General features: G+C 42.5%; 5 protein-coding genes across 8 annotated transcripts; 2 read left to right on the top strand and 3 right to left on the bottom strand.

Annotated features, from left to right (window-relative positions):
• The first annotated feature begins 2,556 nt into the window (after nt 1–2,556).
• On the top strand, nt 2,557–7,883 carry cryaa (crystallin, alpha A). Its single transcript, XM_038269011.1, has 3 exons — nt 2,557–2,891; nt 3,011–3,133; nt 7,381–7,883. The coding sequence occupies exons 1-3, from the start codon at nt 2,697–2,699 to the stop codon at nt 7,588–7,590; spliced, it is 528 nt and encodes a 175-aa protein (XP_038124939.1). The 5' UTR covers nt 2,557–2,696; the 3' UTR covers nt 7,591–7,883.
• A 2,794-nt stretch (nt 7,884–10,677) lies between these two features.
• On the bottom strand, nt 10,678–19,109 carry LOC119772572 (heat shock transcription factor 2 binding protein). The gene is made up of 8 exons (XM_038269029.1): nt 18,990–19,109; nt 18,521–18,656; nt 14,634–14,737; nt 12,624–12,773; nt 12,397–12,541; nt 12,199–12,316; nt 11,181–11,284; nt 10,678–11,092 (listed from the first exon to the last, which is right to left on the bottom strand). The coding sequence occupies exons 1-8, from the start codon at nt 19,038–19,040 to the stop codon at nt 10,875–10,877; spliced, it is 1,026 nt and encodes a 341-aa protein (XP_038124957.1). The 5' UTR covers nt 19,041–19,109; the 3' UTR covers nt 10,678–10,874.
• Nucleotides 19,110–19,729: 620 nt separating this feature from the next.
• Nucleotides 19,730–24,408, top strand: LOC119772562 (ankyrin repeat domain-containing protein 10-like). The gene is made up of 6 exons (XM_038269022.1): nt 19,730–20,009; nt 22,011–22,163; nt 22,252–22,343; nt 23,668–23,873; nt 23,954–24,019; nt 24,096–24,408. Exons 1-6 carry the CDS (start codon nt 19,818–19,820, stop codon nt 24,341–24,343), a joined length of 957 nt encoding a protein of 318 aa, XP_038124950.1. The 5' UTR covers nt 19,730–19,817; the 3' UTR covers nt 24,344–24,408.
• A 1,691-nt stretch (nt 24,409–26,099) lies between these two features.
• On the bottom strand, nt 26,100–38,641 carry ccdc14 (coiled-coil domain containing 14). 2 transcript variants are annotated; one of them, XM_038269074.1, is made up of 11 exons: nt 38,465–38,641; nt 38,291–38,387; nt 37,618–37,699; nt 37,357–37,419; nt 37,117–37,206; nt 36,491–36,697; nt 36,352–36,418; nt 36,209–36,276; nt 31,498–31,641; nt 27,409–27,511; nt 26,100–26,463 (listed from the first exon to the last, which is right to left on the bottom strand). In XM_038269074.1, exons 1-11 carry the CDS (start codon nt 38,575–38,577, stop codon nt 26,157–26,159), a joined length of 1,341 nt encoding a protein of 446 aa, XP_038125002.1. In that variant the 5' UTR covers nt 38,578–38,641; the 3' UTR covers nt 26,100–26,156. The 2 variants fall into 2 exon arrangements, with proteins under 2 accessions (XP_038125002.1, XP_038124993.1); XM_038269065.1 differs by having other exon boundaries at nt 37,357–37,422; nt 38,465–38,639.
• A 6,148-nt stretch (nt 38,642–44,789) lies between these two features.
• On the bottom strand, nt 44,790–51,911 carry ddx4 (DEAD (Asp-Glu-Ala-Asp) box polypeptide 4). 3 transcript variants are annotated; one of them, XM_038269038.1, is made up of 22 exons: nt 51,794–51,864; nt 50,519–50,540; nt 50,411–50,443; nt 50,009–50,041; nt 49,897–49,936; nt 49,735–49,830; nt 49,562–49,651; nt 49,458–49,484; nt 49,344–49,388; nt 49,224–49,271; nt 49,117–49,152; nt 48,142–48,186; nt 47,922–48,064; nt 47,693–47,845; nt 47,472–47,626; nt 47,275–47,404; nt 47,045–47,211; nt 46,828–46,973; nt 45,642–45,741; nt 45,300–45,570; nt 45,126–45,230; nt 44,790–45,054 (listed from the first exon to the last, which is right to left on the bottom strand). In XM_038269038.1, the coding sequence occupies exons 4-22, from the start codon at nt 50,027–50,029 to the stop codon at nt 44,989–44,991; spliced, it is 1,884 nt and encodes a 627-aa protein (XP_038124966.1). In that variant the 5' UTR covers nt 50,030–50,041; nt 50,411–50,443; nt 50,519–50,540; nt 51,794–51,864; the 3' UTR covers nt 44,790–44,988. The 3 variants fall into 3 exon arrangements, with proteins under 3 accessions (XP_038124966.1, XP_038124975.1, XP_038124982.1); XM_038269047.1 differs by lacking the exon at nt 50,519–50,540 and having other exon boundaries at nt 50,411–50,479; nt 51,794–51,911; XM_038269054.1 differs by lacking the exon at nt 50,411–50,443 and having other exon boundaries at nt 51,794–51,827.
• Nucleotides 51,912–70,082: the final 18,171 nt, after the last annotated feature.

The raw sequence follows: 70,082 nt of genomic DNA on the forward strand, positions 1-70,082 counted from the left end.
CCAGAGAGAACCCTTCGGCAAAAACTAGTTGAAAAGGCGGCATGATTTACGTCCAAACGACGTCTAGATTTGGTTGAAAGGGGAGAAGTGAAAAGCCGTACCTTTAAGATCGTTGGAAAGATGTTACAAACCCAGTTTAAAATGTCTTTTATTGGACCAAAGTGGAACAACATCAGACTGACCAACACAGCCCAGTTTTCAAGAACTATTTGTGGACTAAATCAAGACTATGATGGACCGACCAGATTTAGACTAAAAAGCATCTAAATGATGTCTGCTGCTTGGGGGGGGGGGCAACCTAAAATAACAGAGTGGCTCATTGATGGGTGTGGAATGTAAGAAACTGGGTGCTTTCTTAAAGCAAGAGAACAAACAATCTGGACCTGATGTGGTGTTCTATGGCATCCTACCCACATCTCGTCTTCTTCCATATTTGTCTCAATGAAGCTCCCAAAAATCCTTGAATAGCAGGAATGCCATTCTGCCAGGTCTCCATTGTTGGCTCTATTGGCCCATTCAGAGCGGGAGCAGGACAGAGCACACAGCCATTGTCCGACCCTTTGATAAAAAGGAAGAACGCTGACAAGGCAAAACTGCAGTCAGTCTAACTGCATTCACACCCAGTCTTTAGCTGCTAAAAGCCATGAACCCAAACAGACTGCCCAAGCTGGCTCTGAAACAGCCCGGCCCGGTTGCTTTTGGCCTGTGGCTGCATGGTGCCACTAAGCCCATGTGTTGGTTAGCCAAAGCCCAACAGGATTACTCTAATGAATACAACGGGAAACCAGTGGAGGTGACACAAGGGGCTCAGGAAAATCCCAGATAACATCTTACTTCTAACAGGCAACACCTAAGGGCATGGGGGGGATCAAATTCATTAGACATTAAGCAATACCACCCTCAGATTGACAACCTTCCTGTTGTCAGCTGAATAAAGGATCCTAAAATTGTTTTGTAAAACAAGGATGTTGTTGGGAGACTGAAAGCGAAACAGTCCTATGGCTGAAAAAACCGAGTTGACTCATGACCCCCACGGCCAAGCACACTCAGTCTGATGGTTGGTTTGAGCTACATGTTTTCTTTAGTTTACATTTACAACAAAGTAAACATAGTGCATGGAGGCTAAATATCGCCACAATATTGCTATTTGCGGATATGGAGCTTTATAAATGTGAGTTGTGATGAAGATTAATCATATTTCTCCTAATTTCCCTTCATTTGCTTTCTCCTATATTTAGAATACAATTTATTTTTAATGATTAAAAGTTTTAATTAGATTGGCTCAGGTTATCTTTAGCTATCTCAATAGTTATGCTGCTATAGGCTTACGGCTAATTTATACTTCGAAACTTGAAAAATTGCGGAAAAAAACTCGTGAAGTTGGACCATCTAGAGGAGCGAGGTGTGCAAGAACGCCGGGACCCTTTTTGCACCTGGGTCCCTGCTCTTTTGGTCTCTCATGTCCCTCCGTTGTGGGACAAACTCGTCCCCACTTCCTCAACGCCTCGGCCGTATTTAGACCCACAGTGTGTAGCGCAGACTACGCTTCAAAATTGAGCATAAATCAAAAATGTCTGCGTCAAGCTCACTGCGACACACTGCTGCGGGAGGATAATCAGCTCTTTAGACTGCTGGAGGACATAGGGACCCCTTTTTCATCATTCTGCTTCATTCTATCTCTATAGTTATCAATGGCGTAACGACACAACAATAAGCCCGTAAGCAACATTATCTGCGTGGGCCCCATATGAAGTACAACACCCCATCCTTCCCATACACCACCACCCTGTGTTCCCACTACAAGAACTCTCAAACCAAAGGTTTTAAGAATAATCTGGCACTGATGGCTGAAAACAGGCAGCATAAATAGGAGCTGGAACAGGTGGATCAGATGAGCAGTAATGAGAAAACAGGGCAGAGCTAGACAGGGGAATTACATGAGCAATCAAGCCAGCCATCTGCTCCAAGGTCACGACAGGCACAGCTTGATTTCAAAAGCGGGACTAACAGGGTCAGCCTCATCAGGTTAAAATCAATCAGATAACTGTATGTTTGTGGCACAGTTTCTGTAGTCCGTCAAACATGTCATGCTGTTAAAGAGTGAACAGTTTCTGCAGGTTTTACCTAACAAATCAAATTTTCTAACGTGTGCTATGTAAAGGAAAGATTTCTGCTGCACTCTGTTAGTTGCTGTTGCTAAGAAATGTTGTGTCTAAATCTACTCTGTCCAACTCGGCATGCAGAGGAATCCAGCAGCATTATGTCACTGACTGACAGATCCGATGCATGACTGTTCCACGCGGGTAAGAACTCTGTGAATATGTGGCTAGCTTCCTGGCCTTTTTGTTCTTCCACCCACTAGTTTGTTTTGGCAGCCACGCACGTCTGGTGTGTTTGCAGGGCATTGGGTCGCTCCAGGTTCTGGTAGTAGTGACCCCCCCCCCTCCGCCCCTCCAGTCACCTCTGATTCTGCTGACAGGGCCCAACCCACCATGAGATAATGCCATTCCAGAGGGATTGTTGTCAAAGCCCGTCGTTCTGGTCCTCAGGTATATAAAGAGGTTTCAGCTGTGAATCAGGGGATGAAGCAACTGGGGAAACATTCTTTTTTTATCGTCCGAGTTGTATTTTCATTTCTGGACTTTGAGTTCTGCGGCTGAATTTGCCAAACCAAGGCAAAACAGTTTCCGGTCACTATGGATATTGCCATCCAGCACCCCTGGTTTAGACGTGCCCTGGGCTCCACCTATCCTGCCCGACTCTTTGACCAATTTTTCGGAGAGGGAATTTTCGACTATGACCTTTTCCCCATCACCTCCACCATCAGTCCCTATTATAGACACTCGCTGTTCCGCAATCTTCTGGATTCCTCCAACTCCGGGATTTCTGAGGTAAAACTGCTACAGATTAAGATTCCTTAAACTGGTTTAAGTCATTTTTTATAGTACATGAGGGAGAATTAATGTCCGCTTTGCTGCGTAAACATATCTGTGACACCTGTTTTTTTCAGGTGAGGTCTGACAGGGACAAGTTTACAGTCTACCTGGATGTCAAACACTTCTCCCCTGATGAGCTCAGTGTGAAGGTGACTGATGACTACGTGGAAATCCAGGGCAAGCATGGAGAAAGACAGGTGATGCACAAGTAACATGGTGAACATGACAACCAAAGCTCTTCTGTAGCCATGCTGCTAAACGGTAGGGTTCCAATTGTCCGTTAGAAAACTATAGACTTATCCTAACTCAGATTTACAGGGATCGTAGTCCTTTGTCTCGATTTTAAAACACAAATTCTTTATTGTGCCACATAAATCTATAATCAGATATCTAGATATGGATCCTGCAAAAATACTGGCACAAGAATTTAGGAAAGAGGGAAACAAGGAAGTAAACAAGGAAAAAACAACATAAGGGAATAAGGAAACAAGGAATAATACGGGAAAGAGGAAAGAGGTGAATTATGGTGAAAAACGGAACCAATTTAGAGAATACAATTAAAGACACGAAAGAAGGAAGTAAAAACTAAGGTTAAAAGAAAAAGAAAAAGAGAGAATGAGAAGTCGAGGACAGTGAAGAAGAGAAGGAGGTAGGACATCAGGACGGAAGAGAGGACAGAAAAAAGGAGAGGATGAAGACAAATACGCCAAGGGAAACAGAGACAACACAGTAAAGGGACGAGAGGATGGAAGAAAAGGAGTTCATGCAGACACAAGATAGGAGACAAGATAGGACACAAGATGGGACATAAGATAGAACACTAAACGAGAAACAAGATGGGACACAAGTTACGACACAAGATGGGCCACAAGTGAGGACAAAAGATGGGACACAAGACAGGACACAGGGTAGGACACAAGATAGGACCCAAGATAGGACACAAGGTAGGACATAAGGTAGGACATAAGATAGGGAGAATACCATAAACAATAAATATAATAGTAGACAAGGCTAAAAAGATGGAATGACAACTTTTATAGCAAAGGTATAAAGGTAGAATGTAAAGGTGATTCAATCTACTTCCAACTGTAGATTTCATCTTGGTGGTTCTTTAAAAGTTCTAATGAGTAACCCTGGAAGGTGTACTGAAACATATGATATTCCACATATTGGCATAGTTTTTGGAAAGAAACAGAATTTCAAACTAAAAAGCTCTAACTGTGGTCCAAAAACCACACGGACTCAGCGCTAAGAGAAGGCGCTGGTTGAACTTGTCAATCTGGAAGAGGAAGAACTCATGTGCAGTGCTCGAGGTTCTGGTAAATTGGCTCTTAGCTCTGCTTCAAGACCAAGATTGTCTACGCCCACCTTACGATGGCCGACTCAATTTCCACCATGTTTGATCGGCCCTCGTTAACCCCTGTACACTACAAGACGCACCATCAGGCTGAAACTGGGCCCCATCGAAAAATTCTCACACGACTGGAGAATCGGCCCGAAAAGGGCAAAAAATCGTACAGTCTATGCCTGGCTTAAACAGATTTGGTCCAGAATGTGAGTGGTCTTTTCCTCACCCCTATAGACTTGTACAAGTCCTGAATAGAGGAAAGGTCAACCCTCATTGCCCTGTCACAAAGCATGTTGCAATTTAGCCTCGTTCACACCAAGGCATCAAAAGCATCTTGTGTACATGCCAAGTCTATGGAGGACACCGCCAAGAGGTCCAGCGGTGCGTTCGGATGTTGGGACAACACATGTTGAGCGTTCGGGGTCCAAGTGTTTTGTGCATCAGAGCATTCGATGCTGGAGTTCAGTAAACATTTGCCGCTGTACACCGGAGCATCAACCATTCAGAAAAGCTTTGTGGAGTAAAAAAATGTTGAGGTATGTCTGTTCTTAGCCTCGCAGGCTGTTAACAAAGGTCATGAGAGATAAAAATGAGTTACACAGCTTCCTTAATGTCATGAAGGGGAGGACTACTGTTAATAGGAGATCCATCTGGCCAGGGAAAGATATGTTACCTTAACATGGAACGGCCTTGATGAACTCAAGTTGTTTTTCCTCCAAATGTTCAAGTGTGAGAAAGTTCTATATGCAGTGGGTGGGTTGGTTCCCATGGGGGGAGTGTGTGTGTTGGGATTTTGTAAGGTATAAATGTATGTACTTAGGATGCCTTAGTCAGAGAACAATCTCTGATCATTATTGATTACCTAAAAAAATGTTATGAACTATTGAGAAGCAGTTTATAAATACACAAATTAACTAGAAATATTAAACCAGCATATGAAAAACATTCAATTGAATATTCTGGTACTCGCAGTGTTTACAACAAACCTTAAAATCGCTTTCTGTTCACTACCAGTCACCAAGAACGGCAGCAGGAGATACCCCATAGGCTGGCCACAGCAGAGAGCTTTCAGTGGGGATTTCCAGCGCTGCAGGACATCTGTCAGAATGCTGTTGGATCAACTTATGCGAAATAGCACAAATTTAAAGTCGTAGGGAAGCGGCCGTTCCAACTGTTGCATTTCCAAATTCTCCTGAGTGGTGCCCGACTTTTCACGAGTGAATAAAGTGAATGTGATTGGTCAGTTATCAAGGGGGCGGGACTGTTGTGGCGGAAGGTTCACAAGCAAGTTTGATTGTGGGCAGTTTGTCGGTCGGAAGCATCTTGCTAACCAGTTAGCATCCTAGTGCTAGTAGGTTCTCAATTCCATTGGGACCAAGTAGCACTAAATTGGTGACTTAGAAACGACGCTGTCAAGGAACGCTATGGACAGAGGAAACATGCAAGAGGAGGAGAGTTTAGTGTCGGAGGTCGTGGATGAGTCTCCTCCGTCATCCATTTTTTATTTAGAGGAGGAAAGCGGGGACGAAGATGTTGTGGAAGAGGACGCCAGGGCGGCAGAAGCTTGGTTTGGTGTAGAAGGCTTCCAGCCGTACATGTTTGAGCCCTTGCCTCGCAACGCTGCCAGTTCTGTTAGCTCTACGCCTGCCGAAGACACAGACGTCCATCCCCGTGAACACTGGGACGCAACTCAATGGGAAAGGATTCTGATTTCTGGTTTCAACCGTTGCGTATATTAGCTGCAACATATGAATCAAGATGCTATGACCTAAAAAATTTGATTGATAGATGGCTGTTGATATATGATTGAACAAATTTAGGTATTAAGCCCCTTTTGTGTTGCGGCGTGGAATAACATAGCGCCGACCACGCTTCAATATTGAGCATAAATCAAAATGTCTGCATCATACCTGTGACAAGCTCACTGCGGCACACTTTTGCGGGAGTATATCCAGCCCTTAAGGCAGTACGCAGGGAACTAGCAACCCCATCAACAAATTCATCAACCCGTGAAGGGGAATCAACTACATTTTTTGCACTCTGCAGCACTGCTCAGCAACACAGAGGAGAGAGAAAGTAAGATTCTTTAAAATGTATAACTGCACTATCTGATAAAGATCTGCTAAAGTGAAACCTTCTTTTGGGGGAGGAGAACTCTGTTAAAGTAATCCTGAAAGTTATTAAAAAGTGGTCAGAGAGGACAGGGTTGTGAGGAAATACTGTTATTTCTTCACATTCTATGCCGTATGTCAGCACAAGTATGAAGATGAGAATGTGTGGGACTATTCACATTTTGAACAAAGCCAATAGCAGCTAAGATAGCATTAAAGGCTGCTCTTAAGCTATCGCCTTTAATGTCATTACAGACCTTAAAATTCCCCTACTATGATGACCCTGTCAGTATTTAATAGCAAATGAGAGAGGAACTGTTGGTTGATACAAGGTTAAAAAAGAAGTTTTCTTGCTTTGCAATTTGGATGAGGGAAATTAAGGGTTAAATGTTAAAGAGTTGTAATTATTAACTGCCTTTGCCCCCGAAAAAGTGTTGCTACTCCTCCTCCTCGCCCAGAACTTCTGGGTATGTGAAAATTTAAATAGCTTGAAGGAGTTGCCTCATTTATGCTCACATAATCCTCTTGCTGCAGCCAGGTTTCTGTAAGGCAAAACAAGTCAATGTGATTATCACAAATCAGGTCATTAACTAGTAGACTTTTATAGGAAAGAGATGTTATGTTAAACAGACCACATTTAATCGTTTTAACTTTTTCTCCAATTGGAGTTATTTTAATTTCAATTAGATTATCATGATTTACTCCTTTGGGAATATTTGCTAATTTATTAGATTTTGGTCGTGGGCAAGACACTGTCTGGATGGAGTAAAGAGTGGGTAACAGTAGAGAACCTGCAGACGGGTGTGTTAAACTACAACTTAGCTTCCTGGTCCAGTAATATTCGCATTCTGTTCAATAACAGTCCTATTGCGTTCCAAAGAAAGATCATCCTGGTCTAAAGGGAAGTCCTCTGGCTAGAAAAGTTAAAGAAATGCCTTTGTAAAACCTGATGCATTCTGATGGCAACAACCACTTTGTTTTTCAGGATGACCATGGTTACATCTCTCGCGAGTTCCATCGCCGGTACCGTCTGCCCTCCGCCGTCGACCAATCAGCCATCACCTGTACCCTGTCAGCTGACGGTCTGCTGACTCTGACTGGTCCAAAGGTGTCCGGAGGGAGTGAATCTGGTCGGGGTGATCGCAGCATCCCCGTCATCCGCGATGACAAGACCAGCGCTGCTCCATCCTCCTAGAGAGAAACCGCTCTAGTTTCAAACAAACCTTCTAGTCTGGGATGGACAACCCGAGATTTCTTCTTCTACGCCTGCTGTTCATCTTCCTTCACTTCCTCTGTAGGCCCTCATGTAGAACTATAGTATCGCTGTTTTTAGGTACAACATAGAGCAGCCCTCCAGGGTTGCTGAGTAAGGGCCTCTAAACCCTTTTTTCTCTTGTCCTTTCCTGTAACCTACTGTAGACCTTGTTCACTATTACCATGTTCACGCTAAAATAACATTTAATAAAGCTGTATAAATAACTATTGAAATTTGCCTGGTGATTCATGAAATGTTAACTGAAATTGGATGAATAAATTGGGAAAAAAAGGTTAGAATTCAGACTTTTGCCAAATTAAACTCAAATATTTATTTTTTTTAATCAGCTAACTTTTTTTCCTTCCAGTTGCCCTAATCACTTAAAGGAAAAGTCCGGTCAGCAAGGAATAATCAATGGATCATTATTTATACCTAAAACTAATACGTTCGCGGCGATTTAATGATTAACTGATAATTAGCATTTATCAGTAAAAAAAATTTAATCATTTTTGTTGTGATCACTGAGTCTGGGAGCGGCCATTTTTCCCCAAATATAGGAACACCTCCCTCCTGACATCTTCAGGTGTAGGTCCCCGATCTGCTCGGGGCCCCGCCCCTTCTTATGACATCAACATATGGCAACACCACTCGGATAAAACGTATTGCACCCGTTTCTGAAAGATCAAATCTCTTTTGGATTCTCAACATATTACCTATATTTGTGATTATTTTACGTTTCGTCTGCAATCTAAAGTAACAGAAAGTAGAAAACAATTATTGTAAGTCAGTCAGTCCGCGGGTCATTAAAAATCATTAAAAGTCATTAAATTATTATTTTTTAATTTCCTTATTTTTAATTGGCCTTAAAATTCATTAAATGTAATTCTCGTGGCATTTAAAATGCTTTATCTAAAAAAGAAATATGATTATAAAAATAATTTCAGATATATTTATCGCAATTTATTTGTGCGGAACAGCTAACGGTTGATCATAAAAGCCGAATGTTTGGAAAATGAAGCTTGAGGCAGAGAAAAAGCTAGAGAATGGGAAAATGCTAATTTTGGGTGGGAAAGTGAGGAATTCGGGAACATGGCTACAGTCTATTGATGGGAAAGATGACCAAGGTTTTTCTCATGATAAATATATATATATATATATATATATATATATATATATATATATACATATACATATATATATATATATATATATATGTATATACATATACATATGTATATATATATATATATATGTATATATATATATATATACATATATATATATATAAATTCTCATCTTATTTTTATTGTTTTTATTAAGATCTGAGGTCAGAGGAGAACAAATGGAACATCTTAAAATGCTACTTTCTTCTACTTGTAGAAAACGAACGTTGTTGACATTAATTTAAAAGCAGTGTAACCTAATATGACTAACTCACCGAGCTAAAAGAGGCTAACTTGTTAGCAACTGATCACAGCTAGCTACAGCGCTACCCAGCTCTCCCCTTTACATCATACTCTAACAGTTACTTTGTTCACCAGAAACAGATTTTTTAAGTTTTAGATCAGGTAGAACATCATTGGTCATTAGACACGCTAACGCTACAGAACCTCCCGACTCTGCACACGGACGCAGCGTGATGTTATTATCGTTGTCTGGGCAACCACTATGTTTTACACCACGTCACTGGCAGGAAGCAGGACCCCAGCAGATCTGGTTCCGGCAGTGACGTCACGGTGCGGTAAGCCTAGCGCCATTCTCCCCGCTTTCCAAGCTAAATCAATGGGAACTACTAGACACATCTGCAATCAACAACAATTATTGAAGATTTCCAGAGGACTTCACCATTGAAATTCACCAGAGCTATAGTGAAACTGACAATGCCCACGTGCATGGCAGCTGGATGCTGGAATACATCGGGTAAAAGTGAAAAAAAGAGTTATTCCACCTTTCTGATTCCTGATCCTCCACGGACGGGTTGGTCGTTGGATCGCCAACTTGAAGAGGGAGGATTTGCCATCGAACTTCTGGCCAGAGAAAAAACCCGTAATATGTAGCCAACATTTGGAAGAAGAATGTTTTCAAGATGACTTGGATAATAGCGCGTTGTGACAAACACCAGATACAGCACTGGGACTTGATCAACAGCCGATACCGCACCGTGACGTCACTAACCAGTAGGTGGCAGTAGTGTTCTTTGGCAAACATGGATGCCTCCAGTAAAGCACATTCACATGAAAATGACTCTGAATTAAAAACACTGATCATTTATTGAACAGGATGGAATCATTTCACATTTAAAGAACTTTCAGAAGTTTGAATCCTGAATATAACCGGACTTTTCCTTTAAAACTTTCTTTTGAATAAGATATTACTTTTAACCTTTTAAATATGAGGAGAAAACCTCCAAACAGCCGGAACTTGTTTGGTTGACATGAACCTTAGATGGAGATATTTTCTTTTACTCCCAGAATTTGAGTTTAAAGGAAAAGTTATGCTATTCTGTGCCACTATAATAAAAAAACTGATTTTTACAGCTGAATTTATCAGTTCTAATTCTGATTTTATACAAAAATGTAATTTTAACTTAAATTAAGCGTAAAAATATGTACAATTCCTAAATTATGAATCTCTATTGACCCAATATTCCAAAATAATAGCTTTATTTGATCTTTTTGATATTTATATAGCTATGGGATTGTTTTAGCTGCTTCTATGCTATGCTAAAGGATTTTTATTTTGATTTTAACGATAATCCAAATTAACATTTTTAAGCGAAATATAAATATTTTCAGGTGAAATATAATTTAAATTTAACCTACTTGAATGGAAATGTTACTTCATGCAGCTATATTAATACATTTGAATCTCTTGGCCTGTTTATTATTTCATGCTTTTCTGTTCCCCCATGAATACACGCTGGCCCCCCTCTTGGCCCCCTGCTGGCCCCTGGGTACATTTGGTCTAGAACCGCCACTGCTGAAAACATTAACACATAATGACCACAAAAAACACAATATTTCTGGAAATCAAACCTTTATATCTGCACTGAATGAGGAACAGATTCCCAGAGAAACCATAAAGTTGTAAAATAATCTGGATTAGAACTTGAAGAACGACGTCAGGTCTGATTTAGTAGATAACTCTGCGTATGAAGCTCAAACCTGACAGAAAGACATCAACAGATGAAGATTTCTGGTTCTTTAACGCATTCGACTCCATTTTTACGAAGGTTTCCCGTCTTTAGGACAGAGGGCCTTCAGGTCCTCCAGCGTCTGCAGGGCAGAAGCTCTAAGACCAGGCTGGGTGCTGGAGGTCAGGCGTCCGACCCGAGCGCGGAGCTCCTGGTCGAGCAGGCGGGATCCCAGCAGGACGTCGTCCTCCAGCAGGAAGGACTGGAGGAGACGGAGACAGTGGAGACACACCTCCCAGTGCTCAGACGCTGAGGGAACCAATCAGAGAGCAGAGGGTTTCCCCCTCAGACTGGATTTCATGGATCTGGTTGATATAGGTCTATGGAGCCGCCCTACCGTCCAGCAGCGTCCAGATGAGTGGAATCAGATCTTCATTCTGGGCGATGTGCTTCAGTCCTTTAACGCAGATGCTGACGTTATACAGAGCCATCAGCATCAACCTGCAGCAGAACACCCACACCGTTCATTAAGGTTCGCTCAAACAGAGGAAAACGTGACGGATCATCAGAACCGCTGGCCCAAAGACAACATGACGGTACGGACGCACTCGGTGCGCTGCTACAAACTGCAGGCAGCAGGATAATAAAAGCCAACATATTCTGCCGGCAGGTTTCTACATTTGAAGTTAATTTAGGCGTTAATAAACTGTTTCAGAGGAGTGATCATAGCGCTCTGCATCAGCAGTGCTGTGTCTGACTCCCTGCCAGCTCCCAGATCAGCTTCTCTCATTGGTTGATGAGGCGCGTCCAGCAGCTGAGAATCTGAGCCCCAAAGTTTCAAAGAGGCTGAGGATTGTGGATCTCTTAGCCATAGTTCTCCGTCTTTCTTGGATGCTTTCTATTTAAATCTATTTCATGGTTTTAGATGAAGTGGATTAAGTGGTGCCAGGATGAAGATGGCCCCAACCCATACCACCAGACGCACCGAAACCTGGTTGATGCTAATGCCTTTTCCATGACGTTTGAATTCTTTATGAAGTTGACTTTCTCATAGACTCTAGATGCATTTACTTCATTATTATGTCAAAATATAAATATGAAACAACCATATGTGACTAAAATGGGTTTAAAAAAGATCTTTGGAAATATAGAAAATTCACAATTCTTGGAGAATATCTAATGTAGAAAATGTGTTTTTTGTTTTTAAATAATCCATTTTACTTTATATCTGTGGTGAATTATAGAAAAGACAATAATCTCCAAACTTATAACAAAGAAAAAAGATGTAAATATTTTAGAGTGATTTTGCGGACATTTGTTTTATGTACGATGGATGGAAAGTTCTGGTTTGACGTGTTTTTTTCTTAACGCCTGATTGAATCTACTGTAGATGTTCTGCGTTTGAATTGACGTACACTTTCAGTTTGGGGAAGACGCCGGGCCTCATGAGGTGCAGCAGTTTCATCAGCGTGTCCAACACCACGTTTCCTGAGCTGCACAGGAAGTCCCGCCCACCGGTCACTGCTGCTATATCTGATTGGCGGAGGAGAACAGAAGGAGTGAATAAAGCATCAGTAGTAATCAGTGGAAGTTCTCCATTAATAAGGACTGACTTGTGATGGTCCCAACCAGAGCCAGCACAAACTGGTTCTCATTGGAGCTCTGGTCCTCAGCTGGAGGTTTTAACTCCTCGTCCAGAGACTTGACAAAACTCTCCAGAGTCTGTGCGGCAATATTCAGGAAGGTGTGGAGCTTTCCCTGTGCCGTACAGCGAAAAAACGCAGCAAATGAGACATAACAGCATGTAGACCCTCCCACAGCAGCAGAGCGGCGGACTCACGTCGGACAGCCAGGTGGTTATGGTTTCCTCCCTGGAGGAGCAGCTCCACAGCAGGCTGCAGGCCGAGGAGCCCAGCGTGGAGCAGAAGTCGGCCTGCTGCTGCAGCTCCTCGCCGCTCTGCCACAGCTGCTCCCTCAGCAGCAGCTTCTCCTACAGAGAGAGAGGCAGCGGCAAAGTGCCCAGACAGGGTGACCTCAACGCTGCAGACATAGACAACAGCTTTTCCTCCTGGATTATCATCCAAACCCACTCTAGAAGCTACTTTGGGAACAGAACTTTAACAAATAGAAGCTTTCATGCTGCTCTACAAACTCTGAACTCACATGAAACAGAACCTGATTGGCTCAGAGCAAATCTGTATTTTGCTCATTTCAAAATGAACTTTGTCGGTTTAAATGGGAAAAAGCAGAAAGAAAGAGAACTGAGGGTCTGCTGGGAACGTCCAGCGAACGACTTCAGTCAAAGAAACCAAACCCAAAGATTTCTTTGCCCATTGGAGACCTGGATCTGATCTTGTTATGGAAGATTAGATTTTTTCCACTGCGATCCAAGCCACTTGGCTCTGTGGTCCTGAATCCGATACAGGAAACGGTCAAGATCAGCTAAGTCCAACGAGAAGATCATCACAGTAATTGAGTTCAACTCAGGTCCTTCTCCGTGCTCTGGTCCTTCTCCGTACTCTGGTCCTTCTCCGCGCTCTGGTCCTTCTCCGTACTCTGGTCCTTCTCCGTGCTCTGGTCCGTCTCCGTACTCTGGTCCTTCTCCGTGCTCTGGTCCTTCTCCGTACTCTGGTCCTTCTCCGTACTCTGGTCCTTCTCCGTGCTCTGGTCCTTCTCCGCACTCTGGTCCGTCTCCGTACTCTGGTCCGTCTCCGTGCTCTGGTCCTTCTCCGTGCTCTGGTCCTTCTCCGTGCTCTGGTCCTTCTCCGCACTCTGGTCCGTCTCCGTACTCTGGTCCGTCTCCGTGCTCTGGTCCGTCTCCGTGCTCTGGTCCGTCTCCGTGCTCTGGTCCTTCTCCGTGCTCTGGTCCTTCTCCGCACTCTGGTCCGTCTCCGTACTCTGGTCCGTCTCCGTGCTCTGGTCCTTCTCCGTGCTCTGGTCCTTCTCCGTGCTCTGGTCCTTCTCCGCACTCTGGTCCGTCTCCGTACTCTGGTCCGTCTCCGTGCTCTGGTCCGTCTCCGTGCTCTGGTCCGTCTCCGTACTCTGGTCCTTCTCCGTGCTCTGGTCCTTCTCCGCACTCTGGTCCGTCTCCGTGCTCTGGTCCGTCTCCGTACTCTGGTCCGTCTCCGTACTCCGGTCCGTCTCCTTGCTCTGGTCCGTCTCCGTACTCTGGTTCCGTCTCCAGAACCACAATGTTTGGCAGGAAGAAATTAACCAAACTGGACCTTTACATGCTTTTAACTTCAGTTTCAAAGCCAGTTTATTCAGTTTGAATTGATTAAATCCAGTTTAAATGTAATGAAATCTGCTTGAACAATTTTTGCAGATACAGATTTGCTCTGTGCCATACAGATGGCCATTCTGATGGCGCAAGTTAGAGCAGAACTGTGGATTGGAAGGGGAATGATGTCTGGGTTTGAATTCTACAATAATCTACACTATAAACCCATGGTAGCTCAGGAGGGACCAGGCCAAGTGTTGTTGAAGTAATACGTTGTAATGAGATGTTCTGGACAGATGAGACTAGAAACAGCTTTCTGGCTTCAATATAGAAGATGATATGAGGAAAACTAAAACCAAAGACTGCACTGACAACATGTGAAAACATGGTGGTGGAAGCATTATGCTGTGGGGAGGCTACCATTTAGGAAGGATCAAGGTAGCTAGTCGGATTGTAGATGGATGGAGATAAATCTAATGAAGGAAAGCTGCAGGAAAGTGGCTGAGACTGGACGGCCTAGTCAAAGCCCAGTGTTCCCATTGGTACTCTGCAAAGCATAGACTGATAAAGAAACTAAAACCCTTCCATCATTTTCTGAAGCAGATAGAAATCACGCCACTATCGTCTCACCTCTCTCTCTTTCTGACACTCGGTCTGAGCCGCGTCCAGCCGGGACTGAAGATGCGACCGTTCCTGTCTCAGCTGGTTCTGTTCCTGCTCAACTTGGTCCTTCTCTAAACAGAGAACCACATGTACAGTTCTGTGGATTAGCCGGGTCCACTCACGCTACACGTTTAACAACCATTATCGGTTATAAGCAGTGCTTCAGGACGGTACTGGCCTGAACTGGTCTTGGCGCCGCCTATTTACCGTCCCAGTCGTTGTTAGCTTGATGACTGGTACCTCTAAAGCCTGATTTATGCTCAGAAACCAGGTCGTCTGCTAGTGTGTCGCAGTCAACAAAGATATGCCCCGCCCCCTTCCACAGACATTCTGCTGCACCTCTCCAAATTGTAGGAGACCGCAGACAGTGCCACAGACAGGAGGCTTCTGATTGGTCCGATCTACATCCACTCTACACTATGCGCATTTCCTGTTTCGTTCCTTACCGGCTTGTTTTGTTTGTCTGACCGCCATTGTGGAAAACGACTGGTAAAGATGGAGTAGCAAGAAGACCGAGGTGCGTGAGAACTCTGGGAACCTTTTTCCACCTGGATCCCCGCTCTTTTTGGCCCTCATGTCTTCGTTGTCGGACAGACCTGTCGCCACTTCCTCACCGCCTCGCCGTATCGAGACCCACGGCTAATTCCTGATTGGCCCTCTGGCGTTGTGGCGTGGATTAACTTATTGGAGACCAAGCTTCAATATTGAGCATAAACAGGGGCGGATCTAGAAAAATATTTATGGGGTGGCAAGAGGGGGGCAGGAATTTTTTAGGGGTGGCAACATATGGCATTTGTTTACACTGAATTTAATCCCAGTTGTCACAGTTTGGTGAGAATAGTATGTACAGTACTAGTGTTTCATGTGAAACAGTTCATATTAATAATACATCGTACAATGTGATCTCACTTAATAGGAGATAGGAGAATGATAACACTACTTCTAGAGGGGCATTATCACAGGAAAGGTATTAAGGTAAGACACAGGTGCTGAGTATAGATGTCTGAGACTGACTGTCAGAGAGGCAGCGTTGCAGCATTTGCACAAGAAGAAACTATAGAAAGAAAAAGTTTCCCATCAGAGATCTATGGACTGAGCTGCACTAAAGTGAGCAGAACTACACAGTAGAAATAAATGGGTCAAGGCACCCGAATAAGGTACTGGATATCTATGTAATGTTTACTCTGAACACACATTTACCCCATTTGTTCCTCAGTAACGTGACATACAGCAGTTAAGGCAACATGAAAGGGACATTTCATGCATGTCAATATGCTGTAAATAGAGCTGTATATGGAGGACCAACTCTGCCATATTTAAAAATAAATACAGAAATAAATAAATGCTCAATAAATAAATAAGCATACAATTAATTGCCACCAAAAATATAATCAACAAATAAATGTAATTAGAAATTATATTATAATGGCAGGCAGAAATGTTAAAAGGGCAGGCAGAAAGAAATAGCGACTGACTCATTATCAGGGTTTATACGGGAATGAGAAACTAAAATTTTATGCTTTTTATTGCTCTAAGAAATAATTGTAATGCCATCAACAAGAACCCATGACTCTTATATATATATAAATATATATACATGTATATATATTTATATAAAAAACATGACAAAATCCTTCATTATCTTTACCGTCGACAGGCTGCAGCCACGTCCCGAATTCATCGTTTTCCAGCCACTTTTGTTGAAATTTGCATTTTCCCCATTCTCTAGATTTTTCTCCGCCTCGAGCTTCATTTTCCGAACATTCGGAAAGAGCAGCAAATATATCCCGATATGACATATATCACAAAATTGTTTTCATAATTTTTTTTTTAAATAAAGCATTTTAAATGCCGCGGTGATCACATATAAAGTTGTGGGGAAGCAGCCGTTCCAGCGGTTAAAGTTCAGAATTCTTCCGAAATTTACACGAGTGAATAAAGTGAATGTGATTGGTCAAATATCAAGGGGGCGGGGTTGTTGTGGTGGAAGGTTCACAAGCAAGTTTGATTGTGCCCGGTTTGTGGGAAGCATCTTGCTAACCAGTTAGCAACTTAGTGCTAGCAGGTTCCCAATGGGAAATTCCATTGGGACCAAGTAGCACTAAATTGGTGACTTAGAAACGACGCTGTCAAGGAACGCTATGGACAGAGGAAACATGCAAGAGGAGGAGAGTTTAGTGTCGGAGGTCGTGGATGAGTCTCCTCCGTCATCCATTTTTTATTTAGAGGAGGAAAGCGGGGACGAAGATGTTGTGGAAGAGGACGCCAGAGTACATTTATATACATGTTCCATGATGCCCGGGGCGGGGCTAAGACTTAGTGGTTTTAGTATGTCAGGTGGAATTTTAAATCTCATTTTATTTGTTTACACAGCTATAAAACAAAAAGTATTTGTGAAAAAATTGTTTTGAAACATATTTTTTTAATTTTAAAGCCTCATATGACTAGCCTGGGTGCCAGTCCGAACTTAGTCCCGCCCACAAAGTTTGAGGTCGGGAAGTTCGGTCTGGCTCTGCTCCATAGTAGCGCGAGTATTATCGCCCACTGTCAGGCGATCCAATCAAATTGTCAGGGCGGGCTTTATACGATGATGGACAGATGATCAACAGTAACGTAATCAACCACGTGACCAATGCGCGCTTGGGTGACAATAACAATGGCTGCCGCTGTAGAGTTTAGGTGAGTAGATTCTGCTATTAGGTCTGTTCTAGAAAATATCGACAGCAAATTAATTTTAAAAGAGGAACAGAGAAACGCGATCAAGGCTCATCTTCTTATTCTAGGCGTGAAACTGCACGCTTTGATTTTTGTGGACAACAACTGTGCCTGGCTTAACATACGTCACGCACTCCGTTGCTCTTATTGGTTGTAGGTCTATCCAATTGAGTGCAGAGGCATTTTTTTTCCTGGTTCGTTCGAAACACGCCCCATAATGACAGCTCTATGGAGCAGCATCAGACTCATTCTGACTAGAATTGAGTCGGACTACGTCAGGCTACCATATGACTGTATGGTGTTAAAGAAAAATGATTATTTTTTAGACTTTAATACAGTTAATCTTATGGCATGTGTAAACACTCTCACTTGAACATATTTCTTAATTTTGAACAAGGCTGTGTTAATGATTTAAAACTACTAATGGGTAAGTATTCAAAGCACAGGAGGCCCCCCGCATTCCACAAGCTGTCTGTGAGAGCTTATCTTGTGTTTTATGACTTTAAGAATTCTAGATGCCAGGACAAGCTTTCCGCCTTTTCTTGTTAAAACAAAGAAGCAAATGACCCCAGATGTTTGCAGTAAATAAGGGGAAGCCCTAGCAGTGTCAGAGATGGCTTTTGGTTGGAGGACCGAGGGCCAGCCCTTTTTGAATGGATTAGATACAAGAGGATAAAGCTTTCTAAATAGAAGTTACAGATCAGATTTTGCCCTTGCAAACTCTCCAAAGATGTCTTGTACGTCTTTGCTTTCTTTCCTCCTATGTCAGGTAATGGAATGTATGTCTCTGTTGTTCTGCAGTTTCTGGTGTAGGTTTGTGCATTGTCTTATTTCTAAGTTTATGCATTGTCTTATATTGGATTAAACTCTGTAATTCTGTGATGTCAACACGCCTTGCTGATTTTCATATTACCAAACGCAGCTCGCCGGGTGGACCTGGAGAGGGAAGAAAATGAAAAGCCAACCTTTTTCCAAAGTTAACTATGTTCGAATATTTTCTTCCTTCACAATGGTCAACGGAGAAAAATATTAATGTTTAGGTTTGGGTTTCTGCAGCGTCAAATGTGTGGATTTAAATTTTCCATTTTTTTTTTTTTTTTTATCTGAAGCTATGTTTGCTGTCGAGGTTCGTGGCCTACTTGTCTCCGCTCTTCGGGCTTTGCGAAGCGTTTCAATCAGATCGGCGTTCAGGACTCTGGGCAGGAACTCCCTCAGCTGCATGACCTCAGTTGTCAGCTTTTCTAAATCTCTCCTCCGGACTCTGACAAAAGCCTCCTGAGAAGGAGAAGAAAAATATACGGAGGAGGATTAGGGCCACTGAAAAAAAAAAAAAAAAAAAAAAAGTACACTGATTTTTTTATTTTATTGCAGTATAATACGAGAAAAAAGTCAGAATTCTGAGAAAAAAAAATCTGAATTGTGAGATTAAAGTCAGAAGTCTCGAGATTAAAGTCAGAATTGTGAGATTAAAGTCAGAATTATGACTTTTTTTCTCATATTATAATGAAATAAAATTCAAAAATAAGTTAAATTTAAAAAAAAGTTTCAGTGGACCTAATTGTCTTCTTCCAGCTGGAAAAAAAACACCATTAAACAAGCCCCGCCCACCTCTTTATTACTGCTGTGGTTCACGGCTTTCCCGCCATGTAAAGCCGCCATCTTCCCTTCTTTGCAGCTGTTGGAATTTAAGCAACAGGATTTAAAGTTTAATGGAATATTAACAACATTCAAGTTAGCTAGCATTTATTCTTTTTATTTAATTTAAAAAACAGAAAGTTTTTTATTTGGTCCGCCATTGTTTGTTCAAATATAATCATATTATACACTAACAACTGAATCACTCACCTGTTATCGTGAATCAAGCTTCAGCGGTTACTTCCCGTCCCTATTTGGAGGAAATATCGCGAGAAAAATCCAGTCCGCGTTTTCGGATTCGCCATACGTGTGTTGGGGATTATGCTACGTTCAAGGTGTTTCGGACAAAGCAGTGCTCTAACTTAAATCATTTCGTCCTTCGCTGCTTGGACATATAAAGTGGAATAATCTTTGCAGTTTTTTATTTTCTGTTAACTAGAATTAACTGTTGCTCAGTTATGTGGTTCTATTTAAGCTTGGAAAGGAGGAAAATTGATTACTTGAAACTTTATTTTGTTTATTTGACTTCTTACAGAGAAAGAAAACTTTTTTAAGGAGGGGGAGGTGGTTTTATTGGTTTAAAAGTGGTTGAATGTGTGGCTAACAGACTGTTTGAATGCACCACTTGGGTGTGCACCTCTATTTACAGTATTTCTGTTTTTTTATTTTACTTTCGGAGACAGGAAAGCCGGGTTTCCGGCAGCGCATGAACGCGTCCTTTTCCTTTGTGTTTCAAACTCTCCTCTGAGAGCACAAGTGGCTCCAAGAAGCGCGTTTAACCGCTCAGCCTGCCGCTTCCTGATGTCTGCGGGGGAGCGAGCCGAGCTGTCGGCTGACGGCTGGCTCTTCCAGCACTTCCCCATCCACCGCGCGTGCCGCGATGGAGACCTGGTGGCTGTGATGTCCTTAGTGGAGTCAAACCGGGCTCATCTGAGCGCAGAGGACTCCTGTTATGGATGGACGCCCATTCACTGGGCTGCTCACTACGGACAGGTACTCACTACTAACTCCACTGACACCATTACAATCATTTATATGATCAGGTATTTGTTTATATATGTGGCGCAAAGCAGCTGCGCCAAGATTCAACTTTAGTTCAAAAGAAAAACACGTGTTTTTAGGAGTTTAATGTGAGGATTATTCCGCTCCGTTCACTGCTGCTCTGTCGCTTTCAATAAAGTTTTTCTTTTTTTTTTTAAACAAAATTTAAGCCGAGCTGCTTTCTAATTGGTTCCCGCTGAGCCAATCGCTGCTCTGGCGCGAAGACGGAACCCGGAAGTGCTGATTGTTTGTTTTTATTTTAAAACGTAGCTGGATTCTGACCTCTGGTTATTCACTGGTTGGCCGGCCGCCATATTGGTACTCCCTAGTTAGTCCGGTGACAGTGTAAACAATCCGATCAGGGGGAGTTAAGACTTTATTCTCAGAAACCTGACTTTAATCTAAGACTTAAAATACAGATAAATTCATTACTTTGACTCAGACTGGCTGTTTCACAGCATTAAGAGAAAATAACTTTAACTTATTATAAATAAAATAAGCCAATCACATTGCAGAGTCATTATGAAGTCTATAAATCATGTAATATAACATATTATACAAACCATCACAATAAAATGAATGTGTTGATGGAGCAGAATAATACAGCTGAGACTAAAGTGATTGATGATGAACATGTAATAAACATTTATTATGTAATAATCTTCTACATCAGGATTGAATCACAGGTCTGTTAAAGCTGTGGTATTGCTAACTGTGCAGACAGCCAGTCGTGCTCTACTGCAGGAGGCATCAATGTCTATATATTGATTTCCCATTAAAAGTTCATCCACTGACTGTGAAATTACCAGTGGAACGTTTTCCCACTGCCAGAAACCTGCTGGTTAATGCAGCAAAATGCTGCACAGGGAGGCATTTTACTGCACGTCTCCCTGGGAGTGGGGAGTACCAATATGGCGGACGGTGGCTTCACTTTTTTTAGGAATTACAGTGATTGAATAGAGATCAGTGGATTCATGTCATTTATACAGAAGAGGATTAGGGTCGCTAAAAAAAAAAAAAAAAAAGTTCTTTTTTTACATTTTATTTTAGGATAAAATGGGAAAAAGTCAGAATTCTTTTTTCCTCAGAATTCTGGCCATGAAAGAAGAGATCGTAGTACGGAAGAAGATTAGAGCCACAAAAAAAAATAAACTGAACCGATTTTTACATTTTATTTCAGTTTAATATGAAAAATAACTTTTAGGTTAAAGTCAGAATACTGACTTTTTTCCCCATATTCTACTGAAATGAAATTAGAAAATAAATTAGCTTTTTTTTTAGTAGCCTTTATCCTCTTCCGTACATTTTCATCTAATTAAGCCATTTAAAATTAAATACCCGAACCCCTCAGTTATATTTCTAACATGTAGTGTTTTATCTCTTCTATAGAAATGTAGAAAATATTTATTTTTGTGACTTTATTCCCTATTTTAATCCTTTCCTGGTGTCTTTTTTTCACTTAATGTCAACAATAACATATAAATTTGTACAAATACATACGGAAGAGGATTAGAGCCACTGAAAAATAAAATAAATTTAAATATTATTTCAGTTAAACACAGGAAAATAGTCAGAATTCTGACTTTGATCCCATAATATATTTTTTTTACATATTAAAGTAAAATGTAAAAATCATTTTTTTTTCCAGTGGCCCAAATCGCCCTCCATAAATCCGCATCTCTTCGCCATTAAATGGTTTAGAATTTTAGTAGAATTCCTGATGTCTTTGCTTCCTGTCAGTCTTTTTTATGTTAAATGGAAATAGAAATAAAACTTTAAAAAAAACACCTTGATCATAAAATAAAGAATCACAGCATTAATGAAAAGTTTTTATTAGAATCCATATTTTATTTCCCATAAACCGGAGTTGTGTTTGGTTTCTGCACATTAAGTTGCTAAAGAAGCTAGGCTAGCTGCAGCTAGCAGGTTCAAAGGTCAGATGTCGATCCACAGCTGGAGTGCGTGGTCCACCTGGTGCAGAGGGGCTGCGAGGTGAACACGGTGACCAGCCGCTTCAACCAGACGCCCACGCACACCGCCGCCTTCGGAGGACACCCCCACTGCGTGGTGTGGCTCACCCAGGCCGGCGCCGACATCAACAAGCAGGTGCGTTCCATGCCGGCGCGGCGGTTAATGCCGGTTCCGATGGCGTTCCCATCCACTTCCTCCTCTCTCCGTTCTGTCTGCTTTTCAGGACTGCGTCGGTGAGGCTCCCATCCACAAGGCGGCGCGCTGCGGCAGCGTGGAGTGCATCCAGGTGCTGCTGATAGCTGGAGCAGAGCCACGGTGAGTGGGCGGGGCATGCGGCCGATTCTCAGCCAGATGGAACCGGTTCAGAGGAGGATGAAAAAGATCATTTATTCAACTAAAGCCTTTTTCTAGCAGCTGGAGGCGCGTTAGCATCGCTAAAAACAGACGACGTAAAAACAGCTGATTGGAACGGAACCACATCGCATTCGCCACGGAAAATAAATCAGTTTATCTCATTATTACCAGATAAAATCCTGTAACCATCGGTTTTTAGAATTCCAGCTCATGGCGATTACCCGTGGCGTAAAAAAATAAATAAATCAAATGGAAATCCTTCTTTGGTTTGCCAGCCAATGGTAGCAAAGGAGCGCTCTGAAACTATCAGTACTAGCCAATCAGAAGGAGAAGGGGGCGGGCCTTAGGACAGCATGGTTTCTTGCTAATGTCGCCTGATAGATCGTGGGTTCAGTGCTGAAGGGAAAGTCGCCTGGCGTCGTTTACGGCTCCGTTCAACCGAGAGACGAGTTAAAAGTCAGAAAATAAATAAATGAAACTCTGTGTTTGGAGAGAAGGACGATGGAGCGAACGGAATGGCGTGGAGCGGGAACCATGCAGGTCATGAACTCCGGGGAAGACGTCACCACCATAGATGGAGGTCTGAACAATAAATGGCGCTGGAGACGGGGCCAGATGGCGTTTAGCAGCCGGAGCAGGAAGTTAGGTCAGCCAGGCGCTTCCTTCTCCACGCTGCGCTCCAGGAACGCATCACCAACATCAAAGGAATGTGGTTCATGCCAGCGGTAGATAGAGATGCACTTCCGCCATCTTCTTTATGGTACAACCACTTCCTGACTCGGTCACATGGTACGGCGGGTAGAGAGGCTTCATTTGGCTCCTCCCCCTCAAAGCCTCGCCTCATTGCATCGCTGCAAACCGCCGGAAATCAACTAATGAACTGAAAAATCTGAACAAATGGCCAGAAAACAGGGAAATAAAATCAGAAAAGTTTCTTATAAATTAAAAGTTTAAGGTTTTCTTTCTATATTTTATTATTTTATTCTTTAATTTCCATTTTCAAACTTTGCTTTTTTACTTGAAGCAAAAATAAAAACAAAGGTTTTTGGTTTGTTAAGGTGGAATGAAATGTAAAGGAAATGAGTGCTTGGAGGCGATGATGATGATGCGTTTGTGTTCCGTTCTGTTTACGTAAAAGCCGCGCTGCATTCGGAATCCACGTCTGATAACGAATTAGAAGTCTTTTCCTTTTTTTTTATTCTTACAAAATAAAAGCACGAGGGTGCGTGAAACATTCTGCGATTGGTTGAAATGATCTTAAGGCGGAACGCTGCGTTCTGTCCAGTTTAAGGAACGCCAGCGGACAGACGGCGGCGGACTTAGCCAAAGCTAACGGCTTCCACGACTGCTTCGGCGCCATCGTCCAGACGCAGCTTTGCCGGCTCGCCGTGCTCAGAGACGTCGCCCCCTGTGGCGAGGGGCAGCACTGCAGGAAGAGGCCGCTGGTCGCCAAGGAGACGGCCTCCATGAAGAAGGCCAGGAGAGCTGAAGGTAGGTTGCAAAAGTTCAGGTTTCGGGTGTAAATATTGGGAAACTTCTGAAAAAAGGCGGTTCTGTTGGACCTTTTGCAGCGTTGTTGCCAAGCGGCGGCGGCGGCGTGGAGGAGCCGGGGGCCGTGAACATGGAGCTCAGCTCAGGTGAGTCCAGAACAGAGGCGGTTCTGATCCAACATGGCGGGTTTTTCCTCACGTTTTCTGCTCCCATTTCTTCCAGATTCCGATCCAAGCACCGAAGAGCCCCGCCCACCCTCCGACGCCGAACCAGACGAGCCCCGCCTCTCTCTGCCCAGCGCCGCCGATATGTGCGGCTCGCTGCACCTCGCCGGAGGTTCAGGTTCGGGCCGGCCGGAGCACTGGCGGCTGACCGGCGCCGACTCCCTGCTTTACGGACACTACCACGGCTTCGGGGACACGGCAGAGGACCTGAGCGACAGCGGCGTCCACCTCTACCACGGCTCGTAGCCCCAGGCGGATCGGACCAGAGGAGAACTCCTCCCTTTGGTTTCATCTGTCCGATCAAACCAGGCCCGCACTCTGAGAGGAGGCTGCAGCCACAGCAGAGCACGGTGGTGGCGGCGTCATGGTCTGTGGGTGACTGTGCATCCAGAAAAGGTGACAGCCTGGAGTTTACCGAACTGAAGTCCAGAACTGGATGTTTTCTACGGAGTGAATTTAGTCACGCTACTTTTGTTTTTCCAAGCAAAAAATTTGTAAATTAGAATGACGAAAAAAAAAAAAACGCAAAAAAATTTGCAGATTTTACTTTTTTTCTCCGTATAATGAATATTTAGTGGGAAAAATGTAGAAAAATGTTTTTTTTTTTTTAAAACGTTTTCTTGATCACTTTTTTTTGGTTGATTGTCACAATAATGGCCCTAAATTCCCTCCATACCTTCTGCTGCAATGGTAGAAGAGACTAACCAAACATGACTGATCCAGGTTCCCCACAGCATGATGCTGCCGCCGCCGTGCCTCACAGCTGATGCTCGGTGTTTCATAGCCATGGTGCTGGGGGGGGGGGTGTTAGCACTGTTCCACCAGCGGGTGGCGGTAGAGCTCAGAGGATCAGAGCAGATGATGAGATGCTGCCAATGATTGGCTGGGTCTGAATGCGGTTACCACGGTTACCATGAAGCCTGGAAAGTCTGGATCTGGATTTAGTTTCTTCCAGGTCTGGAAAAAAGGAAAATGTAATATTACTGTTTAATTTTTTTTTATTCTCCGTCCTGTTCTGTCCCTCCTTCCCTACTTGCGTCCTTTCCTTCTCCTTGTCTCCTTTCCTTATTTTCATTCCTTTAGGTGGTTTTACTCTGTTCATGTTGTTCTTTCCTTCTCCTACCCTTGTGTCCTCCCTTCCTTCCTTCCTATTTCCCTCCTGGCTGCGTTCTGAAGCAGCGTCCAGTAGATCCGATGCCCCCCTCCCTCCAGATCGGATCTTTCTCTCCCGTTTTGCACTATGCAGTCGTCCAGCTGCTCCCAGGAACCAAAGGGAACGTTTATCACGGAGCCACAGCTGCCTTGCCTCGCCTGCTTTTCTACGTTCTGACTCCTGTTAATAAAACCTGTTTCACTCAAACATCTCACATCCGTCCATTTATTTCTGTATGTCAGGTGGCGGCCATGTTGGCTGCTCTGCACTGGTGGCAAAGCCACTCCTGAAAGCTTTCCAAAGGTCCAAACGCAGCAGATCCTAAAGATTGTTATGTTTAGAAATATATTAACTATAATTTAATCAATAAATAGGTTTTTATTCAGTGCATAAGTTAATAATATAAAGGTAAATGTGTTTTATATTAAATCAAAAGTTATCAGAGTAAAAACATTAAATGGCTGTTAAAAATAATAAACTCCCAAAACTTATATACTTAAAAACTCTCTAAAAAATATAGATTTTTTTAATAATTTGGACATATCTATTATTCAATATTAACATTTAGTGATTTAAGTCTGCATTTTATGGTTTAACACTAAAAAATTGATTAGATCAATTAATGCAACATCTACATTTTTATGGCCTATTGAGTTTGTTCTGGAATGATGCGTTTAGGGCCCGTCGTTCATCCCTGTTTTAAAGGATAATCCAGTCCAGATGGACATCCCATAATCTAAAGATTATTTTTTTTTTGGTTCAGAGAAACCAGGATCCATGTTTGGGTTCGAGTCGCCAAATAAACGATGAAAACATCCGATTATAATTAAATGTCTTTAATAGAATGAAAACGAGTTAAATCTGATATAAAAGCAGCAGGACGGCGTCCCAGCAGCCTCCCAAAGGTCACTTCCTGAGGTCCAGCTGGATGGTTCTCTGCAGGCTGGCTATGCTGGCGTCCAGAGCCGCCAGGCCGTCCCTGAACGCCGCCTCGTCTCTGGTGTTGAAGCTGGACTCGGACCTCCTGCTCCAGTTGGACCAGGACTCTGGCGCCTCCGACCCGGTTCCGTCTCGCTCCGCAGCCACTCGGAGGTTCCGAGGCTCCGCCTGGGTCAGCGACGCCAGGTACCGCTGGATGTGTTCGCCGGAGGCCGCGGCTGGGGAGAACCGCGGAGAGTTCTGATGGTCCGACGGACCGCGGGCCGGAAGGAGCCTGAAACACAGAGAAGGATCCGGAACGCTGCATTGAAAGGGTTCTGATCCAGAATTCACACCAGAACCGCCTTCCCTCTCTAGAAGAGAGGATTTCAGAGCCGTTAGCGTCTAAAGAACGTCTAAAGCGTCTAACATCAGTCCATCGATCCCTGATATGAATGAAATAACGGCGGATAGCGTGATGCTAATTAAACGTAGAAGATAAAACCAAACAGGAAGCTAATATGTTGCTAAATACAAAAATGATGAATAAAATACGTAGCAAATGTATCATTAGACGGGAGTAATTCACTAGCCCACTGTTAGCCACCGCTGTGAGCTAGCTCTGTTTTCAGAGGAATTTGTTCTGTTAGCATTTTAAATAGCTGGTTCTGGTTGCGATCAGAGCCGTGGCGACTCTAGAAATGTTTCATGGGGGGAATAAAAGAAGGGGCCGCTAAAAATGTGAAACTAAAAGCCGTAACTTCGTATCTACTATAGCGGTAAACCTTCTGGCTGTGCAGAATGGGAGGAAATGCTAAACTAACTGGTGGCCAGTGGTGCTAGCATGTCTTCTATCCTGATCCCAAATCTAGCTTTTTATTTCCGAGTTAAAAGCACCGAACTTTGTCCGCCCAAAAGAGTGGATCTAAAGCCCTTCCATTTTAGCCGGGCATACACTGGAGGATTTTTTTGCTCTTTTCAGGCTGATTTTTCAGGCTGGTACAGGAGGTAACGAGGGGCGATCAGCCTCTGATAACCACCTCCCTCAGGAATCGTGAGAAAATCAAAATAAAAAATATGGAGCGATTCAGAATTTTGATGTCATCTCTCAGATGACATCAAAAACCCAAACCTGATTTAATAAAGATAAATGCTGAGGACGATCACATTCCTTCAGACATCCCATTCTCATAGAAAGTGAATTCTCTAAAGCCGTTGCTAAGGAAACAGGCAGACCCACCTCCTCAGTTCCTCCACTTCCTGCAGTCTCTGCTGGGCGAGCGAGGCCAGCTCGCTCTGCTCTCGCTCGCTCTCCAGCAGCCGCTTTCTGGCAGCCTCCAGCTCTGCGGACAGACGGACTGATTGGTTACCGTTTACTAAAACAATGTACTGTTTATTCACTAAAGAAAATGGCCGCCCATTCGCTGATTGATCAGACGGATACAGAAAGCGATAGAACCCAACCTATCCCATGATTCATTGCAGATGAAAGCAGATTAACCCTTTAAAGCCAAGCGCATCATATCTGATACATGAGCTGCTGAGAACGCCGCATTATCAGCGCCATATTTTTGTTCGTGAAAAACCTCGATTCACACAATCAGATACGGTTAGTGAGCAGAAAAAACATTCAATATTATACAGAAACGCCCAATGTATCAAAATGGATGCAAGTAAAGGATATAATTTAACTCTTAAGTTGTCAGGAAGTTTAATGATGACTAATTTTATTTTAAAAATATAATTTTAGGGCTTTAAAGGGTTAAATTGCGATTAAAAAAAAATAAAACAAGAACAGCAGAATGACTTTTCCAGATGATTCTAAGGAAGCCGCTGGTTTTATTTTCCCACAGTCTCAGTCACATGGTTTAAATTAAAATAATGGCAGTTTTTGTTTATTTTCTACCGTTTATTGACTAAAGAAAATGGCCGCCTATCTGCTGATTGATCGGAGGGATTCAGAAGTCGATAACCTGCCTCTAGATGTACGATGCATCCTGTGGCCTTACTTAGCTTCTTGTTTTTTTCCAGATGTTTCTAAAGCAGCTGCTGCTTTCAGTTTCTGCTCGTTTCCCACAGTCTCAGTCACACGGTGTCTTTTTATAGCGGGTTTATTAAAATAATGGCAGCTTTTCTTTATTTTCTACCGTTTATTGACTCAAGAAAATGGCCGCCTATCTGCTGATTGATCGGCCGGATTCAGAAATCCATAAAGTAGAGGCCTAGATATATAAAAGTGTAGAACGTGATAAAGTTCAAATTGATAGGTAGAATTATCTCATTGGGGAAGCGTTTATCTGATTTATTATTGAGTTAGTACAATTCATTTGGTTTATGACCAAATATGGGCTCAAACTACTTTATTTTTTTGTATTTCATACATTTCTGTCAGGATAATACCCCTTTAAGAGGACATGATGCATGATGGTTCTGTTTATGGATCTGTTTATATTTAACAAAAAGAGAAAACTATAAATATGCTGTATGCTCAAAGCCTGGATTTAATTTAATACAGTCGCACAAAAGCAAATATCTGTTTTTTTAGTTCTTTTAATAACAATAACTTGTATTCTTGACGTATGATGACTGCGGCGGCCAACGCTATCCCATAATTCATTGTGGGTAGAAGCAGGTTAAACTGGGATTAAAATGAATTACGCTTCCTGTTTTTTTCCGGATGTTTCTAAAGCAGCTGCTGGTTTGTTTCTCCTCCTTTCCCACAGTCTCAGTCACGTGTGCTCTGTTCAAAAAACCTGGGCTGCGTCCTTCGTTTTGCCCGATTTGAAGGACGGGTCCGATGTATCCTCGCTATCCTTGGTTTACCCAGGATTCATTGCGAGACCAAGCAAGCTGGCTGCTCCGTGATCAGAGGAAAAGTTACTTGGCGCCAACCAGTGGTGAAAATTGGAAGTTCAGTTTAATATAATCCAGTCAGTGAATAGTTCCGTCTGAAATGAATGAAATAGTTGTTTTAATGGTTATAGAGTCAGATATGTGGCGGTAATGTTTGGTTTATCTAAAGGTTTTTATCTGTTACTGTGTAAATGGGTTTGGCTGGAATTTAAGGACAGATTCTAATAGATCTGCAAGGTGGGGACTATAAATCTGATAGGAGTTTTATCTTTTTATTGCTGTTTTGCACAATATGCTTAAATAAGTATTTTTTGTTGTTGAATATTAGAGATTTTGCAGATATATTTTTTATACATACATTGTTTAGATTTACTTATATCTTTCTACCCCTTTTATAGAATAGAATAGAAAATCCCTTTATTGTCCCACAATGGGAAAATTTACAGCAGCAGAAAGATTATTGAAAATGGTCACACAAATGAGGACCTTAGAGAAATGTATAAGAATAACATAATAGGGAAGAGTTAAAATATAAACAATAAAATCCTGTAAAGTGTTTTAACAACATAAAACTGGAGAATAAATAACCAAAATGCAGCTATGGACATTTTTACAGGAATGGATATTTGAAAATAGCAGCAGCATCAGAGATGTGCAGAATGACAGCAGCAGGTTATTTAACTGACTGAGGTTTCTATCATTACATTTGATTTGATTAGTTCCTGCTCCCGCTGGTTGGAACCTTTATTCCACTCTGGATTCTTGTGAGTGTAGTCTTTGTTCACTTTACAATAAAAACTGAATAAATAAACACTTTTGAAAACTTCGGTTTTCATTATTTTCCTGCGTTGTGTGTCAACTTTCACGGTTGCTAAGCAACAGAGCCTATGGCAGTAAAGAAGGGTAGACCTGCTCGAATTCACAGCCCAAACTCTTCCGGTCTCCTTATTTTCAAGGACTTCCAAGGATCCAGGATCCAGTCTAGGTAGACGACGTCCTCGGAGGATCCAGTCTAGGTAGACGGCGTCCTCGGAGGATCCAGTCTAGGTAGACGGCCTCCTCGGAGGATCCAGTCTAGGTAGACGGCGTCCTCGGAGGATCCAGTCTAGGTAGACCGCCTCCTCGGAGGATCCAGTCTAGGTAGACCGCCTCCTCGGAGGATCCAGTCTAGGTAGACGGCGTCCTCGGAGGATCCAGTCTAGGTAGACGGCCTCCTCGGAGGATCCAGTCTAGGTAGACGGCGTCCTCGGAGGATCCGGTCTAGGTAGACCGCCTCCTCGGAGGATCCGGTCTAGGTAGACCGCCTCCTCGGAGGATCCGGTCTAGGTAGACGGCGTCCTCGGAGGATCCGGTCTAGGTAGACGGCGTCCTCGGAGGATCCGGTCTAGGTAGACCGCCTCCTCGGAGGATCCGGTCTAGGTAGACGGCGTCCTCGGAGGATCCGGTCTAGGTAGACCGCCTCCTTGGAGGATCCGGTCTAGGTAGACGCCGTCCTCGGAGGATCCAGTCTAGGTAGACCGCCTCCTTGGAGGATCCAGTCTAGGTAGACGGCGTCCTCGGAGGATCCAGTCTAGGTAGACGGCGTCCTCGGAGGATCCAGTCCTCCAAGGACGCCGTCCTCGGAGGATCCAGTCTAGGTAGACGGCGTCCTCGGAGGATCCAGTCTAGGTAGACGGCCTCCTCGGAGGATCCAGTCTAGGTAGACGGCGTCCTCGGAGGATCCAGTCTAGGTAGACCGCCTCCTCGGAGGATCCGGTCTAGGTAGACCGCCTCCTCGGAGGATCCGGTCTAGGTAGACGGCGTCCTCGGAGGATCCGGTCTAGGTAGACCGCCTCCTCGGAGGATCCGGTCTAGGTAGACGGCGTCCTCGGAGGATCCGGTCTAGGTAGACCGCCTCCTTGGAGGATCCGGTCTAGGTAGACGCCGTCCTCGGAGGATCCAGTCTAGGTAGACCGCCTCCTTGGAGGATCCAGTCTAGGTAGACCGCCTCCTTGGAGGATCCAGTCTAGGTAGACGGCGTCCTCGGAGGATCCAGTCTAGGTAGACGCCGTCCTCGGAGGATCCAGTCTAGGTAGACCGCCTCCTTGGAGGATCCGGTCTAGGTAGACGCCGTCCTCGGAGGATCCAGTCTAGGTAGACCGCGTCCTTGGAGGATGCAGCCCAGGTTTTAGAACAGAGCCGTGGTTTCTCTTTCTAGCAGGTTTAAATAACAGGAGGTAGATCTTTGTCTGGTGGAACTCGTCGTTTTCTACCTTTTTCATCAGGAAACATGATGTGGAAGCTGAGCTTCTGGACCAGAACAGAGCCTGAGATCCGGTTCTGATGACTGACTAACGTTAACAGAAGGTTTTTTTTGGAGTCGTTTTATTTCTGTTTTGGCCGAGCCGTTAACGAGAAAGCTCGAGGTTCCCTTCCTCCTATAGTAAAGGATCTTCACGGTTGCTAGGCAACAGAGGTCAAAGCCATCAGTCCTGACCTGTCCTCATCAGTCCCTTCTCCGCCTCGCTGTCCCTCAGCTGGCTCCGCGTGTCCTGCAGCGCCTTCCGTAGTTCTGCCAGGTCGTCCTGGAGCTCCTGGAGTCTGGACTGAGCGAGGAGGAGCTGCTTCTGGAGTTCTGCTTCTGTGGAGGAGAGCAGGAGGCCGGGTCCCATCAGACGGGAGGAAACCGTCCAGGTGGCTACAAATGCTTCGATTCTTTTCTGACACAATAAAAAGCCCAAAGGGGGGATTTAATTGGACCGCCCAGGAATAGGACTCTGCATTTGTCCCTCCAGCCCTTTAGGTGGCGCTAGCGTGGGTCTGAATGGGAAGAAAAAGCTGCAGCTTTTTATATATAAAGCTGCTTTTTATAGCTATAAAACAGTCCCCAAATGTAAGTTAAATTTAAGTTTAAAATATTTTTAAAAAATTTAAATAAAGAATTTTAAAATTTTTTAACTTAGATAAAATAAAAAAGTTGAAATAAAAAAAAATAAATGTACATAAAACAGTTTGTTAAATTTAAGTTTGCCAATTTTACTTCAAAACAACAAAGTCGAGGTTTGCTCCGATAAAGGCACTCGCAGACAGTTAGCAAAGATGCTAACTATCGCAGAAAAAAGACAAAACGTAAAATTTAAATTAAAAAAATAAATGGATGGATTGAAAATAAAAAAGCAAAAAAAATATATATATACACATGTACATTAAAGAGTTAACTAAATTTAAGATTGCAAGTTTTTTTCTAAACAACATTATGTCGACGTTCTGCACTTGTAAACGATTAGTAAAAATGATGCTAACTAACGCAGAAAAAGGTAAATTTCTGGACATGCTAAATCTTCCAGTCGTACCATAAAGAAGGAAGAAAATAACGACAGCAGCAATACGGTTTAATAAGGAAGTGAAAAAGGTTTGCAACTGTTCGCAACAGGCCATGGTAAAGATGGAGTCTGCATTAGCTTAGGGCGCTAATGACTGCAGACAAAAAGAATATTACGCTGTATATGAACGTTATTGGCACAGAAATATCAAACTGAAAGCGATTACATTCATGAAACAGAGGAGGAGGAGGATGCAGATAGCGTCCCATAACGACGGCTCCAAGCGCGTTTTATGCTAGCAAGGGCTAACGCTTTGGACTTTAAAATGTTTCTCTGCATGGGAGTGCCGCCCTTGGAATACCGCTGGAACAATACATTTCAAGCGATCAGTGAGGAAGAGGAAAATAAGCCTGAACTAGTTTTTAATCATAATAATTGTAAAATAAATAAAGGTTACTACTTCATGGATTTCGCGTATCACGGGTTCTTTAGCGAAAGTAAGCACCTAAATTTGATCCCCTTTGGATTTCAAACAATCGTATCTCCGGTTTCTGTCTCACATCACAACTTTTCCCTAAAATCGATCCAGAATGTTCTGGTTTTTTTCTTGGTTTGCGATAAAATTGTAAACAATAAATGTTTAGAACACGTTTACCGTATGGCTGGCAGTAAAGGGGTTACAAACGTTAAACCGGTTAAAAGTTAAACCGGTTATAATTTAATCCAGTATTGGTAAAAGAAAAACTAGAGACGAAAATATGTTGAAGATTTATTTTCTAATACAGAAGAGATATTTAGAAATATTTAGAACATTATTTGATTTAACACTAAAAGTCCCAAAGCAGCCATTTTAACAGTTGAGATTTTTAAATGTAATAACTTTATTTACATGAATCATGTGTTGATTTTTTTCCGTTTCTATATTTCCTTCATTTCACGTTTTCAATAAAAACCTAAATAATAAATGTTTAATTTTACCTCAATCTCCCACAGATGTCATTTTGACAGCTCTATTAGTTGCATGCTAATACTTCCTGCGGTTGAATGAAGTTTGGTACCGTTGCCTAGCAACCAACACCCTACTGATAAATCTCTGGAACTCTTTGGTTAATACGGAAAAATAATATCATATAAGGCAGCCTTTAAATAATATATATTAGACCTTTATTAAGGTCTTCATATCCACAATGGATTTAAACGCACATTAGAACCATTTCAGTGATGACATCATCACTACTCATGGAGATTGGGAGAAATGCCACCCATCAAATTGACGGCCAGTGGGAGTTCTAGTAGGATGACAATTCTGGGAGTCCTAGTGTTAAAAGAGGGCTATAATTTTGTTACTGGTTGTTACGGATTTTGTTTCAGAAATTATTTTTGTTCGATTTAGGTCAAATAAAGCGTGTTCTATGACCTTTGAGAAGCCGGTGTGACTGCGTTTTAAGGCTGGGCAAAGTGTCCTCCTTTTTGGAAATAAAAATATGGTCACCCTAGTTTAGACACTCATCTAAAATGGCTTAACTATTATATAACCCCTATATAGGTCAATATCCCTATAGATATCAATATCCCTATATAGGTCACTATTCCTACATAGGGCCCTATACAGGTCACTATTCCTACATAGGTCGGTATCTCTACATAGGGTCCTATATCTCTACCTAGGGCCCTATATAGGTCTATATCTCTACATAGCTCCCTATATGTCAATATCTCTAAATAGGGCCCTATATAGGTCAGTATCTCTACATAGGGCCCTATATAGGTCAAAATCTCTACATAGGGCCCTATATAGGTCGAAATCTCTACATAGGGCCCTATATAGGTCGGTATCCCTACATAGGGCCCTATATAGGTCGAAATCTCTACATAGGGCCCTATATAGGTCTGTATCCCTACATAGGGCCCTATATAGGTCTGTATCCCTACATGGGGCCCTATATAGGTCTGTATCCCTACATGGGGCCCTATATATGTCCGTATCCCTACATGGGACCCTACATAGGTCGGTATCCCTACATAGGGCCCTATATAGGTCGGTATCTCTACATGGGGCCCTATATAAGGTCAGTATCTCTACATGGGGCCCTATATAGGTCTGTATCCCTACATAGGGCCCTATATAGGTCCGTATCCCTACATGGGGCCCTATATAGGTCCGTATCCCAACATGGGGCCCTATATAGGTCCGTATCCCTACATGGGGCCCTATATAGGTCGGTATCCCTACATAGGGCCCTATATAGGTCGGTATCCCTACATAGGGCCCTATATAGGTAGTTATCTCTACATAGGGCCCTATATAGGTCGGTATCTCTACATAGGGCCCTATATAGGTCGGTATCTCTACATAGGGCCCTATATAGGTCGGTATCCCTACATAGGGCCCTATATATGTCAATATCTCTACATAGGGCCCTATATATGTCAATATCTCTACATAGGGCCCTATATATGTCAATATCTCTACATAGGGCCCTATATAGGTCGGTATCCCTACATAGGGCCCCATATAGGTCGTTATCCCTACATAGGGCCCCATATAGGTCGTTATCTCTACATAGGGCCCTATATAGTTCAAAATCTCTACATAGGGCCCTATATAGGTCAAAATCTCTACTTAGGGCCCTATATAGGTCGTCTACATAGGGCCCTATATAGGTCAGTATCCCTACATAGGGCCCTATATAGATCGGTATCCCTACATAGGGCCCTATATAGGTCGTTATCCCTACATAGGGCCCTATATAGGTCGTTATCTCTACATAGGGCTCTATATAGGTCGGTATCCCTACTTAGGGCCCTATATAGGTCGTCTACATAGAGCCCTATATAGGTCGGTATCCCTACATAGGGCCCTATATAGATCGGTATCCCTACATAGGGCCCTATATAGGTCGTTATCTCTACATAGGGCTCTATATAGGTCGTTATCTCTACATAGGGCCCTATATAGGTCGGTATCCCTACATAGGGCCCTATATAGGTCGGTATCCCTACATAGGGCCCTATATAGGTCGGTATCCCTACATAGGGCCCCATATAGGTCGTTATCTCTACATAGGGCCCTATATAGGTCAAAATCTCTACATAGGGCCCTATATAGGTCAAAATCTCTACACAGGGCCCTATATAGGTCAAAATCTCTACTTAGGGCCCTATATAGGTCGTCTACATAGAGCCCTATATAGGTCGGTATCCCTACATAGGGCCCTATATAGATCGGTATCCCTACATAGGGCCCTATATAGGTCGTTATCTCTACATAGGGCTCTATATAGGTCGTTATCTCTACATAGGGCCCTATATAGGTCGTTATCTCTACATAGGGCCCTATATAGGTCGTTATCTCTACATAGGGCTCTATATAGGTCGTTATCTCTACATAGGGCCCTATATAGGTCGTTATCTCTACATAGGGCCCTATATAGGTCTTATGGCGGATGTTCTGACACAGCCAGCGTCTAGTTTTTGGTCTTTCTTGATCCTAAAAGTACGGATATAAACTCGTTCTGCATTCAGCCCTCCTCCTCACATCCTCTCGGCTCTGTATAAACATTCTGAACATGACTTCTTAGAAAAGGTGTATTTACCCTTAATTTGTTAAGGTAAATAAGATGATTTGCAGATGGAATAAGTAATTAGAAGCACTCGAAATAAGACAATGAAATGATTTTTTCTTATTTTAAATGTTTTGTTCCACTGTCTTACTTCCTTTGATGGATGCTGGAGTAACCATCCAATCACCTTCATTCATGTCAACTATTTTGATGAGGATGCTAAGCCCTGCCCCCTAGCCCTTCCTCTTCCTGATAAACCCACTATGTTTCTGGCAGAGGAATCACCCAGGGGTCCAGCAGGAGGTCCTGGAGGCGACTTTACCTCCTGAGGTCAGACGTTCCTCCTGGTTCTGCGGTTCCTCCACCTTCTGGTTCTGATCTGTCCCACACCTGAAGCAGAAGCTCTTAGGATGTAACGGAGCCATCGGGCAGCAGAACCTGAACCGGGCGGCGGCGGCAGCTTACCTGCAGAATGGCGGGTTCTGACCCAGGCTCCGCTCCAGACGGACCAGCAGCCGCTCTGCTACGCTGCCTGAACACACACACACAGGTTAGGAGCAGCCGATACCAGAACCTCTGACCCGTCAGAGACCCGACACGGCACCTCGTCCGGCGATCAGGGTTCTGAGTTCCTCCAGAAGGTTCTGGACGCTCTCCGCCTCTGTTCCCACGCTACAGCTGAACGGGTCCTGACCCGGTTTGGGAACGGCGTCCGCCCCATGGCCCCGGGAAAGGTTCTGATGGCGCCGTAGAATAGGGCGGGGCCGGGCAGGAGAGGTTCTGTGGGTTGCTGCTTCTGAACCCTGAAGGTCTGAGGAGCAGAACCAAGATGGCTGCGTCACACAATTGGACCAGAATCATTCCACTAAACTTTCTCCTTCTAAAGTTATTCGTCCCTCTGAGAGAAAAAAAGATTAAACTAGTAACTTATTAGGAAGTAACTAGTTATAGTTCCACTCTGGAGAATTCGGATATGCAGCAGTTGGAACGGCCGCTTCCGTACGACTTTAAGGCAGAACAGAGGGACGCCTCAGGAGGGCGCCATATTTTAGTCTGAATCATCAGACTGTTGACAGCAAAGCTGCTTCAGCCGCGCGTCAAAACTAAACTTTTACAAGCATCAAAAAAGAAGCAGCACGCGGGTTTTTGCTGCTCCTGCTGCGTGCCTCTGAACGTAGCGTTATAAGTCGGCAGCCATGTTGGATTTAAAGGCGGAGCCTAAAGACTGACCTGCAGCTCTGCGCGGCGGCTTCCTGCAGGCCGTCCTCCCCTGTGTTGCTCTGGGTTTGGCTCCTCCTTCTTTCATCGCTCTGGTGACACCTGTGGGAGGGGAATAAGTCTGAAAAGTGCGGCTTGCTCCTGTTGCTTCCCCCTAAGTTGACCTGTCGGCATGGCAACCATCAGGAGGGGAGCTGGCGGCCGCTTTAATGCAGGCTGGTTCTACAGGGTTCTGACCCGTTTAACCCGTACCCGTCTGTCCTCTGAGGGCGGAGCGTCTCGGTTCCACTTGCCTCGTCTGGGTTCTCTGAGGACCTGCTGGTGGGAAACAAACGGGTCAGAACCAGGCTGTGCTCAAAGAACCGAACCGCTGGTTCAGAGCTGGTATAGATGCTGGCAGCACAGCTTCTGCTAGAAGCAGAACCATCAGATTCTGGACGGTTCGGAGCATCAGGACCACTGACCAGGTTCTGCTCCAAATGAGTCAAGTTCTATGAAGGTAAAGGTCCAAACCTGTCTGAGCTGCTCCGTCCGCCTGCAGAATGCCGCTTAGCAAGGCAGCACACTGGTCCAAACCCCTGGATAGGCTGGAGACCTGAGAAAGGAACCAAACAGAGACCGGAACCAATCAGAACCAATCAGAGACCAGAACAGATCAGAGACCAGAACAGATCAGAGACCAGAACCAATCAGAGACCGGAACCAATCAGAACCATTCAGAGACCAGAACCAATCAGAAACACAGAACCAATCAGAACCATTCAGAGACCAGAACCGATCAGAGACCGGAACCAATAAGAGACCAGAACCGATCAGAGACCAGAACCAATCAGAAACACAGAACCAATCAGAACCATTCAGAGACCAGAACCAATCAGGAACACAGAACCAATCAGAACCATTCAGAGACCAGAACCGATCAGAAACACTGAACCAATCAGAAACATGGAACCAAACAGAGACCAGAACTAATCAGAAACACAGAACCAATCAGAAACACAGAACCAATCAGAACCATTCAGAGACCAGAACCAATCAGGAACACAGAACCAATCAGAACCATTCAGAGACCAGAACCGATCAGAAACACTGAACCAATCAGAAACATGGAACCAAACAGAGACCAGAACTAATCAGAAACCACCTGAGGCTACGGTGGCCAGGAAGGGTCAAACCTGCAGAATACCTGCTCCTCGGAGTCTGTGGAGTACAGGGAGTAGTCGGGCTTGGGTCGGGGAGGAGGTTCCGGTTCGGCAGGTTCTGGACCGGAAGGTTCCGGTTCTCTGAAGGCAGACACACAGACAGCATAAAGACCCGAATGTCGGTCCGGTTCAGACCAGTTCTGAAAGTTTGGACCCACCGGTTCTCCTTCGCTTTTCCCGCCAGCCGCCCTGACGTCACCGCCGCGGTCTGCTCAGGTCGGGCTCGCGGACCCACCAGAAGTCCTACCTTCCGCCGGGCCTTCCCGCTCATGGTCCGGTCAGTGGGACCGCTGGACCGGAGGAAACAAATGACTTCCGCTGGAGGCGCGAGCTGGAGCTGACCAATGGCGGCATGGTGCGTTCAATGTCTACTCGGTAATCAGAGAACTTCATCTGAAAAAATCGCTGAAAATGATTAAATCTCGTCTTAAAGTTGTTAGTTTATTCTCTAATGTTTAGTTCTTCATCGAACCTTCCTGATGATCCAATAACATCTTTATACAGACATAAAATATCACTAATATTCACCAATTCTAACCATCAGAGGAGCAGGCCCCGCCCACTTCCTGCTTTATCAGACCATTCAGGATCGTTTATTCTTCTAAAGTTGATTCTGCCCCGCCCCATTATCACTGATTGGCAGGATCCACACCTGCAAAATGAATATAGTTTACAAGTATTAGATTTTTTTTTTTATGTCCCCCTGCGGCCCCCCTAAACTGGTTTGATCATTTTAGGAAATTATTTGGTTTTTATGGTAAAATATCGGTTAGAATGTGGCTCCTGCCTTATAAACAGGGAGGACTAGAGTGTCCCAATATGAAGGACCAGCTCATCATACATTAGATACTACTTTAATACCAGGGACGCCCCCTAGTGGACAGACATGGAATCTAAGTCAGTAAGGCAACCCTTACCTATAGACATTTTCTGATTCAGTCCCCAGGATGTTGGGAACAACTGTTAACTGCATAGTTAAAAGCATGATCAGATCATGGTATGATGTAAAGAAAGCAGTTATATTACCACAGTTTAGTCCAACATGGAGAATCCATGATGTCACTCCTGGAAGAGCAGATTCTGTGTTTAAACGGGAACGCCGTTTCTTTCCCCCATTGGTCCTTGATTTTCCGTTATTCCATCATGTTCTACTCTCCCATATGAGTTTAGTGTCATTTGGAGCCGTTCTGACGATATTCCGTTAGGTTATATCCAGTAACGTCTTCCTATGGGCAACGACTTGAAGGCACAAACTAAACTGTTCATCATTTATTCTTTATGGTACGCCAGCATTCAGAACATGGAGGCCAATCACCGTGTCCAGACATCCACAAAAAAATAACACAAAGTTTACTGAGTTTTAATTATTTTAGTTTAATATGGAGGAAAAAGAATCAGAATTCTGACTTTTTTACCGTAATAAAATGTAAAAATCAGATAACTTTTTTTTCAGTTGCCCTAATCCTCTTCTATACTAAAATCTCTTCCTTCATGGTCAGAATGCTGAGATTAAAGTCAGAATTCTATTCTATTCAGTCTATTTCTATAGCTCCTATTCACATCATGTCATCTCAGGTCACTTTACAATCCAACCAGATTCGACTCATTGACTCTTCAGCAATCCCTCACACTAAGCATGCTTGTAGCGACAGTGGAGAGGAAAAACTTTGGACTTTTGTCCTCCGTGGTTCGTTCTTCTGCACATCAAGGTGATTTATGAGCAGAAGGCCTCCCAGTCACCCTTAGATGACAAATATTTTAATTAGTCCCTTTCTGGTCCTGAAAGTTGCTTGGGCACCGGGGTAGGAGTAGATATCAAAGTGCTGTTGGATAATTGGCCTGTTCCTCTGTAGCTCCAGGCATTCCCATGGGACGGGGAATGGTAGAAGTCACTTAGACACCTACAGATGACACATCCAGCATTTGGCTTCACAAACACTGGAACAAAAAGTGATTAAAGCCTTCCTTCAGATAACTTTCCCCATCGTTATGCCGCCATCAACTCTGACTTTGAGTCTGGACAGGAGCAGTAACACCCCACAGTAATCCCCATAGATTACCATCATGAGGAAATTATAGTTCCTGACCTTAATTAGACCGGATTATAGAAAAAATATAAAGGATCCTATTTTATTATTGATTTATTCAATTCACTTTATTTCTGTAGCGCCAATTCACAACATGTCATCACAGGTCACTTTACAATTCAACCAGGTTCGACTCATTGACTCTTCAGCAATCCCGCACACTAAGCATGCTGGTAGCGACAGTGGAGAGGAAAAGCTCCCTTTAAACAGGAAGAAACCTCCAGCAGAACCAGGCTCAGTGTGAGCGGCCATCTGCTGAGGCCCACTGGGGTTCAAGGAGACAGAAGCAGACATAGAAAAAGAAGCATAGATACAAAAGGCAACGTTAAAAGGCGGCCCCATCCAGGAAACACACAGCCAGGCAGACGAGCTCCGAGCCAGCTCCCATGTCAGAGGATGAAGAGAGCACATCCAGTTAGTCACAGTCAGAGAAACAGGACTACACTGGAAAACAGGCCAAGCTCCAACATCTAGAAACAAAGGTGTTGATGGCAGCAGCACAGCTGATATTTCTCTCCAGGATGGAGTCACAGCCAAACAGGAACAGACCAGATGAAGCTACTATGAGAAAAAGCAGAGAGAGCAGAACGTTAGAGATTGAACTAACACATTCTGCAGAGTGGGAGTTCTGATATTAAAGTCATTGAAGATAGAATTCTGACTGTTTTCCCATATTAAACTGAAATAATAAAATCTTTTTTTATTTTTTCTCAGTGGCCATAATCCTCTCCTGTAAACGATGGATCAGACTGAAGCCGACCTCTGGAAGGCATTTCTCCAAGAAGGGAAAAGTGAATTATGTGAAAACGTCTGGAGACGCAGCTAAAGACGAGCTTATTGTGGGAACAATGGAGCCTCAGCAGTAGATTATTATCATCTCTCTCCTCTAAGGAATCTCTGCTGACATGTGACTAAGACGGCGTCTGTTGATTCTATGGGTTCTACGGCAGACACATCTGTGAAAACTTGGGGAAAAAATGGATTCTGCAATTTAATCTTTATTGCAACCATGTTGATTTTTAAGGGTTTGTTTCTAGAATTTGTTCTTTATTCCATTTACAGAAGAGCTATATGTGTATATATTTTATCTCTTTTTATTCTTATTTTTTTTTATCTTTATTACATTGTATACTTGGATATGTGTATATATTGTATAAAACTGTAACTAGAGCGTGTAACAAAAGTAATTTCCCTCTGGGATTATTAAAGTATTTCTGATCTGATGTAAACATCTTGTCTTTCCCATCTTTATGGCCTTTTCTGGGAAAAATAAACATGTCCAGAACCTAAACTGGGGTTAAATCTGGTCTCTGACAAAAATATTTAAATAATTTTATCCTCTAAAAATCCTGCTCCTTCTGTAAACTTTACCCAGAGACGTCTTAAGATCTAACCGCTGTAATATCTGAAAGCATAAAACCTTTTTTTTTTTTATATATATATATATATGTTGTGTTTACAGGCTTCAGCTTACTTCTTTTTTTTTCCTCGTAAAGCTGATTTTTCTCTTGGCAAAGCCACTGATTATCCTGATCACCAACCCTTTATTTACCCTGTAACACGTGGTTCTCTCCTGTATTTGCCATTTTAATTTTCCTTTCCTATTCTCTACTATACCCTGAACACACCGCCTGATTGGCAGCCTCCATGTTGGTGGAGTTCTGCTGAGTCAGGTTTATCACTTTACTTGGATTTAGCTTTACATATGCATATATATACACACATATATATACAGAAGAGCTATATGTGTATATATTATCTTTTATCTTATGTTGTTGGATGTATATATATATACAGGTGCTGGTCATAAAATTAGAATATCATGAAAAAGTAGATTGATTTCAGTAATTCCATTTAAAAAGTGAAACTTGTATATTATATTCATACATTACATACAAACTCATATATTTCAGATGTTTATTTTGTTTAATTTTGATGATTACAAATGACAACAATGAAAATCTCAAATTCATCATATCAGAAAATTAGAATATTACTGAAGACCAATAAAAACAAAGGATTTATAGAAATGTTGGCCAACTGAAAAGTATGAACATGAAAAGTATGAGCATGTACAGCACTCAGTATTTAGTTGGGCCTCCTTTGGCCTGTATTACTGCAGCAATGCGGCGTGGCATGGAGTCGATCAGTCTGTGGCACTGCTCAGGTGTTATGATAGCCCAGGTTGCTCTAATAGTGGCTTTTAGCTCTTCTGAATTGTTGGGTCTGGTGTATTGCATCTTCTTCTTCACAATACCCCATAGATTTTCTATGGGGTTAAGGTCAGGAGAGTTTGCTGGCCAATTAAGAACAGGGATACCATGGTCCTTCAACCAGGTACTGGTAGCTTTGGCACTGTGTGCAGGTGCCAAGTCCTGTTGGAAAATGAAATCTGCATCTCCAAAAAGTTGGTCAGCTGCAGGAAGCATGAAGTGCTCTAGAACTTCCTGGTATGTGGCTGCGTTGACCCTGGACCTCAGAAAACACAATGGACCAACACCAGCAGATGACATGGCACCCCAAACCATCACTGACTGTGGAAACTTTACACTGGACTTCAAGCAACGTGGATGAAGTGCCTCTCTTCTTTTCCTCCAGACTCTGGGACCTTGATTTCCAAAGGAAATGCAAAATTTACTTTCATCAGAGAACATGACTTTGGACCACTCACCAGCAGTCCAGTCCTGTTTCTCTTTAGCCCAGGCAAGACGCTTCTGACGCTGTCTGTGGTTCAAGAGTGGCTTGACACAAGGAATGCGACAGCAGAAACCCATGTCTTTCATACGTCTGTGTGTGGTGGTTCTTGAAGCACTCACTCCAGCTGCAGTCCACTCTTTGTGAATCTCCCCCACATTTTTGAATGGGTTTTGTTTCACAATCCTCTCCAGGGTGCGGTTATCTCTCTTGCTTGTACACTTTTTTCGACCACATCTTTTCCTTCCCTTCGCCTCTCTATTAATGTGCTTGGACACTGAGCTCTGTGAACAGCCAGCCTCTTTAGCGATGACCTTTTGTGTCTTGCCCTCCTTGTGCAAGGTGTCGATGGTCGTCTTTTGGACAACTGTCAAGTCAGCAGTCTTCCCCATGATTGTGTAGCCTATAGAACTAGACTGAAAGACCATTTAAAGGCTTTTGCAGGTGGTTTGAGTTAATTAGCTGATTAGAGTGTGGCACCAGGGGCCATCAATTTTGAACCTTTTCACAATATTCTAATTTTCTGATATGATGAATTTGAGATTTTCATTTGTTGTCATTTGTAATCATCAAAATTAAACAAAATAAACATCTGAAATATATGAGTTTGTATGTAATGTATGAATATAATATACAAGTTTCACTTTTTAAATGGAATTACTGAAATCAATCTACTTTTTCATGATATTCTAATTTTATGACCAGCACCTGTATATATAAAACTAACTGGGGAGTGTAACTAATTTCCCTCTGGGATTATTAAAGTATTTGATTCTGATTGTGGGTTTTATTAATCAGCGACCTGCAGGTGTGGCCTTTGGCGGCCATGTTTATGAAGGCGGTCGATTAGAGACGGGGGTGGGACCTTTAGCAGACAGCAGTGGAGGAGTTCACACGGAAACGACCTAAAGTCAAAACTAGACATGGAAACAAACTCCATCCATAAGCGTCAATCATTCTGTTTGGAAACGTCCTAAAATTGTTTCATTTTGGGAAAATTTGCAGGAAACTGAAGAAGATTCTGGGAAATGAGATGTGAGGTTCTATACGTCTGAAATTTCAATCACGCCGCAGTAAAGCTAAACGACTAAGACAAAAGATTAGGGCCAGGCTAAAGATCATTTTCTATTTCAAGAATAAAGCCGAATAACAAAGAACAATATTAGGAGAACAAAGAGGTTAAGTTACAAGAATAAGTCGCAATGAGAAGAGTAATAAAATTACAAGAAGTTACACGTTATAACGACAAGTCATAATACAAGCCATAAAATCACGAGAATCAAGCAGGAATAAGTCGTAACAATTAAGGAAAACAGTCATAAAATTAAGAGAATGAAGTAATATTATGAGAATAAAGTTGCAACGAGGTTAATTTATTCTTGTATTACAACTTTATTCTCTAAAAACTCTCCAGCCTGGCGCTGATGCTCCGATGAAGATCATGTTCATAGCTAGTCAGAAACCTATGAGGAACAATACAGTGAAATAATAGAAGAAATCTACATTTTGGAAGAATTGATGCTTCGTTTGAGGCTTCAGCAAACTGAAATAGAAGACATGGACATTCTAGACTTAAAGCTACAAAAAATGAAGAACTAGATGGGCTAAAGATGAAAGAACTAACTCCTGAGTGACGCTTTTTATGTTGAATGTGTTCATCTACATTGTGTATAAACAGTTAGAAAAGAGACAGACTGGTGACTTTCAGCCGTTTACCATTTAATTCAGGAGATTAACAACAAACACTTCAAACACTCAGACGTTTCTCCTCAATGGTAAAAAAAACAACAGAAACAAAGAAAATAAACGATAAATCAGGATGCATGCAAAGCCGATCAACGGTTTTAAACAAACTCAACCAAACCAAACCAAACAAACAGCCGCCTCATTCCCAGTCCGCCTCATTCCCAGTCGTCGTCGTCAGCTGCGGCCGGCTGGCTCGGAGCGCTCCCCTGCAGCGAGTTGGTCTGTGGACCCGGAACAGAGGCGTTAGAGCAGAAGGGGAACAGGAAGCAGAACCAGGAAGACGCCGCCTCACCTTTCTGGAGTCTGTGGAGCCGAAGGTCTTGGAGGAACTGAAGCCGCTGTTCCCTCGACTGCCTGAAGCCGACTCCTCCAGCCAGGACGGCACCTCCTGCTGCGCCTGAACCCACCAGAACCCGCGGTTAGAGGCCGGGCGGAGCCGCCAGCGCTAACAGCTAGCAGGACTCACCTTGGACAAGATGGACACCAGCGCCGGAGCCAGCTGCTGATCTTCGTCCGGGTTGAAGAACGACACCGCCTTCCCCACGTTGCCGCAGCGGCCCGTTCTGCCGATGCGGTGGACGTAGTCGTCGATGGTTTTGGGAAGGTCAAAGTTCACCACGTGCTGGACGTCCGGGATGTCCAGGCCGCGGGCGGCGACCGAGGTGGCCACCAGGACGGGACACTTCCCGCTGCGGAAGTCCGCCAGAGCCAGCTCCCGTTCCCGCTGCTCCCGGTCTCTGCCGACAGAAAACAGCGTGAGAAACGGCGGCCGGGGAAACGGAGGCGGAGCGCCGGGCGGCGTTGGTACCCGTGGATGCTGGTGGTGGGAACCTTCTCCTGACACAGGAAGGTGGCGATGAAATCCGCCTGCCGCTTGGTCTCCACAAACACCATGGTTCTCTCCGTTCCTGTGGGCGGAGCAACGAAAGGCAAGTAACAGTGAATCAGTGAGCTGCGATCTTTCTCAGTTCGGAACAGTCCTAAAATTACTCTGGGAAAATGCGTAAAACTAAAGATGATTCTGAGATGGAATATTCCTGAGTCGCAATTTCAATAACATCACAGCAATGATAAAAGATCAGAGCCAGGATAAAAGGTGTTTCTATTTCAAGAATAAAGTCCTGAAATTACTGGAACAAATTAGCAAAGTTACGAGAATAAGGTCGCTACGAGAATAGTCACAATAAGGTCGTAACATTACGAGAATAAGGTCGCTACATGAATAGTCACAATAAGGTCGTAACATTACGAGAATAAGGTCGCTACGTGAATAGTCACAATAAGGTCGTAACATTACGAGAATAAGGTCGCTACGTGAATAGTCACAATAAGGTCGTAACATTACGAGAATAAGGTCGCTACGTGAATAGTCACAATAAGGTCGTAACATTACGAGAATAAGGTCGCTACGTGAATAGTCACAATAAGGTCGTAACATTACGAGAATAAGGTCGCTACGTGAATAGTCACAATAAGGTCGTAACATTACGAGAATAAGGTCGCTACGTGAATAGTCACAATAAGGTCGTAACATTACGAGAATAAAGTCGCTACGAGAATAGTCACAATAAGGTCGTAACATTACGAGAATAAGGTCGCTACGTGAATAGTCACAATAAGGTCGTAACATTACGAGAATAAGGTCGCTACGTGAATAGTCACAATAAGGTCGTAACATTACGAGAATAAGGTCGCTACGTGAATAGTCACAATAAGGTCGTAACATTACGAGAATAAGGTCGCTACGTGAATAGTCACAATAAGGTCGTAACATTACGAGAATAAGGTCGCTACGAGAATAGTCACAATAAGGTCGTAACATTACGAGAATAAAGTCGCTACGTGAATAGTCACAATAAGGTCGTAACATTACGACTTTCACACTCGTGACGTTACGACTTTCACACTCGTGATGTTACGACTTTATACTGGTAATATTAGGAGTGAGTCGGAGCGGACGGAGAAAAGATTCGGCGTGGGGAAGGGGGCAGTACCGGTAGTTCGCAGCAGATCCAGCAGCCGCTCCCTCTTGGCGAACTTGTCCACTTCAATTATCGTCTGCTCCACGTCGCTGCAGGCTCCGCCCACGATCCCCACGGCCAGGAAGAGGTAGTCTGTCCTCAGGAAGTCGGCGGCCAGCCTGCAGACGGAGCAGAAGGTGAGTGAGGGGCGACCCGGGTGGGGCGGCACGGCGACGATGGCGGCGCAGACCTCTGGATGTCCTCTGGGAAGGTGGCGCTGAACATCAGCGTCTGCCTCTGCTCCTTGGCCGGCATCCCAGGCGAGCCCACCAGGCGACGCATTTCCGGCTCGAAGCCCATGTCCAGCATCCGGTCGGCCTCGTCCAGAACCAGGTAGCGGACCTTGGTCAGCCCGACCTGGAAGGAGAACCGTTAGCTACAGGCTGGACCGGAACCGGAGCAGTTCCATTCCTGCGTTACCTTTCCTCTCCCGATCATGTCCAGCAGGCGTCCCGGCGTCCCGCAAAGGACGTTACAGCCCCTGATGATGTCCTTGATCTGGTAGCCGGTGCTGACGCCGCCGTAGACCACCACGGGTCGCACGCAAGTCCTGAAACCAGACGGAGAAGTCAGACCAGGATTGGGTGGAGATTTTTGCTCCCAAACGCTCCGCCTACCCATAGGCAAATTTCCGCGCCTCCAGGTAGATCTGGTTGATGAGCTCTCTGGTGGGCGCCACAATGATGACCTCTGGTTCCTGCGTCTCGCTGAAGTGGCTGGCCGCCACGCCGTCCGCCATCAGCTGCTGCAGGATGGGCAGCAGGAAGGCGGCCTGTAAGGGACAAACATTAAGCAGCCGCCCTGAGGATGGCACGGGGGAAGCCACCCCGGCGCTCACCGTCTTCCCGGAGCCCGTCTGGGCGCAGGCCATCAGGTCTCTGCCGGCAGCGATGATGGGGATGCTGTGCTTCTGCACCGGCGTCGGCTTCACGTACCCCGACTTGCTGATGTTCTTCCGGAGGGTCTCGCACAGGTTGGCCTCATCGAAGCTCTGGGGAGGAGACTGTTTAAGAGGGGGGGGGGACCGGGCCTCACGGTTCTGCAGTCGCCGCCGGGTCACCTCCTACCATGAACGCTGCGGGCGAGTCGCTACCGCTGATTTCCACCAGGATGTCGTCGTACTTGTTGAAGTTGATGCCGCTCTCGTAGTGGGCGAAGATCGACTCCTCGTCCTCGGGAAGGGAGGGAGGGATGTACGTCACTTTGGGTTCTGAAAGTCAGAACGGGGTTATTAGGGAGGGGTCCTGGGTGGAGGGGTCGGCGTTCGCTGTAAGGAGTTCCACCTACTGTCACCATCAGCGTCCTCTTTCTTCTCTGGATCTTTGTCTTCTCCTGCAACCACAAAGAACGGGTCAGAATCTAACCGTTCTGGTCCGGACCGAATCAGAAACCAGTTCCGAACCCAACACCGGTTCCGATCCAAACCCAAATCAGAAACCGGGTCCGGTCCAGACACCAGTTCCGATCCAAACCCAATCAGACACCGGGTCCAGTCCAGACACTGGTTCCGATCCAAACCGAATCAGAAACCGGGTCCGGTCCAGACCGAATCAGACATCGGGTCTGGTCCAGACACTGGTTCCGATCCAAACCCAAACAGACACCGGGTCCGATCCAAACCCAAACAGACACCGGGTCCGATCCAAACCCAATCAGACACCGGGTCCGATCCAAACCCAATCAGACACCGGTTCCGATCTAGACCGGATCATACACCGGTTCCGATCTAGACCGGATCAGACACCGGTTCCGATCCAGACCGGATCAGACACCGGTTCCGATCCAGACCGGATCAGACACCGGTTCCGATCTAGACCGGATCAGACACCGGTTCCGATCCAGACCGGATCAGACACCGGTTCCGACCCAGACCGGATCAGACACCGGTTCCGACCCAGACCGGATCAGACACCGGTTCCGACCCAGACCGGATCAGACACCGGTTCCGACCCAGACCGGATCAGACACCGGTTCCGATCCAGACCGGATCAGAAACGATTATTGCTGGGACATATTAAAAATATCAACCCAGGTGTTTTCTCCTCCCTCACTCCAGGGGGCGGGGCTTTCCTCTCCATCAAAGAAGCATTCCTATTGGTCCCTAGCTGGACTTGAGCCACATTTCATTGGCCAATCGGACTTACAGAGAAAGTTCTGGGTAAGGAAAGCCATTTCTGACTTAATTAGGAGTTAAAAGAACTTTGGAGTTTTAAAAGGTGGAAAGCTTCCTCGATCGTTTCTGGATCAGAACCAGATTCTTACCTCGACTGATGACCTCATCATCTTCCACGCGGTAGCCTGCAATGACAAGCACCGCATCAGCTCTGCCTTCATCATCACCATCAATAATCTTGCTCTTCATCCTCTACCTCCACCGAAGCCGCCTCGTCCTCCTCCTCTTCTCCCTCGGCCGCCATCTTGAACACATCGTCCAATCATGAATCACCTAACCAACACATGTGATGACAAAGCTGCGGAGCCTCTGGTACCTTGTCTGAAGCCGCCTCTTCCTCCTCTTCCTCGCCCTCTGAACCCTGTGAGAGATGCACCAATCAGAGGAGAGAACTTTCTGAGCTACGGCGGCAGATCAACAACCTTCTTACCGTTTTCCTGGGATCCATCAGCGTCTCCTGCGGACCAATCAGACACAGCGTCAATTAAAGCCCAATTAAAAACCAACCAATCAAAGATCAGTAAACGTCTTCACCAGGAGAATTATCGGAGAAGCTCCTGCCGAAGCCTCTTCCTTTGAAGCCTTCCCTCTCGCCGTCCGCTTTACGGCTCCAGCCGGATCCGTCTGCTCAGACAGGAAGCCGTAAAAAAACATCAACGACGAGCCGAATGAACAACTCCAGCCAACCAGGAGTGGAGAACGCCCACCTGAGCTGAACGAGTTCCTGAAGCCTCTTCCTCGCCCGCCACGACCTCTTCCGGAGTCGCTGTGTTCGCCGTTCAATGAACCTTCGTTCCACGAACCTAAGGGCCGTTCAAAAGGTTAGCGGGGCGTTAGCTCAGCAGCAGCTGGATGTTAGGAAACCGTACCGTTGCTAGGGGCGGAGCTTGACAGGCCGACGGTCGTTTCCTGGAAGAGAGGGGAGAACCAGTGAGAAATGGCGGGGGCGGGAACTCGGCAGCAGAAGGAAGGGGGGCTTACCGCTTCTTCCCAGTCGTCCATGTTATGGGAAAGCTGGAAAAAATAAAAAATAATAATAATAATTAAAAAAAAACTTGTTTAGAATAAAACTAAAACATTTAACTCCTCAAAGAATTTAATTTATATAAAATTTCCTCTGGATTCAAAAACTGAAATTCGAAAATTCAACTTTATAATAAAATATGGTACAAGAAAAATAGGAAATAAATTTGGGAAAAATTTTTACTTTAAAATTCCTCTTTTTCATTGAATTTCTGAGGAGAGAGAAATCCTGACAGGATATAAATAATTTAAGAAATAAACAATTTTTTAATAACCTCCATTTAAAGACAACAAATTTAAACAATTATTTTTAGTCTTTCCATAATTCTGCAGCAAACTATGGTGTTTAGGAGCTCTTACTTTGAAATGTACTTCCTGTTTGGCGCTGGGTCTCTGTAGATGAGGGGAGCCTGTGTGAATGACTGCTTTCTATTGGACAGGAGGGTCATAAATGGGTCATTAACTCACCTCTGTAGATCTTCCTGTGGTGCTTTAAAAAAATCTAATAAAAACATTAAGGAAATTAAAATCAGGTTTGCTGGTCCAGGGTCACAGCTCAACATGGCCGCCCAGAGAAAACTGGTTTGACAAAAAGTTTATTTAGTGTATTTAAATGTTTTATTTTCTTTTTTTGCTTAACTGATAAGGTTAATTGCACCATTGGCTTAAATTTAAGCAGCCCCTCCTTGCCAGCTGGAGCTTATTAAACCCCGTTGTAGAATATTCCGAACCGTAAAGGAGTCCTTAAAACATCACTGAAATCAATCCGCGGATCAAACAGCAGCCCCGTCACTACCCGATCCGTCCTGCGCATGCGCAAACAGAATAAGATCAGGGTGGCCGAAAACCTCAAAATAACGCAACTGAAAATACTTATTTATACACTTAAAACATCAAAATATGCTAAACTCTATGGTATAGAAAACACTGAAGACTTTTCTGGAAGAAACGGATACGTTTTACCTTCCCTCCGCTGAATTGCGTGACGTCATCGTCGGACATTCTCAGAGAAATCACGGTAAGGTTAAAGGCTCTTTAATACTAAAATATTCAAAAGCAAACATCAGCCCGAGAAAGAAAAAGAAATACGAAGTATTGCCTACCGAGAAGTAGTTCGCGCATGCGCAGGCCGGACCGGCTACTGACAGCCCCGGTGATGCTGAGCTTAAAATGTCGGCTTGCAGACGAGGCCACAGACCTCCCGCTAATTAGCCGCCCTAGCCTCGCTAATTAGCCGCCCGAGCAACGCTAATTAGCCGCCCGAGCCACGCTAATTAGTCGCCCAAGCCACCCTAATTAGCCGCCCTAACCCCGCAGCAGTCCGCTAGCTTGGCCTTGAGCAGAGCCACGGCCCCAGGGCCGCCATGTTGCTCCGGCCCTCAGGAGGAAGCCGGGCGCCATATTGGCTGCAGCTGCACGTGCTCCGAAGCTCAACTTCAAATACCTGGAACTAATGTTAAACTTCTCTTCTAATAAAGGCATTAGCTAGAAAAACAACTACTCCATGCAATTTTTATTAAAACTGGCCATTTTTGTAGCTAGCAAAGACAAAAGAAACTAGAGAAATTATTTTAAGACCATCCAAAGTGATGGCGGTGGACTTCAAAGACTTTAACTCAGCTCTTAAAAAAAAAAAAAAAACTTTCAATTAAGTGCAATGATAAAAAAATACATATTTTAAACTACAATATTTCAGTAGAGATTTGTTGGGAGAAAGTGCCGCAGCAGCGGTAAAGTTCTTACCGCTTCTCGGAGCCTCTCCTGCAGGTCGCTGCTCCTCCTCCTGTCTGTCTCTCTGCGGCAGCGCGCGCTCACCACCTGCGGTAAAGGGCGGCAGGGTTGCCAGGTTTGAAGCTGTCCCTCTTTCCTGAAACATGTTGAAAACAAAGCGATAAAAACCCTCCAGATGACCGTAGCGCAGCTTTTAATTCTCTGATGTCACATCTGAGCTTATTTCCACCGCGTTTAGAGAAGGATTATAGAATACATTTATTTATTTATTTTGATATCAATATTTTGACAGTTTTCTGAGGCACTGGCTAAAAATGCACATGTACTACACAGAAAAAAAATTAAAAACACAGATTTTTAAATCTTAAGACAAAATGAAGTTATTTACTTTATGAACAATATTTTAATAAAGTAAAGAGCGGAGGGGAGGTCTATCTGGGTCTGCCTGCTGGGGGCGGGTTGCCTTCACAGCTCTGGGAGGAAAGTGTTCCTGAGTCTGCTTCTTTTGGATCTGATGGTTGAATGGCTTTCCTGACGGTAGTGGAACCAGTGCGGTGAACGGGATGGCTGGGATCTATAGATGTTAGATTTTAACCTGGTAGATGTTACCCTGGTAGATTTTTACGTGGTAGATGTTAGATTTTAACCTGGTAGATGTTAGACTTTAACCTGGTAGATGTTAGATTTTAACCTGGTAGATGTTAGATTTTAACCTGGTATATGTTACCTGGGTAGATTTTTACCTGGTAGATGTTAGATTTTAACCTGGTAGATGTTAGATTTTAACCTGGTATATGTTACCTGGGTAGATTTTTACGTGGTAGATGTTAGATTTTAACCTGGTAGATGTTACCCGGGTAGATTTTTACGTGGTAGATGTTAGATTTTAACCTGGTATATGTTACCCGGGTAGATTTTTACCTGGTAGATGTTAGATTTTACCCTGGTAGATGTTAGATTTTAACCTGGTATATGTTACCCGGGTAGATTTTTACGTGGTAGATGTTAGATTTTAACCTGGTAGATGTTAGATTTTAACCTGGTAGATGTTAGATTTTTACCTGGTAGATGTTAGATTTTAACCTGGTAGATGTTAGATTTTAACCTGGTATATGTTACCCGGGTAGATTTTTACGTGGTAGATGTTAGATTTTAACCTGGTAGATGTTACCCGGGTAGATTTTTACGTGGTAGATGTTAGATTTTAACCTGGTATATGTTACCTGGGTAGATTTTTACGTGGTAGATGTTAGATTTTAACCTGGTAGATGTTACCCGGGTAGATTTTTACGTGGTAGATGTTAGATTTTAACCTGGTAGATGTTACCCGGGTAGATTTTTACGTGGTAGATGTTAGATTTTAACCTGGTAGATGTTACCCGGGTAGATTTTTACGTGGTAGATGTTAGATTTTAACCTGGTATATGTTACCCGGGTAGATTTTTACGTGGTAGATGTTAGATTTTAACCTGGTATATGTTACCCGGGTAGATTTTTACGTGGTAGATGTTAGATTTTAACCTGGTATATGTTACCCGGGTAGATTTTTACGTGGTAGATGTTAGATTTTAACCTGGTATATGTTACCCGGGTAGATTTTTACGTGGTAGATGTTAGATTTTAACCTGGTAGATGTTAGATTTTAACCTGGTATATGTTACCTGGGTAGATTTTTACGTGGTAGATGTTAGATTTTAACCTGGTAGATGTTAGATTTTAACCTGGTATATGTTACCCGGGTAGATTTTTACGTGGTAGATGTTAGATTTTAACCTGGTAGATGTTACCCGGGTAGATTTTTACGTGGTAGATGTTAGATTTTAACCTGGTATATGTTACCTGGGTAGATTTTTACGTGGTAGATGTTAGATTTTAACCTGGTAGATGTTACCCGGGTAGATTTTTACGTGGTAGATGTTAGATTTTAACCTGGTAGATGTTACCCGGGTAGATTTTTACGTGGTAGATGTTAGATTTTAACCTGGTATATGTTACCCGGGTAGATTTTTACGTGGTAGATGTTAGATTTTAACCTGGTAGATGTTACCCGGGTAGATTTTTACGTGGTAGATGTTAGATTTTAACCTGGTATATGTTACCCGGGTAGATTTTTACGTGGTAGATGTTAGATTTTAACCTGGTATATGTTACCCGGGTAGATTTTTACGTGGTAGATGTTAGATTTTAACCTGGTAGATGTTACCCGGGTAGATTTTTACGTGGTAGATGTTAAATGTTAACCTGGTAGACGTTAACCTGGTAGACGTTAACCTGGTAGATGTTACCCGGGTAGATTTTTACGTGGTAGATGTTAGATTTTAACCTGGTATATGTTACCCGGGTAGATTTTTACGTGGTAGATGTTAGATTTTAACCTGGTATATGTTACCTGGGTAGATTTTTACGTGGTAGATGTTAGATTTTAACCTGGTAGATGTTACCCGGGTAGATTTTTACGTGGTAGATGTTAGATTTTAACCTGGTATATGTTACCCGGGTAGATTTTTACGTGGTAGATGTTAGATTTTAACCTGGTATATGTTACCCGGGTAGATTTTTACGTGGTAGATGTTAGATTTTAACCTGGTATATATGTTACCCGGGTAGATTTTTACGTGGTAGATGTTAGATTTTAACCTGGTATATGTTACCCGGGTAGATTTTTACGTGGTAGATGTTAGATTTTAACCTGGTAGATGTTACCCGGGTAGATTTTTACGTGGTAGATGTTAGATTTTAACCTGGTAGATGTTACCCGGGTAGATTTTTACGTGGTAGATGTTAGATTTTAACCTGGTATATGTTACCCGGGTAGATTTTTACGTGGTAGATGTTAGATTTTAACCTGGTATATGTTACCCGGGTAGATTTTTACGTGGTAGATGTTAGATTTTAACCTGGTAGATGTTACCCGGGTAGATTTTTACTTGGTAGATGTTAGATTTTAACCTGGTAGATGTTAGATTTTAACCTGGTAGATGTTAGATTTTAACCTGGTAGATGTTAGATTTTAACCTGGTAGATGTTACCCGGGTAGATTTTTACGTGGTAGATGTTAGATTTTAACCTGGTATATGTTACCCGGGTAGATTTTAACCTGGTAGATGTTAGATTTTAACCTGGTATATGTTACCCGGATAGATCTTTACATGGTAGATGTTAGATTTTAACCTGGTAGATGTTAGATTTTAACCTGGTAGATGTTAGATTTTAACCTGGTATATGTTACCTGGGTAGATTTTTACCTGGTAGATGTTAGATTTTAACCTGGTAGATGGTAGATTTTAACCTGGTAGATGTTAGATTTTAACCTGGTATATGTTAGATTTTAACCTGGTATATGTTACCTGGGTAGATTTTTACCTGGTAGATGTTAGATTTTACCCTGGTAGATGTTAGATTTTAACCTGGTATATGTTACCTGGGTAGATTTTTACGTGGTAGATGTTAGATTTTAACCTGGTAGATGTTAGATTTTAATCTGGTAGATGTTACCTGGGTAGATTTTTACGTGGTAGATGTTAGATTTTAACCTGTTAGATGTTACCCGGGTAGATTTTTACGTGGTAGATGTTAGATTTTAACCTGGTAGATGTTAGATTTTAACCTGGTATATGTTACCTGGGTAGATTTTTACGTGGTAGATGTTAGATTTTAACCTGTTAGATGTTACCCGGGTAGATTTTTACGTGGTAGATGTTAGATTTTAACCTGGTAGATGTTACCCGGGTAGATTTTTACGTGGTAGATGTTAGATTTTAACCTGGTATATGTTATCCGGGTAGATTTTTACGTGTTAGATGTTAGATTTTAACCTGGTAGATGTTAACCTGGTAGACGTTACCCTGGTAGATGTTATCCTGGTAGATGTTAAATGTTAACCTGGTAGACGTTAACCTGGTAGATGTTACCCGGGTAGATTTTTACGTGGTAGATGTTAGATTTTAACCTGGTATATGTTACCCGGGTAGATTTTTACGTGGTAGATGTTAGATTTTAACCTGGTATATGTTACCCGGGTAGATTTTTACGTGGTAGATGTTAGATTTTAACCTGGTAGATGTTAACCTGGTAGACGTTACCCTGGTAGATGTTATCCTGGTAGATGTTAAATGTTAACCTGGTAGACGTTAACCTGGTAGATGTTACCCGGGTAGATTTTTACGTGGTAGATGTTAGATTTTAACCTGGTATATGTTACCCGGGTAGATTTTTACGTGGTAGATGTTAGATTTTAACCTGGTAGATGTTACCTGGGTAGATTTTTACGTGGTAGATGTTAGATTTTAACCTGGTATATATGTTACCTGGGTAGATTTTTACGTGGTAGATGTTAGATTTTAACCTGGTATATATGTTACCCGGGTAGATTTTTACGTGGTAGATGTTAGATTTTAACCTGGTATATGTTACCCGGGTAGATTTTTACGTGGTAGATGTTAGATTTTAACCTGGTAGATGTTACCCGGGTAGATTTTTACGTGGTAGATGTTAGATTTTAACCTGGTATATATGTTACCTGGGTAGATTTTTACGTGGTAGATGTTAGATTTTAACCTGGTAAATGTTACCCGGGTAGATTTTTACGTGGTAGATGTTAGATTTTAACCTGGTATATGTTACCCGGGTAGATTTTTACGTGGTAGATGTTAGATTTTAACCTGGTAGATGTTACCCGGGTAGATTTTTACGTGGTAGATGTTAGATTTTAACCTGGTATATATGTTACCTGGGTAGATTTTTACGTGGTAGATGTTAGATTTTAACCTGGTATATATGTTACCCGGGTAGATTTTTACGTGGTAGATGTTAGATTTTAACCTGGTATATGTTACCCGGGTAGATTTTTACGTGGTAGATGTTAGATTTTAACCTGGTAGATGTTACCCGGGTAGATTTTTACGTGGTAGATGTTAGATTTTAACCTGGTATATATGTTACCCGGGTAGATTTTTACGTGGTAGATGTTAGATTTTAACCTGGTATATGTTACCCGGGTAGATTTTTACGTGGTAGATGTTAGATTTTAACCTGGTATATGTTACCCGGGTAGATTTTTACGTGGTAGATGTTAGATTTTAACCTGGTAGATGTTACCCGGGTAGATTTTTACGTGGTAGATGTTAGATTTTAACCTGGTATATGTTACCCGGGTAGATTTTTACGTGGTAGATGTTAGATTTTAACCTGGTATATGTTACCCGGGTAGATTTTTACGTGGTAGATGTTAGATTTTAACCTGGTATATGTTACCCGGGTAGATTTTTACGTGGTAGATGTTAGATTTTAACCTGGTAGATGTTACCCGGGTAGATTTTTACGTGGTAGATGTTAGATTTTAACCTGGTAGATGTTACCCGGGTAGATTTTTACGTGGTAGATGTTAGATTTTAACCTGGTATATGTTACCCGGGTAGATTTTTACGTGGTAGATGTTAGATTTTAACCTGGTATATGTTACCTGGGTAGATTTTTACGTGGTAGATGTTAGATTTTAACCTGGTATATGTTACCCGGGTAGATTTTTACGTGGTAGATGTTAGATTTTAACCTGGTAGATGTTACCCGGGTAGATTTTTACGTGGTAGATGTTAGATTTTAACCTGGTATATGTTACCCGGGTAGATTTTTACGTGGTAGATGTTAGATTTTAACCTGGTATATGTTACCTGGGTAGATTTTTACGTGGTAGATGTTAGATTTTAACCTGGTAGATGTTAACCTGGTAGACGTTACCCTGGTAGATGTTATCCTGGTAGATGTTAAATGTTAACCTGGTAGACGTTAACCTGGTAGACGTTAACTGTAATGTTACCCTAGATTTACGTGTAGAGTTAGATTTTAACTGATATGTTACCTGTAGATTTTAACTGGTAGATGTTACTGGAGATTTTACTAGAAATGTTAGATTTAACTGTAGATGTACCCGGTAGTTTTACTGGAGATGTAGATTTTAACTGGTATAGTACCGGTAGATTTATTGGTAGATGTAGATTAAACGTATATTACCGGTGATTTTACTGTAATGTTAGATTTAACTGGTATGTGTTACCCGGGTAGATTTATTGGTAATGTTAGATTTTAACCTGTATTACCTGTAATTTACTGGTAGATTACTTAACTGGTAGATGTTACCCTGGTAGACTTACCCTGTAGATTACCTGGTAATGTTAAATGTTAACTGGTATGTTACTGTAGTTACCCGGTAGTGTAAATGTTATGGTAACATTAACTGTAATGTTATATGTTACATCTTACATGCAAATTTCGTTTATTTAGGATTGAAGATCCAGCAGGGAGCTGGAGTGGGGTTTAACCCTAGGTAGAGGTCAAAAGTGAATAAAATTTCACCAATTTACTTTTGATTTTTGGTAGATTACTTTAATTTATTCGTTTTTGATTTATGTAATTATTTAACTCTGAGTACTTGTATACGTGAGTAAGCTGAGTTGATCACACCTGTAAATGTCAAACAACCGAGATTTGCACAGAAAGGTTTCTATGTTAGAACCTTTGTGACAGCGCACTGAACACTGACATGTACCATGCACCTGTATGGTGATGTGCGCTAATTACATCTATGGTTAAGTAAAAGTACAGTTAGATCTTGGTTTGTCTAACGGAGAGCTGTTATAACATTTAAATGTATATATATTTCTGGTTTGTGATTTCTGAGCTATAGAGTCAATTGAATAACACAGGACTCAGGTTCCTGCCACCGAACTAATCTTAAGTTAGCTATAGTCAATATTCACCTGAGCTGATGATGTTACAGACCTGCTGCTGAGCATGAAGCACTATGCAATACAGTAGTCAATTTTATCTATTTTTTTTATTTAAATAGCTATAGTCTAGGCTTTTGTCCAAAAACCAATAAAATGTCAAAGCACCCTGCTGCTCAGCACTGATCATCTCTGTAGGCACGCTGTTTTCCATATTATCTCCTAACAGTCTAAGTATTTAGGTTAATAGAAGTATTTTTAAGATGGAGCATGGCAACTCAAGGAAAGTGAAAAGAAATTTGAGCATCTCAGAAAGTGAGACTATGTCATCCGGCCCATTCTATAACACATGGTTTAGATGACCTTAGCAGCAAGTCTTCCTGAACTGGAAGCACTGGCTCACCTGACACCAGATTCAGTGAGCCGTTACATCCTGGTAGAGCTATAGATATAGAGTGCAGAGTTCTAGATTTTCTTTTTTACTATGTTGTGATATTACTTATATTACAATTTCAATTACGATTGACGCCTCATCTAGATTCTATCTATTCAGTTTATTTCTATACCATTCCATCAGTCATCTCAGTCACTTTCCAGTTCACCATATCGTAGATGTTAACTCTAGAAAAAACTGGTATATGTTACCCGGGTAGATTTTTACGTGGTAGATGTTAGATTTTAACCTGGTAGATGTTACCCGGGTAGATTTTTACGTGGTAGATGTTAGATTTTAACCTGGTATATATGTTACCTGGGTAGATTTTTACGTGGTAGATGTTAGATTTTAACCTGGTAAATGTTACCCCGGTAGATTTTTACGTGGTAGATGTTAGATTTTAACCTGGTATATGTTACCCGGGTAGATTTTTACGTGGTAGATGTTAGATTTTAACCTGGTAGATGTTACCCGGGTAGATTTTTACGTGGTAGATGTTAGATTTTAACCTGGTATATGTTACCCGGGTAGATTTTTACGTGGTAGATGTTAGATTTTAACCTGGTATATGTTACCCGGGTAGATTTTTACGTGGTAGATGTTAGATTTTAACCTGGTATATGTTACCCGGGTAGATTTTTACGTGGTAGATGTTAGATTTTAACCTGGTAGATGTTACCCGGGTAGATTTTTACTTGGTAGATGTTAGATTTTAACCTGGTATATGTTACCCGGGTAGATTTTTACGTGGTAGATGTTAGATTTTAACCTGGTATATGTTACCCGGGTAGATTTTTACGTGGTAGATGTTAGATTTTAACCTGGTATATATGTTACCTGGGTAGATTTTTACGTGGTAGATGTTAGATTTTAACCTGGTATATGTTACCCGGGTAGATTTTTACGTGGTAGATGTTAGATTTTAACCTGGTAGATGTTACCCGGGTAGATTTTTACGTGGTAGATGTTAGATTTTAACCTGGTAGATGTTACCCGGGTAGATTTTTACGTGGTAGATGTTAGATTTTAACCTGGTATATGTTACCCGGGTAGATTTTTACGTGGTAGATGTTAGATTTTAACCTGGTAGATGTTACCCGGGTAGATTTTTACGTGGTAGATGTTAGATTTTAACCTGGTATATGTTACCCGGGTAGATTTTTACGTGGTAGATGTTAGATTTTAACCTGGTAGATGTTAACCTGGTAGACGTTACCCTGGTAGATGTTATCCTGGTAGATGTTAAATTTTAACCTGGTAGATGTTACCCGGGTAGATTTTTACGTGGTAGATGTTAGATTTTAACCTGGTATATGTTACCCGGGTAGATTTTTACGTGGTAGATGTTAGATTTTAACCTGGTATATGTTACCTGGGTAGATTTTTACGTGGTAGATGTTAGATTTTAACCTGGTAGATGTTAACCTGGTAGACGTTACCCTGGTAGATGTTATCCTGGTAGATGTTAAATGTTAACCTGGTAGACGTTAACCTGGTAGACGTTAACCTGGTAGATGTTACCCGGGTAGATTTTTACGTGGTAGATGTTAGATTTTAACCTGGTATATGTTACCTTGGTAGATTTTAACCTGGTAGATGTTACCTGGGTAGATTTTTACGTGGTAGATGTTAGATTTTAACCTGGTAGATGTTACCCGGGTAGATTTTTACGTGGTAGATGTTAGATTTTAACCTGGTATATGTTACCCGGGTAGATTTTTACGTGGTAGATGTTAGATTTTAACCTGGTAGATGTTACCCGGGTAGATTTTTACGTGGTAGATGTTAGATTTTAACCTGGTAGATGTTACCCGGGTAGATTTTTACGTGGTAGATGTTAGATTTTAACCTGGTATATGTTACCTGGGTAGATTTTTACGTGGTAGATGTTAGATTTTAACCTGGTAGATGTTACCCTGGTAGACGTTACCCTGGTAGACGTTACCCTGGTAGATGTTAAATGTTAACCTGGTAGATGTTACCCTGGTAGACGTTACCCTGGTAGATGTTAAATGTTAACCTGGTAGACATTAACCTGGTAGATGTTATATGTTAACATCTAACATCTACATCATGCCAAAACTCTTCCGGTCTCCTTATTTTCCAGGACTTGGAAGGATCCAGTCCAGGGGGAGCTGGGGAGCTGGGGTTGCTGCAGCACCCCCTAGTGGTGAGAGGGAGCTCAAAAAAGAAGTGAATGAAAAATAATTCACACAATTTTTACATTTCTAATGAATATTTTGGGATATGATTTTGACTTTTTAATTTTACTTTTCCGTTTATTTGGATTTTAATGTAATTATTTTGAGACCCATTCATGGAAGTTACGTTGTCATGGCAACGTGCAGTAAGCTAGAGTTTGGTATCCCGCTCAGGGCAGCAGACTAGTAAATAATAGTCTAAAGACAGAAACCAGGAGGAATTATGGCACAGAAAGGCGTTTCTGATTGGTCCGCTCCAGAGAGACACTATCTGTGTGACCTCAGAGCGCACCTGAACATCTGGACACCTGTAACCATGGCAACCGGCCTGTAGCTCAGAGTGATGGTGCCGCTGCACACTTTCACATCTATTGGGGCAGTTTAACGTAACCATAGCATTACAGAGTTATCTTGATCTTGTGTTCTTTGTCTAACGGAGAGCTGTTCAATAACATTTAAATAGTATAATAATTATTTCCTTGTGGTTTGTGATTTCTGAGCTAATAGAGTCACATGTGACATAAACACAGGGACTCAGGTTCCTGCCAGCCGAACTAATCTTAAAGTTTAGCTAATAGCTCAGATATTCACCTGAGAGCTGATGATGTTACAGACCCTGGCTGCTGCCAGCACTGAAGCACATATGGCAATACAGTAGTCAATCTATCTATCTATTTGTTTTTATTTTAAATAGGCCTATAGGCTCATAGGTCTTTTGTCCAAAAAACCAATAAAAATGTTCAAAGCACCCCTGCTGCTTCCAGCCACCCTAGACTCAGTCCTCTGTAGGCCACGACTGTTTTCCATATTTTATCTCCTAAACACAGTCTAAGTATTTAGGTTAATAGAAGTATTTTTAAAGATGGAGGCATGGCAAACTCAAGGAAAGTGAAAAGAAATTCTGACGCATCTTCAGAAAGTGATGATCTATGTCATCCAGGCCCATTTCTATAACAACATGGTTATAGAATGACCCCTTAGCAGCAAGTCCTTCCCTGAACTGGGAAGCACTCGGCTCACCTGACCCACCCAGATTCAGTGGGAGCCGGTATACATCCTGGTAGAGCTATAGATATAGAGTAGGCAGGCCAGTTCTAGGCCAGTTTTTCTAGTTTTTGGACCTAATCGTTGTGCATCGTTGCACAACAGTTAGCTTAAATAAACATTTACAATTTCAAAATTACCAGATTGACGCCTCTCATCTAGATTCTATTCTATTCAGTTTATTTCTATAGCTCCAATTCCCATCATGTCATCTCAGGTCACTTTCCAGTTCACCAGATCATCCAGTCAGATTGATTCAAAGTTTTCTATCTAAGGAAAACCAGCTGATTGCATCGACTCATTGACTCTTCAGCAATCCCTCACACTAAGCATGCTTGTAGCGACAGTGGAGAGGAAAAACTCCCTTTGAACAGGAAGAAACCTCCAATCTACAGCTTTTAAAAATCTGAAATCTGCTCTCATCTAAAGTGTTCTTTTTTCTTTCTCCTAACTGCCTTTAAAAGCTGATTAATGACATTAGAATAAAGCGCAAATTGTTTTCATAATGTTTGTTTTATCTACTAGCCTCACGTTCATCAACCAAAGTGATTCCATTTTGTTTTCTCTTTTAAATGAGTCGAATTTTTCTTGGTGAATTTTAGATGTTAGTCAGATTTGTTTCAACATCTAAAATCTTTACTGTACTTAATTAACGGTAAGATGGAACAAAGACTGGCTTTTAAAATGGGTGAAATATTCACCAGCTGTTCTAATTCTGGTTTCCCTGATCCAGAATCCGTGTTTTTCCTCTACAATTATATCCTTTTTTTATTACATTTCCCTATTTTTAAAAAAAGAAAACAAACTCTTACTACTTCTGAGCAAAAACAATGAATATCAGGCAATAGAAATGATATTATGCTGTAAATAATGTAAGGATTTAAAACTATAAAATATAAGCAAAGCTGCTGCAGTTCTATGTTTATGGCAGTGGGGGGCAGTGTAGGGTCAAATCACTCAGAAACACTAACCTACATTCATTACCTAAACTTTCACTTTCTTCTTCCCAAATGTATTAATTTATTCCAAACAATCTTTATTTCATAGCATTTCTCTTGGCTGCGCCGCCTCCATTACATTTATCTGGTTGTTATATTTTTCGTCCAATCAGATTTCAGCCTCAGTGTGTTGCTATGCAGATCTAATCTGCCCAGGGCCTTCAGAATCAGCAGACCACAGACAGACAGATTTATTTAGTCATTTTGTTTAAAACCATTTCATATTTTAAAGTGCAGCCTTGAAAGCTGTAATAAATACATTAAAAAAAGTAATATAAAAATATGACTGTATATTTACAGTTCTAACTTTTTTTTCATAAATTTAATAACCCATTTTACACAACAGTTCATCAGTCTGATGGCGGTGGGCAGGGGCGGATCTAGAAAAATATTTATGGGGTGGTGAGAGGGGGGCAGGAATTTTTGAGGGGTGGCAACATATGGCATTTGTTAACACTGAATTTAATCACAGTTATTACAGTTTGGTGAGAATAGTATGTACAGTACTAGTGTTTTATATGAAAGAGTTCATATTAGAAATACATTGTACAATATGATCTCACTTAATAGGAGATAGAAGAATGATAACACTACTTCTAGAGGGGCATTATCACAGGTATTAAGGTAAGACACAGGTGCTGAGTCTCAGATGTGTGAGATTGACTGTCAGAGAGGCAGCTTTGTAGCATTTGCACAAGAAGAAACTATAGAAAGAAAAAGTTTCCCATCAGAGATCTATGGACTGAGCTGGAATAAAGTGAGCAGAACTACACAGTAGAAATAAATGGGTCAAGGCACCCGAACAAGGTACTGGACATCTATGTAATGTTTACTCTGAACACACATTTACCCCATTTTTCACTCAGTAACGTGACATACAGCAGTTAAGGCAACATGAAAGGGACATTTCATGCATGTAGATAGAGCTGCTGTATCAACAAATCAACCAAAAGGCAGGTACTGGATGTTACATCAAAATCTCCACAAATCTGAAAAGAAGCAACAAAAAAATACATTTTGCTTCCAGTCTGAAAAAGTACAAACCTTTTGTGATTAGGTTCATACAGGTCATTTCTGGATAGTTTCATACTATGTATACAAAAAAAGAAACAACACTGCTTCATATTAAGCAGGATTTACACCAGCATCACATTTTTAACTTTTAACACTTTTGGTTTTATTAAAGGAAATATCAGATTTTCTCAGGTGCCAAAACAAAATGTAACAGCTCTGTAAAGGTTCACCAGAGAGCAAACATAAAGTTACCATGACTACAACAGCTGAATGATTTCCATGTTGCTCAGCAAAACGCTTCACAACTTTATTTAGATCCAATGCCTTTGTGCGTTTTGATTTGAGTTCAACCAAACTTGATCGTCTCTTTTCTGTCATAGTTGACCGCAAATATGTCTTTCTGAGCCTGAGACGTCAGGCCTAACTAACATCATAGATAGAGAAATAACGTTCTGCAACCTGATTTTTATCATCTGTAAATCAGCATTGCAGCTATGCTAGCAACATTGTGCTTTCATTATGATTTCATTCCTCGATAGATAGTTAATCAGTTTTTACCTGTTTCATCCCGTGTCTCCTCTCCCCATCACCCCTGGCTCCCTCGCTTTGCCCCATTCAGTTTTTAAAACTAATCAGTCTCAGTCGCTCTTGCGTCATCTCGTGCTGCATTCACTGCAGTCCGACATTGGAAATTAGCGGCTGTAATTCTCAAATGATCCATAATTTATAAGCCTCGCCACCCCTACCGCCAACTGGGGTGGCAGCAGGGGTGGCAAGGCTGTCATTTAGGGTGGCATTTGCCCCCCTATGCCACCCCTGTAGATCCGCCTATGGCAGCGGGGAAGAAGCTGCTGCAGAACCTGCTGGTCCTGCATTGAATGCTGTGAAGCCCCTTCCCAGAGGGCAGCAGGGAGAACAGTCCATGGTGGGGGGGTGATAATGCTTGCAGGTGGACCCCCCTCATCCTCCGCAGGAAGTCCAAGCGCTTCTGGGCCCTTTGGACCAGTGAGGTGGTGTTTCCAGTCCAGGTGAGGGTGTCTGTGATGCTGACCACCTCTACAGCTGAGCTGTTGATGAGCAGTGGAGCGTGGTTAGGCCGCTTCTTCCTGAAGTCCACCATGATCTCCTTGGTCTTCTCCACCTTCAGGATCAGGCTGTTATCTCTGCTCCACCAGCTGCTCCACCTCCTCTCTGTAGTCCAGGTCGTTGTCGTCTCTGAGGCGTAGGGACACTGGGACAGAACGGCGCCGGGTCAGGGCAGGCGTGCTCTTCCTCGTCCGCCGCTCCGTCATCATCAGAGACTCTACATCACATCATGTTTACTCCAAACTGTGGCTTCTGTTTCAGCTAAAGAAGGACCTAATATGTGTGGCTGTTGGACTCAGATTTCTAAGCTCAGCACTGATCCAGGTAACATAGAACTGTGCCTGTAATGTCTCCCACTGCTGATCCTGACGCTTTTACCACCTGTGATTATTAAAAATGCTTTTTTTTTATCTCGCTGACTGCCTGTTAAATTTATAATGTGCATCAGGAGCCAAAGGTTCAACCTCCCGACAGAAGCGTCTGTTAAAGGATCATTATTTAGACCTAAAACTAATACATTCACTGATTCAATAAATTTAGCGTTAATCAGTTAAAGAATAAAAACAATCATTTTCATCGCGATCAGTCTGGGAGCGGCCATTTTCACCCAAATATGGTAACACCTCCCTCCTGACATCTTCTGGGCATTTTCCTCATTCATGTCGTTTTCATCATGGCTAAAATAAAGATTTCTTTAACTTTTTTTTTAAAGAATCCATAAAAATCTCCCCAACAGTATTTGGAAAGCAGAAGCTTTTGTTTGAGGCTGTCATTGAAATACTGTTGGGTCAGTTTTTATTAACGCACTAAAGCCGGGCGAACACTGTGCGATATTAGGGGCGATATTCTAGTCATGTAATCTTTCAATCGGGCCGACTTTCAGCCTGATCGTGCGTTGTGAGTCGTGTAGCGTGCAGGGGGTTACGAGCGGCGATCAGCCTCTAATGACCACCCCACATCAGGAATCCTGAGGTCGGGAGAAAATCAAACATGATTGATTTTCTCCCGACCGTCGGGGTCAAATCTCTCAGTCTGCAAACAAGGATTCTTCTTCTTCTTCTTCTTGTGAGGTTTTATGGTGGTTGGCAAACTAGTGAGATGTGCATCACCCCGACCAACTGATATGGAGTAAAGCAAGGAAACAGGAAACGACTCACCCCAGAAACCAAATAAATAAATAAATACCTAAAAACTTTTAGGTATTTATTTATAAATACTTTTTTACTTAACCCAACATAATAAATACTTAATCTTCTTCTTCTTCTCTGAGGAAAACCCAGCATCATGGCGGGGGGGCAATGAGTGACATGAATTTCTTTCTGTCAAACTGTCAGACCGTAGTAGCCACGTTAGCTCAGCCATGTCTTTGTCCAAATACGTCGTCTGCTTTTCTTTTTAGGGCTTTCAGCACCAAATTGTCCAAATATCCAAGGCAGCGCGTTTCACTCTAGTGAGCTTCATGTTCCTCTGCTACTGGTTTGGCTTCCGGATAGACGAGTCCGAGTAGCGCCATCTCACTGCGGAGCTGAGTCCCACCTGGTTTTTAGACGTAGAGTGTGAGCAGGTAGATCGCATCAGAGCGTCGGGCAGTAGTGTTCTTTGACAAACATGGATGCCTCCAGTAAAGCACATTCACATGAAAATGACTCTGAATTAAAATCATTTATTGAACAGGATTAAAGTATTTTTAGAAGTTTAAATTCTGAGTATGAAAAGAAATCTGTAAAAAGAGAAGAAAAAGTTTCTTTTAATCAAATTTTTTTTTTTTTTTTTTTGGTTAAAAGAAACTTTTTATTGTTTTTCTTAACAGATTTTTTTGGTTTAAAAACAGTTATTGTTTTTTTTTTTCTTTTTTTTTTTACTGATAAAAAATCTGTTAAAAAATTATTTTATAGTGTTTTTTATTTTTTTTTTACAAATTTTATTTGGTTAGAAACAGTTGTTATTGTTTTCTTTTCTTTGCTGAAGTTTTTCCTGGTGTATTTTACTCTAAAATGTTGCCTATTGCTATCAGTGCAGTTGTCAGAACTCTCTCCTAAATAGCTCTAAAAAAATATCCATAAAAACTGATCTCTTCAAATAAATTCATTACTTTATACTTTGAATCTACGGACATTTTTTTACAGTGTCGTTTGATTAATTAAATGTTAAAATATTTAATTAAATGCCAAATGAAAAAGAACATTTAAAATAATAAATAATTAGCTTCTTTTGGTTCGTGGATCTGTTAGCTTCTACTATTTTAGGTCCCTGTCCCTCCAGCGTCTGCCTGACATTCCAGAATCTTCTAAACGCTGGAATACGCTCAACTCTCTCTGGATTTCCTCCATTCTGGGCGAATACAGAGTGGATTGCAGAACTTCTGTCCAACGACAGCCTAACATCTGCATAACGCACGGCAGCGTGATGACCAGGAAATGAAGCACCAGCCAGAGTCCCGAGGGCGTTTAAGAGTCTTCATCAAATAAGAACTAAATTAATTTCATTAGTACATGTAAAAATAACACAATAATAATGAATAATTATTGATAAAATGATCATGGACATTTTCTTTTCCAGAAATGCAGCAAAGAAATAACAATAGATGAATGTTCACCCCAGGGTGTGACTGACCAGCAGGGGCGGATTTAGGAAATGTGGGGCCCTAGGCAAAGACAGGCAGGGGGCCCTCTGAATGGAGAAGACATAGAACAGCCCCATTCTCCAGATGTAGAAATGTTAATAGAATAGACATCCATTATCTGTTCTAGGTTGTGTCCCTCTCTTCTTGTCCCTTTTCTTCTTGTTTTCCTCTCTATGTTTTATACTCAGCTGACTTTTCATGCTGTCTCTAAAGGAATGAAAGATTTTTTTCCAAGCACTAAGCTCACTTAGCTGATTGCTCCTTCCTGTGTTTCCAAAAAGGCCAAAGTAAATAACCCAGTCCTTCTTTTCACTGTAGACAAGCCATGATCTGCTTATCTGTTCTCCATTTTTCATTTGGATGAAATAATAGCTGCATGAATCATGACAGCAGACAAGATAGAGGAGAGCAGGAGGCGGGGTTACCAATCTACTCGCTCTGGAGAGCAGAGTTCGCTGCTTTTAGATGTTGTCTCCAAAGTCTCCAGTAGCAGAAAAAAGTCTCTAGATTTGGCGCTAGGAGCTTTTTAGAAATCAAAGTGCTAGAGGGGTCTGAAAAGTGGCTAAATATAGCGACTAAAGCGCTAAGTTGGCAACACTGCTCTTTGCATGGTTTGTTTTCAAATGGTTTGCTGCTGTCTGTTTGGACCTTTCTGAACATGTGCAGCAAATGGACTGATCCAATATGGTGGACACTGAAGGGGGGGGCTGAGACACACTTAATATTATTCTGATGGCATTTTTATCAAAAACATAATTAAAGTGCACAAATAAGGAATAGTTGTTTTAACCAACCATTTATGGTAGGCTCTAGGCAATAATGGTAACCCCCCCCCCCCCCCTGGGAACGGTAAAGATTGACCAGGAGGGGCTGGTGCCTGGCCACCCGCATATAAATATTCTGGCAACGCCCCTGCTCTATAAATAAGACAGACATTAAACCTCAACTCCATTCCACTTATTTATATGTAAAAAATACCATGCTGATTAAAATCCAGTCCTTGTTTTAACACAGCCTTAGTGCTAGGGACATGCCAGGTTCAGATCCAGTCCATATTTTTGCACCAGCCCACCTGTTCACTGTGCTGAACCTGAAGGACCTGATACTGTATACAGATTTCTGAGCAGTCATTATGAGGTATGACGTTGGATTTTTTATCTTATCCTTTTCTTATCTGGACTAAGATAACTGACTTATATGAAAAATAATTATTGTATTTTATTTTTCAAAAGATCAGCCACCTAAGAAAAGACCAACAGCATCAGACACAGAGAGGATGTGCAGAATAACTCAGTTATCCAGGATTGATAGAGGAGGAACCACTGTGATGATCTCATTTTATTATTACTTATCTAATTGATTTAAACTTATTTTGGTCCATTAAATATGTTTAAAATTGTCCATCAGAGTTTCTATAATGAAGTGCTGCCTCCTGTCATGGAGAGTTTTTATAGAGTCTACCAGGACTGAAACAATTAATCCGATTAATCGATTATTGAAATAATAGTCAACTAATTTAGTCATGGATTAATCATTAACTGGAGTATATAGACTCTAAATCATGCCTTTAGCTGACAGAGCGACCCACTTAGAGCAGGAATTAGACCAAGACTGCAAAACAAATATGAAAACATTTAGCATTTGAAATAAAAACCATTTTCCATCTGTTAATCTGCTCAGAACTCCTGAGGTGGAAAAGTTTCAGCTTCACCTGGTTTAATCTGGTAAAAACATCTTCTTTAAGGAACCTTTGGCTCTAAGGAGGTCTGACTACTTTAGCTGTTTTCTCAGCTGTAAAAAAAAACCTAAATAGATAATGAGTTAAGATGTTTAATCCTTAGCCTATTGCCATATATTCATACTCTAGTTTGCTCTGGTTCCTGTATCAGTGCCAGTAATCCAGTAATAGCTCATTAGTAGCTAGTTGTTTAATTTACTAGGACTGCAGAGAATAATTAATAAACACAGTTTTGTAAATTCTTAGTTTAAAGTATATTTAAGATGCTAGTATTTTAGTCTGGTCCATTCTGCTTTACTTTAATTCTCTAAAAATCACCAGAATATAGAAAATAAAGTATATTGTGTGGAAAATGTTCCATATAACTACAGATCACTGATTGTTATTCATTAACATTTACTGTGTTATTAAAATTAATCATTTTGTTGAGTTAACAGCT

Source organism: Cyprinodon tularosa, unplaced genomic scaffold (genome assembly GCF_016077235.1).
Source record: "Cyprinodon tularosa strain WSP-4 unplaced genomic scaffold, ASM1607723v1 ctg1191, whole genome shotgun sequence".
Taxonomy (NCBI): Eukaryota; Metazoa; Chordata; class Actinopteri; order Cyprinodontiformes; family Cyprinodontidae; genus Cyprinodon; species Cyprinodon tularosa.

Coding starts and splice junctions, on each gene's coding strand:
- cryaa (XM_038269011.1), top strand. CDS start 2,697: ATGGATATTGCCATCCAGCACCCCTGGTTTAGACGTGCCCTGGGCTCC. Junction 2,892..3,010: donor CCAACTCCGGGATTTCTGAG/GTAAAACTGCTA, acceptor TGTTTTTTTCAG/GTGAGGTCTGACAGGGACAA. Junction 3,134..7,380: donor GCAAGCATGGAGAAAGACAG/GTGATGCACAAG, acceptor TTTGTTTTTCAG/GATGACCATGGTTACATCTC.
- LOC119772572 (XM_038269029.1), bottom strand. CDS start 19,040: ATGGCGGCTTTACATGGCGGGAAAGCCGTGAACCACAGCAGTAATAAA. Junction 14,738..18,520: donor AGCCCGAAGAGCGGAGACAA/GTAGGCCACGAA, acceptor TTCTCTGTTTAG/AGAAGGACCAAGTTGAGCAG. Junction 12,542..12,623: donor TAACCACCTGGCTGTCCGAC/GTGAGTCCGCCG, acceptor TGTACGGCACAG/GGAAAGCTCCACACCTTCCT.
- LOC119772562 (XM_038269022.1), top strand. CDS start 19,818: ATGTCTGCGGGGGAGCGAGCCGAGCTGTCGGCTGACGGCTGGCTCTTC. Junction 20,010..22,010: donor GGGCTGCTCACTACGGACAG/GTACTCACTACT, acceptor GTCGATCCACAG/CTGGAGTGCGTGGTCCACCT. Junction 22,344..23,667: donor ATAGCTGGAGCAGAGCCACG/GTGAGTGGGCGG, acceptor CGTTCTGTCCAG/TTTAAGGAACGCCAGCGGAC.
- ccdc14 (XM_038269065.1), bottom strand. CDS start 38,577: ATGAGCGGGAAGGCCCGGCGGAAGGTAGGACTTCTGGTGGGTCCGCGA. Junction 31,642..36,208: donor GGAACGTCTGACCTCAGGAG/GTAAAGTCGCCT, acceptor TCTCCTCCACAG/AAGCAGAACTCCAGAAGCAG. Junction 27,512..31,497: donor GAAGGGACTGATGAGGACAG/GTCAGGACTGAT, acceptor GTCTGTCCGCAG/AGCTGGAGGCTGCCAGAAAG.
- ddx4 (XM_038269047.1), bottom strand. CDS start 50,029: ATGGACGACTGGGAAGAAGCG. Junction 45,231..45,299: donor TGGTGTCCATCTTGTCCAAG/GTGAGTCCTGCT, acceptor TGGTGGGTTCAG/GCGCAGCAGGAGGTGCCGTC. Junction 45,055..45,125: donor GCTCCACAGACTCCAGAAAG/GTGAGGCGGCGT, acceptor CCGGGTCCACAG/ACCAACTCGCTGCAGGGGAG.